Genomic DNA, 72,089 nt, shown 5'->3' with positions numbered 1-72,089 from the left:
TTAAGAAGAAGAGAGTTTGATCAAAGAAGATTCTTAAAGGGGTTGGATTGCTCATATCAAAGGAAAGTAAATCACACCCAAGTTATGATTTGAGAAATCAAGTTTGTAGATGTAACGACTCCATTCTTATAAAAACATGCATAGTAAAAGTACATGTAAAAATAACATAAAAAGTTGGGCCCAAAATTTTCTTTTATTAAACATATATATTCTTTATACAAATATATACAAGATCTGTAACATATGTGAAAACTATCAAAATAGGGTGGACAGTGTAGCCATTTCTCTTCGTGTGCCGATGTCCATCCGACTGTGTCCTCATCTAGAACCTGCAAAACATAGGGAACAACTGGATGAGCACAAACAATGCTCAGTAATTCTAGAAAGATGTTAAGAAAAGGTGGTTCTGGGTATATAGCCCATGTGTGGCAAAATGTGATGTCCCACCAAGATGCAGAGTGTGCCAATAGTCTAGGAATTTCTAAATGTATTTGAAAGATTTACCGGGTTTGCCACCGGAAAGAGAAGTAGTTTAGTATTAATTGACCCAGGGCCGCATCGATTTCTAAAGCCCCTTACAAAATGGCCCCATCGAACTTCAGAAATTAATAGCAACTCCAAGAGCTCCTAGCTAAAGTTTTATCCACCTAGTCTTTCTCCTGGGAGCTCCAATTTTGTTGTAAAGAAGAAAGATGGGTCATTACGGATGTGTATAGATTCAAAGAGTTGAATAAAATGGTAGTGAAGATAAGTACCTGCTACCTCATAGATGATTTATTTGATCGTTGAAAGGAGCTACCGTTCTCGATGACATCCTGGTTTTTCTAAGTCAAAAGAAAGCATGAGAACACTTAAGATTTGTGCTACAACAATTGAGAGAAAAAGCTATATGTCAAGTTTTCTAAGTGTGAGTTTCTGGCTTGATCAGGTGATATTTCTGGGCCATACTGTTTCTAAAAAGGTATCAGTGGATCCTAGCAATTGAAGGCAATCCTAAATGGCAAAGGCCGAAGACAGTAAAAGAAGTCAGAAGTTTCTTGGGACTAATAGGCTATTATCGACGGTTTGTAGTAGCGTTTTGCCCAGTTGGCTAAGCCGTTGACAGCTCTTATCAACAAGAGAACTCATTTTATATGTCAGATGCCTATAAAGAGAGTTTTCAAAAGTTGAAGAAAAGATTAATGATTGCTCCCGTTTTAGTATTACCACAAGAAGGTGGTGATCATGATATTTATACAGATGCCTCATTGCAAGGACTTGGTGCTGTATTGATGAGTTAGGTGGGTAATACTTATGCTTCTCGGCAATTAAAGAGTAAGACAAAATACTCTACGCATGATTTAGAGTTGGCAGCTGTGGTCCTTGCATTAAAGATTTGGAGGCATTACCTTTATGGTGCCAAGAGTATATCTACACCGACCATAAAAGCTTGAAGTATTTCTTTACCCAGAGGGAGCTGAATACCCTAGCATGATTAGAGTTGGCAGCTGTGGTCCTTGCATTAAAGATTTGAGGCATACCTTTATGGTGCCAAGATATATATCTACACTGACCATAAGAGCTTGAAGTATTTCTTTACCCAGAGGGATGAATATGAGACAAGGAGATGGTAGAGCTGGTTAAAGATTATGAATGTGAGATTAATATCAGCAAGGGAAGCTATGTAGTAGCTAATGCTTTGAGCAGAAAGGTTATTTGTCCCAACTCTCAAGGCAGAAAGAGTTAATAGAAGTTAATGAAGATTTGTGCAAGAGCAGATTGAGATTATACCAGAAGGATGCCAGGTTAGAGGTTCTCTCTACTTTACTGGAAGAGATCAGAGAAACAAGTTATTGATGATTGGTGTCAGAAAGTAATTCAACAGTGGCATGAGGACAAGATACTAGAGTTCCACTTGTTAGATGGTGTCCTCCTTTCAGGAATATGTTACTCGTTCAGAAAGGTTGTATCCTAAGATGATAAGTTGAAGAAGAGAATTCTAGGAGGCTCATGACACACCATACACTACTCATCCTGAAGCAACCAAGATGTATCAAGACTTAAGGAAAGGGCTATGGAGATTTTGTAGCTAAGTGCCTGGTTTGTCAACAAGTAAAGAGACACCAAAGGCCATAGGGTTCTTCAGCCGCTTAGTATTCCTGAATAGAAAGGGAGAGTATATCGATGGATTTTATTACAGGTCTCCCAAGGGTGCAGAAAGGGTATAATACTATATAGGTGGTTGTGACAGATTGACTAAATCAGCCCATTTTCTTCCAGTAAAAGAGAGTACTACTTCGGATCAATTGCCCAGATACGTTAAAGAGATAGTAAGACTACATGGAGTACCCAAACAATAGTGCAGATAGAGATCCAAATTTGTTTCAGCTTTCTGGACTAGTTTACAGAGGAACTTGGGTACCATATTGCTTTTAGTACTGCCTATCATCCTCAGATAGATGGCCAGACAGAGAGAACGAATTAGATACTTGAGGATATGTTGAGAGCATGCTGTATGATTATAGAGTATCCTAGCATGAGATGTTACCCTTGGTGGAGTCTGCTTATAATAATAGCTATCAATTACAATTAGATAGCTCCTCACGAGGCCTTGTATGGTAGACGTTGTATCTCCACTCTATTGAGATGAATAGGCGAGAAGATGAGTTGAATACAGTTCTTGGGCCAGAAATAAGTCAGAAAATGATAGAAGATGTCAAGATAATAGAAATAATGAAACAAGCCCAACAGGCAGAAAGTTTGCAGATCTGAAAAGAAAAGATGCGGAATTTTGTAGTGGTGACAAAGTGTTAATTAAAATTTCCCCCTATAAGTGGAGTGATACGTTTTGGCGGTAAAGGAAAGTTAGCACCTAGATACATTGGCCTCTTTGAAGTATTATAACAAGTTGAAAGGTAGCTTATAAGTTGGTGCTACCACCTCATGTGATAGGGTGTGCAATGTGTTCCATGTTCAATGCTCAAAAGATATGTCAGTGATCCCTCCCATTATTAAAAGTCGAAGAAGTGGACTTAGAATGAATCTCGTTTATAAGAGCAACCAGTAATCTTAGAAAGAAAGATCAAAGAGCTCCGAAACAAAAGTATTCCACTCATAATAGTCTATGGAGTACATAAATAGAAGAAGCAACATGGGAGGTAGAACAAGACATGCGAAACGCTATCCCGAGGTGTTTGTTTGAATTTTGGGGACGAATTCTTATAAGAGGGGAGAAGTGTAACGCCCACATGGAGTACACATCCTTTACACTTTATAATGGCCACATCTCGAAATACATGTAAATTGACCATTTTACCCTTCCATTCAAAAAAAGAAAATTACTTGAAAAGGTAAATTTCATACCTTAGGGCATCGGAATAATAACGTGGGGTTTACATAGTCCCACATGGATGCTGCCTTTAGCAAGAGACCTCAGAATTCAGAAAGAAGAACTGTACAATCCGTTAGAAGTGCGTGTGGATGAGGACTATACTCAAAATTAGAGAATTCACTCACACGACCAAGGTTCCAAATCCATACCTCAACCGAGTCCGATTGGCAAGAATAAGAAAGAATGAGAAAGAAAGAGAAAGCTTGAGCAAGCAAGAAAAGAAAAGAAAAGAAGAGCTTGAGCAAGCAAGAAAAGAAAAGAAGAGCTTGAGCAAGCAAGAGAAGAAAAAAGAAAGAAAGAAAGAATAGAAAGAAAAAAAAAAAAAAAGAGAGAGAAAATGCATTTCTGTGCATTAGTGCATGTGCATCTCATCCATGCATGTTACCATGATTGTGGGAATAAGAAAGAAAGAAAGAATAGAAAGAAAGAAAGAATAGAGAGAATTAGAAAGAAAGGAAAGTATACTGAGAACTAGAAACAGAGAAGGAAAAAAGAAAGAACAAAGAGAGAATGAAGAAGATAAAGAATAGAGTAAGGAAAGAACCAAAAAGAAAGTCACGGGGATGGAAGAGTAGGGGATTTACTTACTAAGCATTGTGTGTTCACCCCTTTATTTTTCCATGTTTTGCAGGAAATAGGTGAGAAACGGTCGGATGGATATCGAGAAGCGAAGAGAAATGGCTCTACTGTCCACTGTTGTAAAAGCTTTTGTTTATGCTATTTTTGTATTATGTAAAGAAAAATTTGGGCCCATCTACTCATATAATAAATATGTGTGTTTTCTTAGTATATATTTTTTTTAAGTATACTAGTAGAAAAGAAGCTATTACATTTTTGGTATCAGAACAAAGATTTTGGGATTTGATAGTGTGCCACTCTCACCACGTTGACGTTCCGTAGCCGACCATTGCAAGTTAAATCTTTCCTTGCTTACAGTGGTAAATGAGTTCTTTCAGTTGATTCAAGTGTGGGTGTCTTGTAGATGAGACAAAAAACTCAAGCAAGTAGTCGAAAGACAATGAGTGCGGGGGAACCTTCTAACCCGCCAGAACCAACTCCCCCTACCCTTGGTGAAGCAAGAATTCGGGGTATTGTACAGCAAGTCTTAGTAGAAAGTCAGGGGAGAGTTAAACCAGAAAGAATTGAAAACCCCGTTTAAGTACCGACCACCAGGGAAGAAAGAGAAAGGTCGGTACCTCCGACATTTCATAATCGTATCGAGCCTATATATAGGCTCCCAAGCCAACATCAGCTGTCAGAATTTAGAGGTACAATGGACCTTTTAGTGGCAGAAGAATGATTTAGGTTCGTGGAGCCTATGACAGCACTATTGTCCATGACAAACCGGGAGAAGATCCGGTGTGCTAGTTTCTTTTTCGGGGTGACGCCCGGATTTGGTGGGAATTAATGGAAGATACCCATGATGTAGATGTGATGACCTGGGGAGAGTTCAGAAAAGTGTTTGAGGCCGAATACAGAACAGTTGATCAGGTTCATGAGAAGATCCAAGAGTTTATTAATCTAAGGCAAGGGTCAAGTATAGTGAAAGAATATTAAGTGAAATTTAACTCCCTTGCAAGGTTTGGCCCCGATATAGTAAATCCCCTGGAGTTAAGAACAGATAAGTTCGTTCATGGGTTGAAGCCAAAAATAGCCCGTGATGTAATGGCAGGAGCCAAGCCCCTTAAACTTATAGTGAAGCTTTAGAGCGGGCTTTAAGGACAGAGATATTTGTAAATAAGCTCACCCTAGTCGGTACATCAGTGGCGGGACCAAGTGAACCATCTCCTACTCCACAGAGAGAAAGAATTGATGTTGCAAGAAATAGGGAAGTGAGGAATAAGTAGAGTTTCAACCTAAGAAGAATAGAAAAGATTGGTAGAGTAAACGGCCAAGAACAGTGGATTTTCCCCCATGTCCTAAGTGTGGGAAGACTCATCCACGGGAGAGTCTGCAGTGATTCATGGAAGAGAGTTAGCAGTTAATTTAATAGTATTTGATATGCCGATTTTGATGTGATCTTGGGCATGGATTTCCTAGAGAGGTATGGAGTAGAGATTGATTGTCGGAAGAAGAAAGCAAGATTTAATCTTGATAATGGAGATAAGTTCAGTTTTGGCGAAGGCTATTAGCTAAGTATGTTAATCGGTAGTAGGAAGGTAGAAGATGTTAAGAAAAGGGGTTCTGGGTATATAGCCCATGTGGTGCAAAATAGTGATGTCCCACCACCAGAGATGCGAGTGTGCCAATAGTCTAGGAATTCTAAATGTATTTTTGAAAGATTTTCCGGGTTTGCCACCGGAAAGAGAAGTAGAGTTAGTATTGAATTGACACCAGGGACCGCATCGATTTCTAAAGCCCCTTACCAAATGGCCCCAATCGAACTTCAGGAATTAATAAGCAACTCCAAGAGCTCCTAGCTAAAGGTTTTATTCGACCTAGTCTTTCTCCTTGGGAAGCTCCAATTGCTTGTAAAGAAGAAGATGGGTCATTACGGAGTGTTATAGATTGCAAAGAGTTGAAAAAATGGTAGTGAAGAATAAGTACCTGCTACCTCGTATAGAGATTATTTGATCAGTTGAAAGGAGCTACAACGTTCTCGATGACATCCTGGTTTATTCTAAGTCAAAAGAAGAGCATGAGGAACACTTAATTTGTGCTACAACAATTGAGAGAAATAAGCTATATGTCAAGTTTTCTAAGTGTGAGTTCTGGCTTGATCAAGTGATATTCTGGGCCATACTGTTTCTAAAAAAGGATATCAGTGGATCCTAGCAAATTGAAGGCAATCCTAGAATGGCAAAGGCCGAAGACAGTAAAGAAGTCAGAAGTTTCTTGGGACTAATAGGCTATTTCGACGGTGTGTAGGGTTTGCCCAGTTGGCTAAGCCGTTGACAGCTCTTATCAAACAGAGAACTCATTTATGGTCAGATGCCTATAAAGAGAGTTTTCAAAAGTTGAAGAAAAGATTAATGATTGCTCCGTTTAGTATTACCACAAGAAGGTGTGGACATGATATTAACAGATGCCTCATTGCAAGGACTTGGTGCTGTATGATGCAGTTAGGTGGGGTAATAGCTATGCTTCTCCGGCAATTAAAAGAGTAAGAGACAAAATACTCTCGCATGATTTAGAGTTGGCAATGGTCCTTGCATTAAAGATTTGGAGGCATTACCTTTATGGTGCCAAGAGTAATATCTACACCGACCATAAAAGCTTGAAGTATTCTTACCAGGGAGTGAGATGAATACCTAGCATGATTTAGAGTTGGCAGCTGTGGTCCTTGCATTAAAGATTTGGAGGCATTACCTTTATGGTGCCAAGAGTAATATCTACACTGACCATAAGAGCTTGAAGTATTTCTTTACCCAGAGGGAGTTGAATATGAGACAGAGGAGATGGGTAGAGCTGGTTAAAGATTATGATGTGAGATTAAATATCAGCAAGGGAAAGCTAATGTAGAGCTAATGCTTTGAGCAGGAAGGTTTATTTGTCCCAACTCTAAGGCAGAAAGAGTTAATAGAAGTAATGGAAGAGTTGCAAAGAGCAGATTGAGATTATACAGGAAGGATTGCCAGGTTAGAGGTTCAGTCTACTTTACTGGAAGAGATCAGAGAGAAACAGTTATTGATGAGTGGGTTCAGAAAGTAATTCAACAAGTGCATGAGGACAAGTACTGAGTTCCACTTGTTAGATGGTGTCCTCCATTTCAGGAATAGGTTACTCCGTTTCAGGAATAGGTTATGTATTCCTAAAGATGATAAGTTGAAGAAGAGAATTCTTATGGAGGCTCATGACACAATAATACACTGCTCATCCTGGAGCAACCAAGATGTATCAAGATTTAAAGAAAGGCTATTGGTTGCCAGGGATGAAGAAAGATATTGCAGAGTTTGTAGCTAAATGCCTGACTTGTCAGCAAGTGAAAGCAGAACACCAAAGGCCATCAAGGTTGCTTCAGCCACTTAGTATTCCTGAATGGAAATGGGAGAGTATCTCAATGGATTTTATTATAGGTCTCCCTACACTGTAGAAAGGATATAATACTATATGGGTGATAGTAGATAGGTTAACGAAATCAGCCCATTTTCTTCCAGTAAAAGAGAGTACCACTTCGGATCAATTGGCCCAGATGTATATTAAAGAGATAGTGAGACTTCATGGTGTACCCAAGACAATAGTATCAGACAGAGATTCTAGATTTGTCTCAGCTTTCTAGATGAATTTAAAGAGGAATTTGGGTACCAGATTGGCTTTTAGTACTACGTATCATCCTCAAACAGATAGCCAGACAGAGAGAACCAATCAAGTGCTTGAGGACATGTTGAGAGCATGCTGTATGGATTATAAAGTATCCTGGCATTAGATGTTACCTTTGGTGGAGTTTGCTTATAATAATAGCTACCAGTCTACAATTAAGATGACTCCTTATGAGGCTTTGTATGGTAGACGGTGTAGATCTCCACTGCATTGGGATGAGATGAGCGAGAGAGATGAGTTGAATATAGCTCTTGGGCCAAAAATGACTCAGAAAATGATAGAAGATGTAAAGCTAATCAGAAGCAAAATGAAACAAGCCCAAGACAGGCAGAAAAGTTATGCTTATCTGAAAAAAACAGAAGTTGAGTTCGAAGTGGGTGACAAAGTTTTTCTGAAAGTTTCCCCCTACAAACGGGTGATGTGTTTTGGTAATAAAGGAAAGTTAGCACCAAGATTCATTGGTCCATTTGAGGTGTTACAGCGTGTAGGAAAGGTGGCCTACAGATTAGCACTACCACCTAATACGGACAGAGTTCACAATGTATTTCATGTCTCGATGCTTCGAAAGTATATAGGTGATCCCTCCCATATTCTGAGCATAGAGGACGTAGACTTAGAAGAGAATCTTGTGGATGAGGAGCAACCAGAACAGATAATTAAAGAGCTCCGGAACAAGAGTATCCCTTTAGTGAAAGTCCTCTGGAGAAATCATAAAGTTGAAGAACCTACATTGGAGACAGAGCAAGATATGTAGAATCGTTACCCGGAGTTGTTCGTTTGAATTTCGGGGACAAAATTCTTTTAAAGGGAGGGGGAGAGGGTGGGTGGAATTGTAACGCCCATCATGGAGGTACATGATTTAAATTATGTTTTATAGCCCTTAGTTAATTTTTGTTAGAATTATTTTAAGAGAATATGAAGAAATGCCTTAAAACTTGCATTAAGGGTAAAATGGTCTTTTCACTCAAAATTAGTTGAAAAAGTGGGGAGTGAAAAGAGTGAGAATTTCATAAAGAATACAATAAAAATGAGGGCATTATGGTAATTGACTAAGGGACAAGGTGGAAATTCTAAAAAGGTAAGGGCAAAATGGGAAAGTGAGTTTATAAAATAAGATGATAAGGTTTGTAACCTTATTCCTTCATTCCACCGCCACACTACTCCTCCATTTTCTCTCAAATTTTCATTCATTCCTCAGGATTTGAGGGCTTTTGAGTGATTTTTAACAGGGTTTTGATTCTAGGCTTCAAAGGTAAGAATTCATGCTCTTTATCTATGATTTATTGTTGTAAAAGTTCAGTTCTTATGAAGTTATGTTAGGTTAGAGAAGATTTGAATCCAACAAGATAGAGAGCTTAGGAGAGACTACCAAGCATAAGGTAAGAAATTCCACTCAAAATCCAACTCAAGTTAAGTTTAAGAAAATCAAGTGAGTAGAGATTTCCTTTACATATGTATATGTTATGATTATGAGAAATGAGATGAGATCGATGATTATTTATGCTTGTTGTTGGATATATTTGAATATGAGGAGTGTATGTGATGGTTTGATGGGGTTGAAATGTGAAGAATTGGAGAAATCTTTTGGAAATGTTTGTGCCGTGTAGGTATGGTGTTGATATAAGAGAGTTTTTCTCTCAATTTGGGTGGTTTAAGAAATAAATAGAATGATAATTAAATAGGGTTTGTTCATGCACAATTATTGTTTGATGAAATGCTAAGGAAGTATGAGTTGGGTAGAAACCTAATTTTATGCAAACATGCATATGTGATTTCATAAGTGCATGTAAATAAGAATTTTAAGCATGACCATCCATATGCAATATTGGTATGTGTAGAAACTTAAGAAAGAATAAAGAATAAGATAAAAAACACTCTAAGAATTAAGAGAAAGGAAGAATAAGCATTAAAGAATTAAAGAGTGTTAAGAAGAGAAAAGATAGTGTTGTGATGGGGAACCGTGAGTGCTAAGAAGAAATTCCCACATACACGCCACCTTAATTGAGTGGGCATAAGAAGAAAAGAAGAATTGTACGGCCCGTAAGAGTGTATGTGGATGAGGGTTGTATCGAGAAGAATTCCTACATGCACGCCCCCTTAATGAGTAGCCTAGAAGAAAGAAAGAAAAGTACGGTCTGCAAGAGTGCAAGTAGATGACGACTACTCTCACACGGCAAGGTTCAAATCCATCATCAACCAAGTCGATCGGCAAAGAAAGAATAAGAAAAGAAATGAGAAAGAATAAGAATAGAAAGAATGAGAAGGCTTGAATGAACTTAAAATAAAATAGAAGAAAAGAAGAAGAGAAGAGAAAAACAAGAAAGAAAAGAGAAAGAATAGAAAGAAAAAGAAAAGAAAAGAAATGAACAAGAAAATAGAAATAAGAAAGAAAAAGCATTTTGCATTATTGCTATGCATTTTATTCAGCATATTGCCATGAATTTCATCATGGTTAGGAAGAATAGAAACAGTGAGAGTAAGAAACAAAAGAAAGAAACAGCAAAAGAAAAGAGAAAGAATTAAGGAAAAAACCTAAGAAGGAGAAGAGTTAAGGGATTTACTAATTGAGCATTTTTATGCTCACCCTGTGTTTTTCCAATTTTGCAAGAAATAGGTGAGCAGCGGTCGGAAGGAGTCGACAAGGGGTAGGATTGGCATTACTGTCCACTGTCACTAAGTTTTTGTAATTGTTATTTGCTATATGTAAAGAATATGTTTGTAAGTAAAGAAAAATTTGGGCCCAACTATTTCAATATACTAAGTATGTATGTTTTTTGTATATGGTCTAAAGTTTACTAGTAGAAAGCAGTTATTACAAATATGGTTTTTCCTCCTTCCTTCTCATTTTTTTGGGAAAATCGAGCTTTTAGTATACGATGCAGCTTTAGTTAATCAATTGAATTTTCATCTGCAATGTAAACATTTCTTCTTATCTCTTCTGTTGCTGATGGAAGTTGAAACTAGACAAATGGCTTAAGTCAAGGTTGTTAAAATGTTGTTTATCAGGAGGGGCAATTATGGAGATCTTTTGAACTTTCACATAGAATCATGCTTTGCAGCTGAGAATCTTTTTAGAGAATAGCCTTGCAATAGGTCAACTGTTACTCGAGCACCAGAATCACAATGGTTTAATATGTCATTTTGAATAATTTTTCCAATCATAGTAAATGATATATGACAATATCTCTAGGAATCATGCTAGTTGAAAATCTATGACGTTTATTTTTTTAACTTCAAACTTTAGAGTACTGATACTTTGATGTAATTGTGGCAAATATGAAGCAATCACATTTAAACCATAGGTAGCAGAGTAGTTTTTGAAACACAAGAGGCTGATATATTTTCCACTTGGCTTATTTTTTTCCAATATGGTTGAAGAAAAGTTTCTTAATTCAAGCTTTACTTTCTAAGTTTCATGTCAAATATGCTATAGGTTAAAGAAAACTTATGATGTAAATAATTATATGACCTATCATAAAGTCATCTAAGTTCTTATTTTCATGATCAATTAAGGGTTTAGTTGATAAAGTTAACCTTGGTATTTTCATCTATCTTGATAGGCCTTACAATATTTAATCGAATTGTTTTCCAACTCTCTGCTCTTGCTCCTGCTTCCATTCATATTATATGATCTCATTGATGATCTCACTACATCATCTAAAGTTGCTGACAATTCTTGCTTCTTGTTTTATGATATTAAAAATATTGTTTTGGGTCCACAACTCCAGGGTGACTTTTTCAATTGTTATGTACTGCCTTTTGGATTTGTGATATATTCTTTTCCTAAAAAAAACAAAATTATTCAGAACATATGCCACAACTGGTTGCGTTTTGAGAGGGAATACGGGACACTTGAAGATTTTGACCATGCTGCACAGAAGGTACACATTCCTGCTGCAGTTTTAATTATTTGTTTTAGTGCCAATTAATCACATATTTCTTTTTCAGTCTAATGTGTATGATGCATTTGCATTGCTATTGGAGATTAGTATGTATAGATTTATTAAAAAACAATTGAAGGGTTTAACTAATGATATTTTAGCTAGTTGCGATGTCCGCTTTATCTAGTAACCATATGTGTTTGACTTAAAATGTGCACATTAGCAGTTGTCTTTGATGACCTCAAATGATGTGCTTGTAGTGAGTTGTGTTTATGTGCCTCTGTACATATTATGAACTCTTTGCTTCTCTCTTGTCAGAGCTTAAATACTACTGGTGGATCATTGCCTATTGTTTAAATTTTTAGTTAAGTGCATTGCCTATCTGTTTAATTTTTAGTTTATGAGTTAAGTGATAACTTAATAGAGTATTGTAGCAGGTGGTCCACAGTCTTGTGTTTAAATCTCTCTATGAGATTTGGGCTAGTTTGGTTTGTGATTCAAAAAAAAAAAAAAAAAAAATTGAAAACTAAGTTACAATTAAAAATTTTAAGTTTGATCTCTGTATTTTAAATATTTGAAAATATATATTTTTATTTAAATCTGTCTATGAGTTTTTGTTAGTGGTTTGTGATTCAAAAATAATTTTGAAAAACTAAGTTACCATTATAAAATTTAAAAGTTTTATCTCAATATTTTAAATATTTTAAAATTATTTGGTATTCAAAAATTGTTTTTGAAGTTAAAAACTATAAGATGAGAAATATATTTTTCTTGTTTCTAATTTTACACTAATTTTTAGGATTATATGCAAAAACTTGTTTGAAAACATTTCAACTTATTTTAATAAAAACGTATTTTCATAAAATTCTTTGTATTCCTTGTTTTCGAAAATAAAACACTATTTAAAATTTATATCAAATAGGCTCTTATTTAGATTATAAATTTGTATTTGCATTTATATTATATTTATGGTTGTGATTGTGGGTGTTCAGCGCATGAGATTGTGTTAAATTTTAAGTATGGTTGTTGGATGCTTAACTATCAATTTAAGCTTTTAAGTCAAGTTGTTACATAACATTGTTAAAGACGTCACTGAATTATGATACATCTGTTTAGTATTTATTGAATGTAAGCAATCCTTGCTATTTTAACTCAATGCATAAAGATGCTTGTCTTTGTTCCCTTTCTCAGGTTACACCCCGCTTGGAAGAGCTGCAATTATTTAGGTTACAATAGGAAGCCAAATCTGTTCTAAACTAATAGATCAGAAAGAGAAGTCACGTAAGAAAAGTGTTAATGGAAAGAGAAAAACAGATTCAAACATGACTGATGAATAGTCTCCAACTAAGCGGCAGAAAAATACTGCCCAAAACCCAAACAAAGTGCATGGGAAAGAAAAGGGACGAGCATAGAACTTAGCCGAAGAAAACAAAATAAAAGCAAAACCCAAGTTTGAAGGGCATCCAAATGACCAGCACATCAAAGACTCCACCACTGGAAGTGCCAAAGTATACACTGACGAGTGTATTGCATTTTTATCAAACCTTATACTGCATTTTTATCAAACCTTAACTTCAGGGCAAGTAGAGATTCTCTCTCATTTCAGAGAGAGATTGCTTTTTATTCCTTTTTAATGCTGGATAGGCAAATACAGAGAGATAATTCTAATGGTTTTTAATTTTTTCAGGCAACTTCTGAAGATCTGAAAAAATTCTTTAGCGATGTTGGTGGGGTTGAATCTGTTTGAATTCTACAGGACAAGTTCACCAAAAATTCAAGGGTATGACTCTGTTTCTCTCATTCACTATTTGTCAATGTTCTTTGTGCTTTATGCTTCGAATGAAAAAGGAGAAGCTATCCACTGGACCTTCTATGTGCACGTCAGTCTTACAATCAAATCCTTATTTAACATTTCCCGACCTTTATACTTCAACATATGTATGCATAATGTGGACTGTACTAAGAAATTAGCCCTAAGAAACTAATTTTAATGAGACTGGGAGATCAGCATGGCTAATGCTTCAAGGAAATTGAAACTGCTAAATGTAGTATATTCTCAAATTTCTCAAGGGTGCTCACTGAAACTTCAATTTGATTTCTTCCTTTCATGTAGTCAATAAATCATTTAGTTCTTACACTTTTGGTTTTAAGATGAATGTCCTTTTCGGAGATGATTATGCAGTCTCAAATAAACCTACACAAGGGTTGAATTCCATAATTATGGTAAAATTGCTTAATCTTCAAAGTATAAAGAGTCTTAACTGTCTAAGATCATATTTTTTTCATTTTGATAGCAAGTGATATGCTTAGGAGACTCAACCATAGTCCCATACAGATTTACCCATATTCTAGCTTGCCTTTAACTGTAGAGCATCTATCAGGGACCATTGCATACTAATTTTTGATATGCTCTGATCGATTTTTGAAGGGCCTGGCATATGTGGATTTTGCCGATGATGCACACCTTGCTGCAGCTATAGGACAAGAACAAACAAATGTTTCTTAGGAAGAAGATAAGCATTGCAAGATCAAATCCGAAGCAAAAGAGAAAGGATTCTGCTAGTCATGGGGCCTCTGGAGAACATGGTAGGTTAAGTGGAATTATGTTTTATCTTTGTTATTACTTGTGTGTGTTTGTTTGTGTTCAATGCAGTCTATAGACGTATGCATGTTTGTGTTTCCCACTTCTACGTGTCATTTTCTTACTCCTTTAGGTTAAATGGCAGCGCAAAGTAGTAATCAGACTTTCAGGGAGTCTAGAGCGCCACACTCTGCTGCTAATAAACATAGTGATAACATTTAGCTGAATGGGAGGAACACATTTGCAATGCCAAGGAATGTCAGACCACTTGGTGTCCTCTCAACAAATTCAAAAGCCGGGGAAGTGGAAGATGAGAAGCCAAATTCAAATAATGAGTTCAGAGAAATGTTCCTTAAGAAGTGAGGTTTGTTCTTGAGGTTACATGTCACATGTTAACTAGAATAGCACAGTAATTGACAAACTTCTCTTTCTTATAAAAAAAACATAAGGTTTTGCCTTAATATGTTTCTGTAAGCACAATTATAACAAACGACACCTGTTTAAGGACGAAAAATATATGTGCTATTGAGATCAATCTATATCAGTACCCTTTTTGTAAATTTTCTTCTAGATATGTCAAGTTTATACCCATTTTATTCAAAATGGGTAAAGTTCTAATATGTTTCATGTGGAACATATATTTCATCCAATTTTTGATGAGGATAGCCTCAATACCTTACCCCAAGATTTAGAGAAATTTTAGTCAATTAGAGGGTGATCAAGTTCCTTTTTATCTGACAAATGACCAATGGTATAGGATCCAACAAGATAATGAAAACTATTATGGGTTGGTGGTCTATTCTTGGTCTGAAATAACATTGAATACTCACAGTGCAATTGTTAGGTTCTTTTGCACCTATTGATTATATTCTAATGCAGAAAGATGGATCACTAGAGCACTATTGAGTTTGTGTACTGAAACAGCAATGGCCTTGCATCTCATGCTTGTGGAAAATGTGAAAAAATGTCTTTGGTCTGGGAAATGTCTGAGGAAGAATATGAAGAATATCATCTGTATGCTCGCTCGATTAAAATTTCCGCACATGTATATTCATTTTTATTGTCCATTTTGAATGAATATCCATATCTCATATGATTATGTTTGTTTCACTTAGACTCTTCATGATTCTATTGGATGCTTTCATAAAAATTCTCGGAGAATCTAGAATGAGGTTTTCACTTTGTACATGTTAGATCATGAATTAGTACCAATCTTCAAAAAATATCTAATTGTTTTAAGTAAGTCCTTGACAAGGTTTAATTGATCTATGAATTATGTTTCATTTTTCGTTTCCTTTATGTATTAGGACACTTTTTCTTGTTGATGTTGAATAGGTGTACATATGATGTGATCTTCATGATGTTGTTAAATGAGGGTATGAATAATATGATACAACTGTTTCACGGAAGAGCGTATCACTTCATTTATATGCCCAATAATTTTTTTTTTGGGGGGGAGGAGGGGGGCGGGGGATAATTCATAATGGTTTAGGGCCTTCACCTTTAGCAGCAAGACCTGCTTTAGATTTGGGCAATCTACCAAGATCGGCTTTGATGGGGCAAAAGGGCACTCAAATTTATGTTGCACGGTGAAACTAAACAAACAAATCTTGTATTGAAGTAAGGGCACTCAGAATTAATGCTGTCTCTGCTCATGTGACTAAACAGTGGGAAAAAGCACTTATCTATAAATATGCAAAAACTTTTGGCATTTGCAGGGTTTTGTAGGAAGCCAAAGAAGCACTAAAACCAAAATTTTACTCATTTTCTACATCAAGTTTTTTCTTATACGCAATAGAGACTGATTTTCTTTTTCTCTTTATTTCTTTCATCATAAAAAATGTACTATCTTCTTTACACTTTGTTGTGTAACACAAATGCAATGAAAATACAAACCCAAATCTATAATTCCGTAAAAGCAGTAAACATTAATATGTATATATAATTATTTTAGGTGTAGATGTAATTTAATTAATTTTTACATATCTATCTTTGCACCGTAAGAAAATATAAATCTTCAAATTAGTTAACACAAGCTAATTAAGTTTGCATATACGTGTGCATTTATATATGTGTATGTAAGAATTTTTAAGTACTGATTACTGTAAAAAAAAAAAAATTGTACTTTAACAACAACGCTTGTTTCAACAGGACCTAATATCGTCAGAACATGTCACATACACCAATATTATAAAGTGTCACTGAGCATATAACATTGACATTTTCTGACAAAGGCTAAACTGTAGGAAAGTGGTATTACAACACAATGAGGTCAGTGTGCCCGGCCACATCGTACCCCTATCGAGTAGATATAAGGAGGTTGAAGGTGTATGCTCATCATGAATTTTGTATTAATTACTTCACTCTTGAGCAACGAAAGAAATGTCTATACAAAATTTTTCAAGTGAAGTAATTTGTAACAACTTCTTTTTACTATCATATTCATAGAATATATTAATGAAAACACAAGTATACTTATCAAAATAGTTGGGCCCAAAAATTTTCTTTACATAATATATACATTCTTTACATAGTACAATATCATTTGTACAAAAAGACTCTCAAAACAGTGGAAAGTGTAGTCAAGTCTCCCTGCTTACCGACGTCCATCTGACCACGTCCTCACATATGTCCTGCAAAAACATAAAAAACAACGGGATGAGCACAAAGATGCTCAGTAAGTAAATCCTCCACTCCGCTATCCCTGTGTATCACTTTTCACTTCTTTCCTTACTCTTGCCACTTTCTCTTATTCAATTTCTCTTGTTCTTTCTCTGTTTCTACTGTTTTTTTCTTTCTTCCTATTATTTCTTTTTCTCTATTCTCATCGGCCACGAGAGATATCATGATAACATGTACGGATGAGATGCATATGCACTAATACAAGGCAATGCATTTGTTTTCTTTTCTTTTCTTTCTCATTCATATTCTTATTCATTCTTATTCTTTCTTATTCTTTGCCGATCGGTCTTGGTCGATGCATGGATTCGGAACCCTTGACCATGTGAGTGTACTCTCTCTCGTGTATAGCTTTCATCCGCATGTATTCTCACAACTATACAAATTCTTTTTCTCATTCTCATTCCGCTCTCTCAAGGCGGAGACTGCTCTCTCACAGTGGTTTACATGCGGGAAATTTCTACACTCACGAGCTCCCCATCTCACAACCTATTATCTTTTATCTTCTTTAACACTTTTTATTCATTTTATTCTCCAGTGCTAATTCTTTCTTTCTCTTTATTCTAAGAGAATTTTTTTTTTTCTTTATCTTTATTCTTAGTTTGTTTCTTTCTCTTTACTCATATTTCTTTCTTTGATGATTACACATATAAACATATGCATATGGATGGCTCATGCCTAGAATCTTTCTTATATGCACTCATGAAATGCAAATATGCTATGTTGCATAAAGTAAGGTTCTCTACTTCTACTCATGCTTCTCTTAGGTATTTCATCAAACAATATGTGTGCATACATAAACCCTACTCTAATTATAGTTCTACTTCTTTCTTAACCATCCAAAATTGGAGTTCAACTCCTTCAAATCATCACACATCCTGTAAAGAAAACACACTTCAAATATTCCTTTCAAATTCTTCTAATTCTATCCATATTTCTACCAAATTTTATCAACCCAATCCACCCTTCTCATGGTGGAAATTTCTCCATAAATCAACATCAAACTCATTCATAAATCCATCAAATCATTTCAAACATAAAAATTCAAGCATTAATCATATATAAATTTCTATGCATCATTCAATCATGCAAATCACAACTTAGGTGGATTTACTTACCTTATACTCAAGTAGAATCTACTTAATCTCTCTACTCTTAATGGCTTGATGCTTTCTCTTAAACCTTCAACACAAACTTAGTAAGGATCCTACTCTTACACCAATAAAATTCACATCTAGAGTAAGGATTCTTACCTTTAAGTGCTTAGGATCAACTTGTATCAACTTCTAGTCAAAAGCCTCCAAAAATCCTTGGAAAATTGAATGAAAGCTTGAGAGAATTGAAGGATGGAAGAGGCGGTGGAGAAGAATGAATGAAAGAGTTCTCTAAAACTAAACCCTTAATATCTCATATTTTCTCCACTCTTTCCCATTTTACCCTTACTCTTTCTTAGAATTCCACCTTTGCCCTTTAATTCTTTGCAAATGCACCCCTATTTAAACTATTCTCCAGAAAAGTTCCTTACAATTCACTCCCCACTTTTCCTGCTAATTAGGGATAGAATGGTCATTTTTCCCCTATGGAAAAATATCTAAAAACTTCATTAAACTTTTCAACTGAACTGTTGCCGCGGCGAAGGATTACAGACCCGACACTGCAATTACAAAGCCAACGTCGCCGCGGCGAAGATTATTCTTCGCCCCGGCGAAGACTGAAATTCAAACATTCACTAAGTCTCAACCAAAATTAGGGCAAACACTTAACCAAATCAACTCATCAATCCAACTAAGGGTCAACCAAATGAAAATAACAACATGCAAGCTCAAATGAGGACAACTCAATAAACATTCAAGCAATACAACACAATTTAACTACGTACCTCAGGTGAGGCATTACATTTTGATAGTTGTTTAATCAATTAGGATAAAAAAAAAATAGTTGGGAATATTGCTTTATTATGATCTCTTTATTTTTATTTTCTTGGAGTTTAGTGTTTTGTAATCTCCATGCAAAACCAGAATGGCTATCTAGCTGAAAGATAAAAGTGACTAATAAAGCATACAACTTTAGAGAGAAGACAGTCATACTGTTTCATCATTCAACTCTCACTTTCTTTTAAAGATCTATGCGATTACCAAACCATCTTTTTTTTATCACCTAATTAAATTCTTGTTTGACCAAATAGCCAATCTCTTATTCTTTTAATTAACCCATAAAATATGATGAATATATTACTTAATATTCATATTATATATATTGTATGTTGAATTTAAATAATGGTTGTGGTATTAAGTTGATAATTGTTGATGCCAAAAAATGCATCAACGTGAGTGATCCGATTGACTGTGATGGAATCGGAATAGATGTGAGCGTGATTAATTAAAATCAATTTAGAATGTAGAATAAGCCAAAAGAAAATAAAAAGTGACACAAAAGGTTTTTAAAGTTGTTCGGTGAGCTATTCCTCAAAACTACATCCACTGTTTTTATTTCTTCTCTTTGATTGATTACAGAGTACAAGCTTTTTTCCTAAAAAAAATATTATCCAACCTCCTATAATGTTTTTTAGGGGTATTTATACAAGAATTTCTATAAAGGTAAGTGAGATAAATCCAGGATAATGATCTTGTTTGGTGTATCTTCTTATGAGCTTTAGATCACAGCGAACTTTACACTATACGAGCTATCAACATTTCGAGCTTATAGTAAATTCACGCACAACAATAATAAAAGACAATTCGCAGTATATTATATAGGTTGTGTACTCATTCTTATGAAATTAAACTGAATCTATAGGAGCAATTATGTAACGCCCCACCTGAGGTATGTAGTTAAATTGTGTTGTATTGCTTGAACGTTTATTGAGTTGTTCTCATTTGAGCTTGCATGTTGTTATTTTTAGTTGGTTGACCCTTAGTTGGATTGATGAGTTGATTTGGTTAAGTGTTTGCCATGATTTTGGTTGAGACTTGGTGAATGTTTGAATTTCAGTCTTCGCCGAGGCGAAGAATAATCTTCGCCGCGGTGACGTTGGCTTTGTAATTGTGGTGTCAGCTCTGTAATCCTTCGCCGGGGCGACGAAAAGTTCTTCGCCGCGGCGATGGTCTAGTTGAAAAGTTTAATGAAGTTTCTAGATATTTTTCCATAGGGGCAAAATGACCATTCTACCCCTAATTAGCAGGAAAAGTGGGGAGTGAATTGTAAGGAAATTTTTTGGAGAATAGTTTAAATGGGGGTGCATTTGCAAATAATTAAAGGGCAAAGGTGGAGTTCTAAGAAAGAGTAAGGGTAAAATGGGAAAGAGTGGAGAAAATATGAGATATTAAGGGTTTAGTTTTAGAGAACTCTTTCATTCATTCTTCTCCACCGCCTCTTCCATCTTTCAATTCTCTCAAGCTTTCATTCAATTTTCCAAGGATTTTTGGGAGGGCTTTTGACTAGAAGTTGATACAAGTTGATCCTAAGCACTTAAAGGTAAGAATCCTTACTCTAGATGTGAATTTTATTGGTGTAAGAGTAGGATCCTTACTTAGTTTGTGTTGAAGGTTTAAGAGAAAGCATCAAGCCATTAAGAGTAGAGAGATTAAGTAGATTCTACTTGAGTATAAGGTAAGTAAATCCACCTAAGTTGTGATTTGCATGATTGAATGATGTATAGAAATTTATATATGATTAATGCTTGAATTTTTATGTTTGAAATGAGTTGATGGATTTATGAATGAGTTTAATGTTGATTTATGGAGAAATTTCCACCTTGAGAAGGGTGGATTGGGTTGATAAAATTTGGTAGAAGTATGGATAGAATTAGAAGAATTTGAAAGGAATATTTGAAGTGTGTTTTCTTTACAGGATGTGTGATGATTTGAAGGAGTTGAACTCCAATTTTGGATGGTTAAGAAAGAAGTAGAACTATAATTAGAGTAGGGTTTATGTATGCACACATATTGTTTGATGAAATGCCTAAGAGAAGCATGAGTAGAAGTAGAGAACCTTGCTTTATGCAACATAGCATATTTTCATTTCATGAGTGCATATAAGAAAGATTCTAGGCATGAGCCATCCATATGCATATGTTTATATGTGTAATCGTCAAAGAAAGAAATATGAGTAATGAGAAAGAAACATTCTAAGAATAGAGATAAAGAAAAGAATAAATTCTCTTAGAATAAGGAGAAAGAAAGAATTAGCACTGGAGAATAAAATGAATAAAAAGTGCTAAAGAAGAGAAAAGGTAATAGGTTGTGCGATGGGGAGCTCGTGAGTGTAGAAATTTCCCGCATGTAAATTGCCGTGAGAGAGCAGTCTCCGCCTTGAGAGAGCGGAATGAGAATGAGAAAAAGAATTTGTATAGCTGTGAGAATACATGCAGATGAGAGCTATACACGAGAGAGAGTACACTCACATGGTCAAGGGTTCCGAATCCATGCATCGACCAAGACCGATCGGCAAAGAATAAGAAAGAATAAGAATAAGAATGAATAAGAATAGGAATGAGAAAGAAAAGAAAAGAAAAAAAATGCATTGCCTTGTATTAGTGCATATGCATCTCATCCGTACATGTTATCATGATATCTCTCATGGCCGATGAGAATAGAGAGAAAGAAAGAATAAAAAGAAAGAAAAGAACAGTAGAAACAGAGAAAGAACAAGAGAAATTGAATAAGAGAAAGTGGCAAGAGTAAGGAAAGAAATGAAAAGTAGTACACAGGGATAGCGAAGTAGAGGATTTACTTACTGAGCATCTTTGTGCTCATCCCGTTGTTTTTTATGTTTTTGCAGGACATAGGTGAGGACGTGGTCGGATGGATGTCGGTAAGCGGGGAGACTTGACTACACTTTCCACTGTTTTGAGAGTCTTTTTGTACAAATGATACTGTACTATGTAAAGAATGTATATATTAAGTAAAGAAAATTTTTGGGCCCAACTATTTTGATAAGTATACTTGTGTTTTCATTAATATATTCTATGAATATGATAGTGAAAAGAAGTCTTTACACCAAACAAGTGGATCGAAATGTTAAAAGAAGTTTGAAATTTATTCTCTGATGGTCCCCTTTTGTAAACATTTAACATCAAATTCCAAACCCCAAGAATTGGTCAACATATAATGAACTTTGGAATGACAAGAAACTCTAAATTTCATTTTAATTCAAAAAAGAAATTTTGCACATTTTAATATCTTTATAATAAGGATTTTATTTATCGGCAATAGTTGACGATTAACTACTACAAGTTAATATTAAAAGACAAAATTTTTCAGAGAATTTTGAAAATTGAAATTTTTTTCTTTTCATATTTGTTATATGTGTTCTTAAAATGCAAATAATCGACACTTGAGAATTTTATATATACATCTTTTTCTTTCTTTACTCTAGTTTCAATATATACTAGAACAAAATCCTTAAAATTTAAGCAAAGAATAATACCTATTGCACTTAAAATATTCTCCTCTTGATATAAACTCCCAACGTATGTTCTTTTTTTTTTTTTTTTTTTTTTCCTCTTAAAAATTTAGTAAAATGGACACTTCATATATATAATATAAACATAATTTTTTAAGGAAAAAAATTGAAAGTTAAATATTTTACACCTTTTACATAAATGTACATACATACATACTATATGTGTACTAACGGATTATGTAAAAGGAAAGGTTCACATTCAATCTTTTGCTTTGAATCTCATGCTTTGGAGAATGTTCTTTTAAGTTGGTGAATAATTAAATTGAATGGGGTCCTTTTTATTATTGTTAATTTGTATTTATTTATATGTGTGTGATCTTTAAGGCTTTAAGGGTTTGGTTGTAAAACAAGACAAAAATGTTGAAGTGGTGGTGGGAATATTCCCAACGGCTAGCTCCTATTGTCTTTGCTTTTTGTTTCGAAAATTTAAAAGGAAGAAAATGAAAATTCTGTAAATCTATGATGAGGGTGAGGGTTCCAAAGCCAGAAAGCTATCACACTCTAACCAAATTCAAATTACATTTATTTTTGTTCTATCATTCCTGAAATTGACTTGCCTAAGCTTTGATTTTTGAATTGACACCAACACTCATTCTCATGTATTTACAATTAGTTGATTATCAAATGAGTTGGTTTTATTGAATTGTAGATGAAAATAAAAGTCCTATTAAAAATAAAAATAAGAGTATTAAAGTTTATTAAAAATAAAATTTCTTATATTATATTATTACCCATAAATAGGAGGATGATGAAAGTACTAATTGCATATTCTGAGAGAAGGATGAACAATAAAAGATATGAGATATAAATGGGTTGGTTAAACACCAAGAATAAATCTGTGTTAACATTACTAGCTAGTGGTAGAATGGTGAGATGGGTCATGTCAAACCACGTCAAATACTTGTCTCTTTTTGTATTGTATGATTTTATTTATATTGTATTAATTTCAATGTTTGATTCCATTATACAATCTCCTTCTGTAATATTAACCACTATTATATTCTTATAATATATATAGCTCATGGGATGTAAATGTCTCTCTCTATAGAACTCAACTTGATATGTTTCCTAAATATTACAAGTAAGAGCAGTCTAGCGATTGAAATTGGGTGGATAACGTTTGTAGATGAATAAGATAATAAGCTTGTAATGGTGTCGGTTGGTAGTATAAAGGTGAAGTCTAATTAGATATATATTTTTAGTACATTAGACATGATGCACATGGAATAATTAAATATGGAAAACCTCATACTCTTGACAAATCTCTAGATTTCTTTTGCATAATTTATTTGCATTAATTGGTTGAATGAACAGTAACAATGAACAAGAAAGTGAAAGAAAGTGAGAGAAAATGAAAGAAAATTTTGAGAAGAAAAAGTTTGTTATATTTCCTTAACTGAAACAATTGCATAGTTCAGTTTTTATACACTTAGTGTTATAATAGAAAGCTCAACTAAACGTAACGGAATACCAACCAAATAATAGTCAACTAAGTCAACTAATATTAGTCAACTCAAGTCAACATTTTGCTTTGTTTCATATGCTAACATCCTGCCATAAATCAAACTTCCTTGAAATCTAGTCTTTGATTTCTTTCAAATCCTAACATCCTGCCGTAAATCAAACTTGCATGATTGCTCTACTCAACCAAGTTAGTTAACAGGAGGCTTTTCATAATTTGAAGAAGCAAGCCAAATAAGGCAGATGTTCAAAACAAAGATCTTCAGAGCAAATAACTTCAGAACTGCAAAATTCATTCTGCAAAGAGCTGAGAACTTATCGTGCAAAAAGCTGAAAAATTGCAAATGCCACTCATTTTGCAAAAAGCTGAGAACTTATTCTGCAAAGAGCTGAGAACTACAAATGGATGATTCTGTACTGATTATTAATTGTCTTAGTACTAGCCACCAGACTTTATCTTAAGTAAGTGGAGAGTGTGGCTTTCATTGTTTGCTGAGCAAGCACAACTCATACTGCTGCACTTAATCATTGATTAAAACTCTGTACTGGCTACTAAAACTACTAGGGCTGTAGCAAAATAACCAGCTACCTTGCTTTGTAAAACTCAACACTGACTACCAAACGACCCAAGCCATCAAACTGATCAAGGCTATCATTAGATTGTAATAGCCTGAGTATTAGATGTTGAGCCAATTGACCTGGAAGAAGGTGGAGCTTGTATGGTTAGTTTGTTTCTTAGAGTTTCAAACTTGGAGGCTGGCAGAGCCTTTGTAAAGAAATCTACTTTTTGATGTTCAGTGGGCACATATTGGACTTTGAGATTGTGAGAAGTAACCTGTTCTGTAACATAGTGTGCATCAAGTTCAATGTGTTTAGTTCTTCTACGAAACACAGGGTTAGAAGCAAGAGATCCAACACTTTGGTTATCACACCAAGTAATTGGAATCTCCGATAAGGAATGGCCAAGTTCAAAAAACAAGCTACAAAACCATGCCAATTCAGTGAACCCTTTAGCAAGTGCTCTATACTCGACTTCGGTGGAAGATAAGGCCATAACTTTCTGCTTCCTAGAAGTCCATTGTAGTAGGTTAGTTCCAAGAAAAACACAGTAGTTACTTGTGGAACTCCTGTCCTCAATGTTACTAGCCCAATCAGCATCAGTAGAGCATTCTAGGTTGAGTCTATGACTTTTAGTGAAGAGAAGTCCATAGTTAGAGGTACCTGTAAGATACCTAAGCAATCTTTTACAAGCCTGCCAATGGTTCTGCGTAGAGGCCTTGAGAAATTGGTTTAGTTTGTTAACACAATAGGCAATGTTAGGCCTAGATAATGTCAAATACTGAACGGCTCCTAATGTATTCCTATATAAAGCTGCATTTTCATAACGATCATTATCTTCTAAAGTTAATCTAGTGCTAATAGCCATTGGTAGTACATGGTTTGCAATCTTGCATATTAGTCTTTGTTAAGAGATCTTTGACATATTTTCCTTGATTCATATGAAGGTAGGATGTTGTTCTAGTAACCTCAAAGCCGAAAAAATATTTGAGTGAGCCTAGGACTTTTAAAGCAAACTGATTATTCAACTTATGTATTGTTTCATGAAGTAAATTGTTGTCATTTCTAGTAAGTAGAATGTCATCGACATACACTAGTACATACATAACCTTTTCCATTTTTGGATAGACAAAGAGACTTGGATCAACAATTGAGTGAACAAAATCCCAACTCAAAAAGGCTTTTTTCAGCTGATCAAACCAGGCTCTTAGATCAGAAAGGGCCTTGACTAATCTGCACACATGATGAGGACGTTAAGGATTGACAAAGCCTTCAGGTTGAGTCATATTTACCTTTTTAGTGAGTTCACCATTTAGGAAGGCATTGTTAATGTCGACTTGCTGAATTTCCTAGCCATTATTCACTACTAAACTCAAAATAACTGTAATTGTGGATGACTTAACCACTAGACTAAATGTTTCTAGATAGTCAATCCCTGGAGTTTGTTGAAAACCTTTTGCCACAAGCCTTGCCTTGAACCTTTGAATTGATCCATCAGGATTGTACTTTATTTGAAACACCCATTTGCAACCTACAGGATGCATATCAGAGGTAGCAGGAACTAATTCCCAAGTTTGGTTAGTTAGCAAGGCATCAAATTCAGATTGCATGGCAGCCTTCCAGGCAGGGTGAGAGAGGGCTTCCATGATAGTAGCTAGTTCTTTGTTATCAAGAGAAGAAGGTGAAACAAGGATAGTATTATGTGCTCTGGCTTTAAACCTAGTAAGCATGGGATGGGTGTTCAATGTAGGAGGTGGAGGCTTGGTTAATGGCAATTCAATAGTAAGAGGAATAGTGTCATAAGACTCATCTAAACCTATAGTTATAGGGGATATAATAGGTGATTTTAATGAGGTAGAGTTAGAAGAAGGAGATGGCAGACTAAGTGCAGTGGTGGTTGGAGGAAATTCAGTTGTGGTTGGACTAGACGGTGAGAAGGCTGAAGTCTGAGGTAAATTAGATTTAGTAGAACATGAAGGTGATAGAGAAGGTGAACTAGAAGATGTAATGTCCTGTGAGATTGACTGACCTAGTGTGGAAGGATGAGTAGAAGAAACTGGAGCTGAAATAGGATTGAAAGATATCCTAGAGACAGAAGCAGCTATATGCCAAACTGAAGGAATAAAAGAACTGGAAAAGGATTCAGTGTTTATTGAATTAGGTGCAGAATTGGAACAAAAAAAAAAAAAAATAGATGTTTTTAATGGAAAATCATATTCATCAAATTGTACACTTTGACAAATATAAATTCAACTAGAGGTATTCAAGCACTTGTATCACTTGTGATGCAAACTATAGCCAAAAAAGGTGCATTTGGTGGTATGAAAATTAAACTTGTGGCTGCTATATGGTCAAAGGAAAGGGTAGGTAGCACATCGAAAAACGTTAATGAGTGAATAATTTGGAGGAGTTTTGAATAGAACTTGGAAACGTGATGCATTGGATAAAACAAGTGTGGGTAGTCTATTGGTGAGGTAGGCAGCTATTTGAAAGGCAAACAACCAAAACTTAAGTGGCATGTTGGCTTGGGCTAGTAAAGTTAGGCCTTGTTCCACAATATGTCTATGTTTTCTCTCAACTCTACTATTTTGTTAGAGAGTGTGAGGACATGGATGTCTAAAGATGATACCATGTTCTTGTAGGTAAGGTACTAACTTCCTATACTCACCACCCAAATTAGTTTGAACACATTTTAAAGATATGTTGAATTGCTTTTCAACTAGGACATGAAATTGTTTAAAAATACTAAAAGTTTCAGATTTGGCTTTCAAAGGGAAAAGCCAAGTAAATCTACTATGGTCATCAAGGAATTGGATGTAATACCTATAGCCTTCGGGAGATGTGACAAGGGAAGGTCCCCAAAGACCTGAGTATACTAACTCAAGTGGTTTACAAGCATGAGATGTGGATCTAGGAGATGTGGATTGGTGTAACTTGCCAAATTGGTAAGCTGAACAGAATGTTATATCATTCTTAGCATGGTGATGTAAGTGTAAAGCATCAAGCACTTTTGCAAGAATGGTTGGATTGGGATGTCCTAATCGGTTGTGCCATAGCATGATATTGGTTGTCTGAACAAGAAATGATTGAAAAGCATTTATTTCATTGAGTATAGGTGCATCACCAATATAGGATATAGATTCAGATACAAATGGTCTAGTGTATTGCATACAATTTTGATTGACAGAATCAACACAGGCAGATTTACATTTATTGAAAACATGTTTTGGAAACATTTGTTAGGCAACATTTGTGTAGGAAAAGAAGTGCTACAAGGCTTATTACATGACTTAGTTATTGAAATAGCAGGGCTGCTTTTATGTTAAAGTTGAATAGAAGAATCCAAGGCTTCTATAGAAGTAGGTAAGGAATAAACTTGAGCTTAAAGTTGGTATAATCCAATTTTAAGTATTCCTTTGAGTAGGATTACTTTGGAGAGCTTGTCCTTAACCACACAATAATCAATAAAAAACTCAACAGTTAAGAGATTATCTCTACCTAGTTTAAAAACACTAAGAAGATCTTTTGTAATGTGAGGAACACACAAGACATTCCTAAGGTACAGAGTTCTAAATGGACATTTTAAATCAATAGAACCAATATGAGAATAGGAAGAAGCTCACCATTGCCAACCTGGAGCTGTTCACTACCTACATACCTGGTGCTTCCTGTAAGTTGAGAAAAATCAGAGTTAATGTGGTCTGAAGCTCTAGAATCCATGTACCATGTAGCATCATGTACTATAGAAGGTGTGGCAATGTAGTTTATGGATGCAAGATGAGAGTTATGTAGCTGAGTTTGAGCCATCAGAGCCTGATTGTGAAGATGAGCAGCAGTTGAGTTTGACTGACTATTAGCATGGACAACTGTGGATCTAGGTGTTTGGTAAAATGAGGGTGGTGTTGTGTTTGAGACATCATTGAGGATTTTGAGTAGGGATTATGCACATAGCTATGAGCACCATGACTATCAACTATGTAGTAAGAACTTCCAGTTCCAGAATTACCAATTCCAGGATTTCCAATTCCTGAATTGAATGAGGGTTGTATGATGAAACCAGGAGAGTGAAAGTTGCTTCTAACTAAGGTGCTATTTCTTGTCAAGTTTACATCAAATTAGTGGTAACAATTCAAGGCTAAATGACCTGTTTTCCCGCATACTTGGCAAACAAATTTGCCTCTACCACCCCCTCTACTTCCTCCTCTATTACCAAAATTACCTCGATGAAACTGCTGATTGTAAAATTGATTTTGAGGTAGGGGATAATTGGACTAAGTTTGGTTAGATCTAAAGAAGGAAGGGCTAAAGTTGGGAACATTAAAGGTACTTGGATTATGAGTGGAGGTTTGTTCCATAGGTAATGACACAATTTGGCCAGATTGTGTTTTCTTATTCTCATTATCAATTGAGAGAGTAGCAACATTAGCTAATCCTCCATGAAACTCATTGTGAACAACAGAATTCATTGTTGCATTTGCCATTTCAAGCCTAAGCTCAAGTTTTTGTAAAATTATCTGTGCTTCTTGGACATATATGGGATCAAGCTTGGACTCTAACCTAGTTGTGATATTCACAACAGTTGCATCATATTCAAACTCTAGTCCTTCCAGAATGTAATTAAGCAACTCTTTATCTGTTATCACTACTCCACTAGATGACAAATTTTTGGCAAAACCCTTCATCTTAAGGTAGTAATCATGCATGCTCATGCTCTCCTTTCTTATATTTTGTAAAAGAATCTTAACATGTAATGTCTTAGCCCTAGATTCAGTAAGAAATTCCTTCTATAATGTGAGCCATATATCCATAGCAAATTGATACTTGGAAATAACAGCAAACATCGATTTTGATATGGATGAGAGTAGCCAACTAACTAGCATTTTATCAGTCTTCTTCCAAAGTATATATTCAAGATTAGACTTCTTAGTTACCTCTAAGCTTGAAGTGTCTGATTGTGCTCTGATGAAAGGAGTTGGACATGGAATTAATCCAGTTAAGTGCTCTTCAAGATCATGGGCTCCCATTGCGAATAATATTTGGGACTTCCAAAAGCGATGATTGTCCCGTGTTAACTTTGGTGAAATTATTGAAAGTGTGGATGAATTCATTTAAGATGAACTGATGAGATTAACAGTGTTTGAAGAGGTTTTAAAGTTGGAATTTTTGTCAGAATTGTTAAATGAGAAGGAATTGAAGAGGAATAGGCCATTGGTGATGTTTTTCGATGGCTTTGATACTAAATGAACAATAACAGTGAACAAGAAAGTGAAGGAAAGTGAGAGAAAATGAAAGAAAATTTTGAGAAGAAAAAGTTTGTTATATTTCCTTAACTGAAACAATCGCATAGTTCAGTTTTTATACACGTAGTGTTATAACAGAAAGCTTAACTAAATGTAACAGAATACCAACCAAATAACAGTCAACTAAGTCAACTAATATTAGTCAACTCAAGTCAACATTTTTCTTTGTTTCATTACTAACAGGTTGCATGTGTTCAACTCCTTTTTGATGCTACTATCATTAACCCACAACGTTATTTCAAATGTATATATGCACAATGTAGAACAGAAATTCTAAAATTAAAATGCAAAGATTATATATATATATATATATTGAGGGCGAAAGAAAGAAAAGGTTGCAGAGAAGTGGTGATGAACTATGTCAAATATACTTGATGACTGACAAATACTTGATTACTTGAAGAATTTGCTTTCATCATATGAAACCATATGCAGTGTTTCATATTTGCTTGGCTTTTCAACTATCTGCCTCTAAAGGTGGAAAAGTGACCTGCCCGGCCTGGCCCACAGCGGGTTACTTTGTTTGGCGGGCCGGGCCTAACCCGCCCGCCAGCAAAGGCAGGCCGGGTTAGGCCCGCCAGCCCTAACCCGCCGGGTTAGGTGGCGGGCTGGGCCGGGTTAGCCCGATTTTCCTTTTTTTTTTTTTTTTTGTTTTTTTATTTAACTTTTCAAATAAATAATTATAAATATAATTGTTTTTAATTAACTTTTCAAACATCAATAATTCAATTCAATTTTTTTGTTTGTTAACATTTCAAATATTAATTCAATTTTGATACAATAAAATTATAATATAAGAAAAATTATTCATTTATCAAAAAATAAAATAAGAAATTACAACAATTATTGCCTCGTTAAAAACCTCACCAAGAAAAACCCAATGGGAGAAAAACTTGGTAAAGAAAAAAGAGTGCAATAATTGACAATTAATTTACAAATTACATTTTACAAAACAACTAATTTGGGGGTGGTTCACTAGGACCTCCCTCATCTGTATCATCTATATTACAAAATTGAAATGATTCTACTAAAGTATTGTCGATAACCTCGTATTGATCTTGATGGCGCGATCGTTCCCAATCTCGAAGACATGTGAGGACTTCAATCATTTTTGGAGCAAGTTTAGTCCTCCTTTCATTTAAAATCCTTCCACTTGCACTAAATGTTTGTTCGGATGAGACGGTTGAGACAGGAACAGCGAAAACATCCAAGGCAAGTCTTGATAATACCGGAAAAATACATTTTCTGGCTCTCCAATACTCTAAGAGATCAAAGTGACCTGTTGAAAACATTTCGGGGGTTGCCAAATATTGTTGAAGTTCATTACTCTGCGACTCCATGGAGGACAGCATATTAGTTGTTGTTGTTGGTGGTGGTGGTGCGTCTGAAGAGGAGGCTGTGCTTCGGACTCGGGTCCTCTTCGGCCTATTCAGTGCATTCCAAGAGAATAAGTCTTCATTTGTTTCTTCTGCTACAGCTTCTCTGGATATTTCGCCTCTTTGCGACTGCGGGTTCCCATACCTGTTTTCATATTGGAAATATACTTCGAAAAGACTATTTTTTACCTCTCCTATTTGATTGATATATGATTCGTTTTGTAAATTTTCACTTAAATTGTCAAGACCATTTTCTAAACGTGCTAATTTAATTCTAGGATCAAATATAGCACCTAAACAATAAAGAAAAGGAACGGGTCTCCAATATTTCAAAAAAAAATTTTCCATTGCCTTTATTGGTGCATGTAAAATTTCATCATCTTTGTTTTTTGTAAATAACTCGGAAATTTTTATAATTGCATGTATTACCAATGGACTAGTAGGATAATACACACCAGAAAGTTGTAAAGTGGCTTGGTAAAAACATTTGAGAAAAGAATGAAATACTTTAGCTATCTTCCAATCATTTTCTACCAAATGATGAGGACCTCTATTATTTGCTACAAAATAACTAATTATATTAGCATAAGGTAAACATGAATCAAGCATTAAATAAGTACTATTCCATCTAACAGGCATATCTAATGCAAAAGTTCTAGGAGACATATTTGATTTTATACAAGCTTCTTGAAATTCAGCATTTCTTTTATTACTACTAGTAATCCAAGCTAAAGATTCCCTAATTCTATCAATATTTTTTTTAATTGTTTTCATACCACTTTTCACAATTAAATTAATAACATGACATGCACAACGTTGGTGAAAAAACTTCAAATTATTATATAAAAGATAATTATTTTGAAAAAATTCTATAGCTTTACTATTAGAACTTGCATTATCTAAAGTTAAACTTATCACTTTATCAATAATATCATAATCTTCTAAAACTTCAATAATTTTATTATAGATTTCTAAACCACTATGATCCACATCCATTAATCTAAATCCTAATAAAGATTTATTTAATTTAAATTCATTATCAAAATAATGACTAGTCACACAAATATAATCTTGTTTAGCTCTACCACTCCAAATATCAGCAGTTAAAGCCACACTAATATGACAAGTATGAAATTTATTTTTTAATTCTAATTTCATTTTTTTAAACAATTTTATTAAATCATTTCTAGTTGCAGTTTTAGAATAACTTTTAAATCCTGGAAAAAATGAATTTTGAACAAATCTTTCAAAATATTTATCTTCTGCCATATTAATAGGTTGATCAGATGCAGCAATATATAAAGCTAACTGTTCCCTATATACATCAGAATTATAACGCCAAGTAGTACCCATATTAGTTATTTGAGTTTGATTGCTTTCTCTATTTCCATGTTGATTAATATGTTTATTAGCATGCCTTTTTAAAGTACTAGTACCATTACCTGAATCAGCTTTATAAACATTTGCACAATATTTGCATCTTGCTTTCTTGACTTGAACGCCATTTTCTGTCTCGTAAAACTTGTCGAAATGCGCCCAAACGTCTGATGTGTGTCTGTCTTCGCTTTCGACGGCAGTTGATGATCCCGCCTCAGCTTGAGATGAAGTTGGACGAGGACGACGATTACGAGGACGACTTCTAGAACCACCGGGAGCTGTTGGAATCGACGGCATATTTTGAGGTGTATCGGATTCTGAGACTGGGATTGGGACAGCGGGACTATTTGAATCTCCTGCATTCATAGTAAAATCAGCGGGACTAGGACTAGGATAGTAGTTTTCTTCAGCATTGAAATTGAGGGGAGAGAAATATCTATCCATTGTAGTTGAAAAAAAAATTGATGTAGAAGAAATAAAAATTAAAGAAAGAGAATTGGAATATGGAAATTGGAATTTGGAAAATTGGAAATATGAATTGAAAATTGCAAAAACTAATAAAAATTAAAATAAGAGCAAATTGATAACAAAAAGATTAAGAGAATAAATGAATAATTGAGAGAATAGAGATTAGAGAATATGAGAGAATGAGAGAATTTGAGTTGTGAGAAAAATATGAGAGTTTAGGGCCAATTTATAGAAAAAAATGGGGAAAGAAAATGATGAAAAAGACCCCTCCAACGGCTATAAAACGGCTATATTTTAAGGGTAAAAGTGTAATTTAAAAAACTAAATTAATTTTGCATTTTTTTTTAATTTTTTTTTTGCCCAACCCGGCGGGTTGGCTGTTACCAACCCGCGGGTTGGCCGTTGGCGACAGCCAACCCGTGGGTTGGCACACCCAACCCGCCCGCAACCCGCCGGGTTGCAGTCCTCTTGCAGAGAGGACAAAATAGCAACCCGCGGGCCGGCGGGTTGCCATTTTGCAACCCGACCCGCCCGGGGGTTGCTGGCGGGTTGGGCTCAACCCGGCCCGCTATTAAGGCGGGCCGGGTTAGGGTTGACCCGCCTAACCCGGCCCATTTTTTCCACCTCTATCTGCCTCATTTTATCTGTACATTTTATTTCTGTAGATGTAGATCAATAACACAACATCTATGTATCTATTAGATTTTTTTCATTTTTTTTAAGTTAATTCCTTTTATATATATTAAGCTTAAAAAAAACATTATATCTTGTCTAAATATATGTTTCCTCCTCATAACCTCCAAGTCTGTCAAAGAAACTCTGATATAGATAGCTCTCTTCTTCGAGGCATAGTTAATTTGCGAAAATCATGATTTAAATAAACTGTATTCATCCAATACGATTCAGCGATTTGGACGTTGAGTAAACTGAAAAATAATTTTCTCTGACTTCTTTCTTATATCCATTACATCAGGAACTTAAAAACTTAAGTGAAAAATTTGCGTTACAGTATCTAAAAAAAATGGTCTAATTAAAGATGAGATATATGCTAGAGAGGGTGAATGCTGTGTGTGAAAGCATTAAAGAATCGGGAGCCATGAGTGCAAATTGAGGTAGAATGATAACCAAGAGGTTCAAACCCTAACAATGAAGTAAAGAGAGATTGCTATCTTCTCCATAAAATTCAAGTTTAAGGAACCAACAAAATAAACTTAAAATAAATTAATATATACATAGTTGTCAAAACTTTATGAAGAATAAAAATTATCATCATCTCAATTCATATGCGGAGAAAGAGAAAAAGGTAAGAGAAGTTAATGAGTATGAAGTTAGCAAGAATAATACCCTCATTGGTGGTGGTCACTGCATTTTGGCAATCTCAATTCTAGAAAAAAAAACCCATGTTCAGTACTTGTCAAACAAACCCTAAAGCTCTTCACTTTGGTAAGTAAACTCATCATTAGTTTCCCAAAAATAAGAAGAATGTTCATATAAAAGGAAAAGCATTGTGATTTCGTGATTTAAATTTTTGATACTATTTATAAGAGGTTTATTTAATATTGTTAAGAGAAAAGTTAAAGGTGTAGTTACTTTTAGTGTTGACTCAATGTCTCTTAACACGTTAAATTGATAAGATGCATTATTTATAGATCATCTTAAAATTAACTAAAAAATTATAAAAATTATAAATCCCAGTATCCTGATCCCAAAAAGTAAGCTACTATTATCTAGTCTGTAATAGTTGTAAAAAAATTTACTAGTTTCATATATATATAAGAATTGCAATGTTGTAATTTGAGTTTTTTACACTATATTCAATTCTGTGAAAACAAAAGTTAAAGTAGTCAGATGATAAAGATAAGGGATTTGGACATATATAGTCAACTCAATAATCACAATTGTGAATTCGAAAAACGTGCAGGTTTTATTTAAAGTACATTTTTAGCCGTAAAACCTAATGAATTACTAATTATGTCCTTAATGAAGCAACAAATTATATATTCTTAAAATATAACACTAAACTATGTTATACTCGATAGTCTAGCATTTAACTAAACTGTTTGACATCCTAATTAATATATGCAAGACCATGCTAGATGGTGCTAGACTTAGTAGTCTAACGTATTCTAGCTATTTTCATCCTTACTATTTTTATTAATGGCAATTAAGTGTTTTATGGTTAAATCTATTTTCTTTTACATACCCTTACCATTTTGAGAATTAAAATTAATAATAAAGGCCCATGTATATAAATATTTGTTAAGATAATAACTCATATATATTACTTGTGAGAAGTCCCAAATTTGCGAAAATAAGGTCTGGTGTTTTGCCAAAATTTGGGGTAGCTCTAGCCCCAAATTTGTCAAAAGTCCCAATAATTTTGGAGTAACATAAGCAGCCAAACACATAAAGATGGTTAAGGTCTGGTATTTTGCCAAAGAGAACCTCAAAGGGTGTCTAACCATGAGGCACCTTGGATGGCATACGATTGATCAGGTAAGTAGTTGTGACCACACATTCACCCCAAAAGGAAAAGGGTAGGTTGGCTTGGTGTTTAAGGGCACGGGCTACTTCTAATTAGTGTCAGTGTTTGCATTCAACGACTCCGTTTTGTTGAGGAGTATAGGTACAAGAACTCTCATGTAAAATGCCAAGGGATAAAAAGAGAGAGGAACAATTATGACTAAAGAATTCTTTCTGGTTGTGAGATCAAATCCTCTGAATAGATGTACAAAATTGAGTTTTGACCATGGCTAGAAAGTCCCTAATGCGAGTGGCGGATTGGGTTTTGTTTTCCATGAAAAAGACCCATGTACCGCAAGATAAATCATCGATAGTAGTAAGGAAGTACCTAGCCCCATCATGGTTTGGTGTGTGATATAGGCCCCAAATGTTTAAGTTTATGAGTGCAGAAGGAATTTGGTTGTAGTGGTGCTAATGGGAAATGTGTTTTGGGATTGTTTGGCTGGAAGGAAAATGAGACACTTTGGCTGTGGAATGAAAGCACTGTGACCCAGTATTTAATGTAAAATAAGAAAGCTTTTATTAATATTTGTATTATAAGAAATTTTATTGGGTGTAATACATTTGGATAAATAAGAAAAAATAGTAGAAGAGACATCAGGAGTCCAATAGTAAAGACCGTTATTGACCCAACCCAAGCCCATCGGTTTCCTAGTCAAAGAGTCGAGAAATTCACATTTTGAAGGTAGAAAATGTAAACGACAGTTATTATCTTGATAGAGTTTAGACACAGAAATAAGGTTGAAATGAAATGTCGGGACACATAGTACATTTTTAAGTACTAAATGGTCAGTTAAATAAACACTGCCTATATGGGTGGCAGGGGCAATGTTGCCATTTGGCATACGGATAGAAGTGCCAATGGTACTTATGGTATGTGTATGGAAAAATTAAGGATTGCAAATTATGTGGTTCTAGCTCCTCAATCAATTATCCAACCATAATTTGTGGTAAGATCAAGATAGTAAGTTGTCCCTACATAGGAGGATTTTGATGTCTGAAGGGTGTTGTTCAACATTTGTAGAAGCTAAGTGTATTGGTCTTGGCTGATCAAGGGTGTTGAGACAAGATCTCCTGAAGAATTGTGGGACACTTGATGTTGCCATTTTTGTCCTTGGTGGGGCACACATGAAGCTTCTAGCAGTGATCCCAATTGTGATTTCGACGTTTCCAATAGTCACAATAAAATTTGGGCTTGCCTTATCTGGAAGATCCGGGCCTATGGTAACCATTTGATCCATTTGATGAAGACCCAAGCCCATTTGAGCCATATGATGAAATATGTCGTGATCGATATATTGTGTTGTGATTATAAAATGAATGATTTGGAAGCGGGTCTATAGGTATCCAAATTCAGCATATAATGTATCAAATTAAAGCCCTATCTATATAGTTTCCAAATATGCACATCGTTCATCCATTGGATTTTTAATGAGCAAGTTTTGGCCAATTTACTTCAATTGACTGTTCGGTAGAAACCAAAAAACAAGGAAAATTGAAATGTGTGTGTGTGTAGTATCAAAATCAAGTCAACTCCTCTGAGGTTTACTATAATTACAAAAATTCACTTAAGATTTTTTAAATAATAAAATTTCCCTTATTATTAATAAACTATTAGTCCGTTAGAACATATATCTATAGATTAATAAATATTTATTAAATTGCTTTCAATCTATTATTTTAAACCATATAATTTCATAGTACAGATTTTTATTATTTCATAAATTTGATTATTTTTATTATATCAAGCCTCAAGGCTATCAATATAACTCTATTATATAATATAGAATTAGTAATCATATTAAACTATACATAATATTATTTTAGTAGTATGGATATTTGAATAATATAATTAGTGTGATAATCTTGTTAATATGACGACGAAACATTATTCATGTAACTTCTAAAAAGTAAAAAATAATATCCCTTGAATTTTTAATATATCACATTCGATTATGTGAAGTATCGATTTTGGTATATTTAAAAGTTCTAAGAACAAAAAGAAAAAAAAAATATATTTTTTTAATATCATTGTAAATTAAATCCAGACTTCAATAGAATATTTATTTAAATCTTATAATTTATAAATAAAAAAGGTAAAAAAATTCCAAAAGTCAAACTGAAAAGCACCTGAAGGTGGATTTACATTTTTAACCTTCAGGGTGCTAAGTGAAATCATGAAGGTTGTTTATGAAATTTGTCAAAACATTTCTCTTTAATCAGTTTAATGCATTTGCATTTTGCAATAAACTTACTTCGGAAAAACGACCCTAAAAAACCCTCTTCATACATGGCTTTGAGATCNACAGAAATTCACTTAAGATTTTTTAAATAATAAAATTTCCCTTATTATTAATAAACTATTAGTCCGTTAGAACATATATCTATAGATTAATAAATATTTATTAAATTGATTTCATTCTATTATTTTAACCCATATAAGTTAACAATACAAATTTTTATTATTCCATAAATTTGATTATTTTTATTACATTAAACCTCAAGGCTATCAATATAACTCTATTATATAATATAGAATTAGTAATCATATTAAGCTATACATAATATTATTTTAGTAGTATAGATATTTCAACAATATAATTAGTGTAATAATCTTGTTAATATGATAACGAAACATTTTGCAATAAACTTACTTTGGAAAAATGACCCTAAAAAAAAACACTCTTCATACATGGCTTTGAGATCCCTATTTCGTTCGTCTTCAACCTCTCAAACCCCATCTTTAAAAGTTAATGTTTTGTTTTTGTGAGCTCACTTACACAACCGCACGTCTTCAAGCTCCAAAAATGAAGTTTTGTATTCTTTGGAAAAACCCCTGGAATGATCCTCACTTGCTAAATTCCTCAAAGAAAATTGTCGATCAGGTAGCTTTACTCTGAATGAAGCATTGTACTTTTTTTATTACATGATTAATATGAAACCCATTTCTCCAATTTCATCATTCACTACTTTGTTTAGTGCACTAGCTAAGAAGAAGCATTATTATGAAGTGATTTCGCTTTATAAGCTGTTGAATTCAACTGGGTTGTCTCCGGGTTTTATATCTTTGAATATTTTGATGAATTGCTTCTGTAATATTGAAAGGGTTTTTAATGGTTATGTGGTTTTTGGGGAGATTTTGAAGTTGGGTTTTAGCCCAAATACCGTGACATTTACTTGTTTGATTAAAGGTTTGTGTGTAGAGAGAAAGATTATGGAATCAATGGAATTGTTTAAGCAAATGGTTGCTGTTGGTTGTAGTGCTGATGTGATCACTTGCAACACTTTGATTGGTGGATTGTGTAAAACAAGGAAGATAAGTGTTGCCATTAAGTTGCTTGAAGAGATGGTTAATGGGAATATAGAATTTGGTGTTATTTGTAGGCCAAATGTGGTTACTTATAATACTATAATTGATGGTCTTTGTAAGTCTGGATTTGTTGAGAAGGCTAGACAACTATTGTTGGAACATATGATTCAGAGAGGTGTGGTTCCTAACATTTATACTTACACCATTTTATTAAACGGTTATTGCTTGGCAGATAAAATTGGTGATGCAAGGGAGTTGTTTGATTCTATAACTAGAAAGGGGTATAGGCCTAATGTTGTTTGCTACACTGCTTTAATCAAGTGGTACTGCATGAATAAAGAAGTCAATGACGCTCTTAGTCTTTATTGAGAGATGATTTCAGAAGGAATTAGGCCTGATGCGATTACATATAACACCTTGTTAATTGGCTTTTTTTCTTATAGCTAAGGTCAAAGATGCATGGAATTTAGTTGGTAAGATGTAACTTAATGGTGTTTTCCCTAGTTCCTGGACATATAACATTTTCATTGATGGACGTTGCAAGAATGGACGTGTTTTGGAAGCGGTGGAAATGTTCAATACTCTAGTAAATAATAAGTTTGTAGTTAGCATTGAAGGTTTGAGTTCCCTCATTGATGGATTATGTAAAACAGGGAGATTCGAAACTGCTTAGGACCTATTTCAGAAATTTTCTCTTTATGGAAACCTGGTGCCAAACATTGTAACATATAGCATTTTGATCAATGGGCTGTGTAAAAATGGACAACTAGAAATGGAAAATAAGTTGTTATTATATATGGAGGAAAAAGGTTGTTCTCCAGATGTAGTTACATTTACTACGCTTATGTTTGGTTTCCTCAAGAAAAATGAGATACAAAAAGTTGTTGAACTCCTTCATAAGATGGCGGAGAAAAATGTGAAGCCGGCTGAATGTACAATGTCCTTAGTCATGTAGCTACTAATGAAGGCAAAAAATTATCGTGAATGTTTGAATGAGCTTCCTCAATTTCTGGTCCAAAAGCGAAATTAAAGTTTACGTGATAAAACTTTAGTGAGTATTAGACTTTTTTCGGAGCAAAGTCCTGCAAGTTCATCCAGCTACCCAAATGCTTTATTTTGGTTACGGCAAGAAGAAGGTTCAGTAAACACTTTCATTTGTTCGAATTTGATAGGGATGGTGATGGGGAAGATTGAGAATGATGGCTTCCCTAATCAGACATACAATATGTGATCTGTCTCTATTGTAAGTGCATATTGTGGAGGTGACAGTACTGCAGGCTGTGTCTGGATTTGCACATGAAGTAGGTCTTAAAGGTTTGAGGATTATTTTTGGTGCAAATTTCAGTAAGCAAAAGTTGTATATCAGAAATTAGGGAATGGTTCTTACTTCAACTACGACGATAATGGTAGCCAGTTCATCTATTCAAGTTGATTGGTTTACTGGACGATGGTATGTTGCAACTGATTAACTTCATTCATTGATATTCTCAAATACCCAGGCCTGATAATTCTTGATTTATTTATAGTGTTTCACATGTTTCGGTTTCTCATTATATATTCTTTTTTAGTTCAAATCTGATAAGACTAGAACTTACTAGGTGTGTCTCTAATGTAGTTATGCACGAGCATTTGCTCTTTCAGCGATAGTTGACGAAGACAAAGCAAAAAGAGCATTAGAGAAGGTTTTTCACTATAATATCTTAAAGAATATGGATGCACAATAGAGGCCCATCAATGGGATCTACCAGTTGGAACAGCTGACATGACAACATTGCAATCAAGAAAAATATGGTCTAGTGTTACATATGCAGTTGCTGGAATGATAATTGTGGAGATTTGGTCTATATGGGATTTCAAATTGCCATTGAAATCTATGAAGCAGCGTGGTCTGAAAATGGACTCAAGTAAGAACCCCCTAAGTTTATCAAATGCTGTTATCTTATAGCTTAGTTAATAGGCTATTAACTAAGGTATGAGTTTGTGTTTTTTAGATCTAAATCTATCTCAAATATGTATAGATTTCATTGAATCATCTGTTTTGTCAGTTCATTTAAATTTTTTGGTGGATGTGTTGTTTAACCATTTTCTAGGAGATTCTTGATGTTGTGAAATGTTGGACAAAACTCCAGTAGTTATGATGTCTAGTAGATAATATTTTTGCTCCTTAGGTGATGGAGGAGCAAAAATATTAATAGGGGGATAGAGAGAAATTAGTAGGTTAAGAGAAGAAATCAAGACAGGGATACCAAGGACTGAAATCCTCTATCCTAAAATGTAGAAGATAAGGACTAAATACCCATTTGCACTGTTCCTTTTATGTCCTGCATCGTCAGGTTACTACCTTTAGATAATTTTCTGCCAATTACAATCGAAAACATTACATTCTACATAATTTACACTGAAAATTATCTGCTCCAAAACTATTTGTTTCTGATAATTCACTGACTCATTGTTGTTTTCTGCGTAGTTATTCTTTCTAAACTCCTAAAGCTTGGACCACCATTGATTGTTTTAGAGTGCTAAGTTAGATGCATTCTTTGGCCATATGGGCACTGGGCTCTTACAAGGCCAAAACCTTGTAAGAATGGGATGAAACCAACAATAAATAAAGAATGTCTGTATAGATATCATGTAAGATTCTGCAAATTTGCTCGCCTTCTAAAGGTATCGGATGAGAAAACACTTATAGGTCTTTTACACTTGCTCTTGTATTACACTTGCAAGAAGATGTTTCCATAATTGATTGGTTCTAGTGACTTATTACCGTCATGCAATTGTATGTATAGTAATGAGTTGTATTTTAAAAGAAAACATTTGAAATGCTTATGTAGATTATATTGTTCTACTATTAGTTATCCGATTCTTGTAACTATTCTCAGAATTTAGTTTTGACGGGTACCATTATTTCCAAATTTTGCAAACAATAAGGGTTATAACACAGATTATAATGTTATAGGAACTAGGAAGCTCATTCATAACAAAAATTCTTTATTGAGATGGGTGTATGTCTGACTGTTTAATCACTTGATATGTGCTTATCATATATGTTAATGTATCAGTTAACGTATATGATTAATTACTAGTTTTATAGGATCAGATCAATTTTCCATTTCACAAAATTAGAATTTAGAACAATTATTAGTTTATGGTATCAGTTCATTTATTAGTTATTAGTTTTAATGTATTAGAAACGATCTAATAAAGTAAACAATTAATAATAATAGTTTTAGTACTAGATATTAGACATTAAAAATATAGAACTAGAGAAAATATATAATATATCTCTAGTTTATTATTATCAGTTTTAAGAAATAATTTAGATAATTGTACCATAGTTACATAGACATTATTTTCAGAAAAAGCATAAGTAAAGAAAAAATGCTTTACAAAATCATCTATTCACTATATATTTTTAGGTCATCACAAGAATTGTGTTGAGCAGTGATTTTTGCTCAAGATTGGGTCCATGCGACAGTTTCATTTTGCATTGCATGTCATGTTGCATGTAATTATGTAAACTGCATGAGGGTTATCACCCATAAACGGTTAGTTTTTTTTACATCCAAAAAATACAACAACGCCAAAATAATTTGTCTTCTTTTCAAAATGGATACTATGTAAGATAATTTTCCTGATAAATTTAAGATCTTAATTTAGTTTATTTTCTTATTTTTTTTCTCTATTTTTTTTCCTTATGTTATGCCAAAGGAAAATAGCCAAAATAGAAAATATATATATATATTTGGGGGTGTAACGACTCCTTTCTACTCATATACTCATAAAAATACATATAATAAAATACATGTATTATAACATAATTAGATGGGCCCAAATTTTTCTTTCATTAAATATACATATACTTTACACAAAATAAAGTATCATATACAAAAAGCTATCAAAGAGAAATAGTCATAGTGTCTACCACTTTTTGATAGCTTTTTGTATATGATACTTTATTTTGTGTAAAGTATATGTATATTTAATGAAAGAAAAATTTGGGCCCATCTAATTATGTTATAATACATGTATTTTATTATATGTATATTTATGAGTATATGAGTAGAAAGGAGTCATTACAGGGGGTTAAGTGTGATTTTCAAAAATTAGGGAAAAAGTTTTCACGCCAAACCACTGGGTGGCACTTAGCAGTGCAATAAACCCAACCCTTCAGTACACTTGAGAGAAACACAGAGCAAACAAAGCAGAAGAATGGAACCAAAAGATCAAATCCTAACGCCAAAATCCCGAGAAAAAGAAGACACAAACATGGCTATGGCGGATACTAACGAAAACACACAAGCAACAGAGCCCAACTCTCCAGACTTGAAAGAGTCAAGTGACTCGGACTCAGACTCAGAAGATGAAGCACAACAAAAATTATCGAGTCCCAGCTGGCCAATGAGCCCTCCAACTATGAAGTCCATATTCAAGTACGTTTTTATATCAATTTGAATATGAATTTCAATACCCAGTTCTTGGATTTTTGTTTTTAGTAATAACATTGTTTTGCTTTTTTATTGTTTTTATTGGTGGCTTTAGTACATAAGGGTTTTGAGGAAGATGGGTGAGATAGAGAATCTGAGACAAGCAAGAGAAGCTATGTATGAGATTTTTTTCCATTTACTCCTATTATGTGGCAAGAGTGGGCTCGAGATGACGCTTCTATTTCAATTGGGTATGTTTTAGTTTTTTCATTTTGTGTTCTTGTTATTAGTTTCATGATCAAATTTTGATCACTTAGGGTTTATGGTTAACGGGAGAAAGTAGAAAGAGAAAATTAAATGGATTCATTTGAAAGGAGGAAGTGATTATCTTTTAGGGTTTAAATGGTGAAAACGATGTTGAATTCAAGTTTATGTGACTTCTATCTACTAAGCCTTAGCTCAAATGTCGACTTAATTGAGTAAAAGAAATTAAGTTTTGAGCTTTCTTCCTTTCTATTTTTTTTTTCGTATGTTTCAACTAGTAAGCAGCGATGGTTGACTTGAGAGGTTGGTTTTTGATAATTTGCGGCTGTCTGATATTTTTTTTTGTTTATAGATTTTGAGTTCCCTCTTGTCATTGCTTTTATGGACAGCCTGCTTGCCCTCTTGCAAAACTCATTTCTCTTAGTATAAGTATATTAGTTTCTCTAAAACATGAAGCTTAATGTTGGAAATCAGTAAGTGTACCTCCTGTTAACAGTTACCCCCAACGCAAAAAAATAAAAGGGCGGTTAGCTAAATTTTTAAGATTTTGATCTTTTCTTGTTCTGCATGACTGATGCTAAAGCTTTGGGTATACTTTAAGATTTTATCGCTCTGTCTAGCTGAAGGTAGATTCTTGCTGATTCTCTGCTTCAACTTTGCAGACCTAAGGCATTTCTGGGGATTGAGAAGATTTATGAAAGATGAGTTTCTGATTATCTATTAGGTTTTTTTTATCATTATGGATTTTGAATTACTTTATGCATTGATTTATGGATTAAAACATAGTGATTTTAAGAATTCTCATTTGTGTTATTTTTAGTTATTTTCCTATAAGTAACTTTCTGGTAAAAAAATTCAGCTTGCCAAATCTATGACTTTTGACTGGCTAAATTATTCCAATAAGTAATTACTAATGACAAAATGGCTCATTAGTTTCATTTATATGGTAGAGATGATTGTAGGCCTTGCAATTCAGAATGGATATCAATAGTCTTACATTTCTGATGGTGTTTAAAGACACATGGTTCCTTTTTGATGCATCATCAAAATTTTCCACCAAATTAGGTGATAGGATAAACTTTTTCAAACTTCTAAGGAATGGAAATCTATTTTTTTATCTGGCAACACATTTTGGAAGTTTTAATTGCATGTTATCTTTTTCCCTACCTTTTGTGGGAAATCAAGTTCTTGCTACTTTCAGTCAGAATTTGCATATATGTGGAATCAGGGGATAAAAATATTAATTCCGTACTTTGGAGTCCCTTTAACGAAGTAGTTCTTTAAAATTGAACGACTAGAACTTGTTTTGGTGCAGTCTGTCTCACTTTGGTGTGACTGCTTGAGATTTGTGCAAGAATATGATCCATCTGTACGTGAATCTTCACTTGATGGTATTACGAAGGGAAGAAATCTCTTCGAGCGTGCTATAACTGCTACTAGTTTGCATGTTGCTGAAGTCAGTAAAATATGGGAAGCATACAGGGAATTTGAGCAAGCCATTCTCCATACGATAGATGAGACCAGCATTAAGGTGATAATTTATAATATATATTTTAGAAACTTATTAGAATATGTGCCTAAAGGGGATGCATTATATTAATCAATTTACTTGATTATTTAATGTCTTATTCCATCCTACTGGTTTGGTATTATGGTTAATAACGCTTTTGTGAGTCTTCCTTTATATTTCCTAGAACCATGGCTCAAGTTACATGTCCTGTTTATTTTAGAAACCCTTGTTCTTCTTTTTGTCATTTTAAATAGTTTAAAAATTTTGTTCTTTCATTTCCTTATGAAATGCTATGTACCCAGAAAAAGTATCTATTTTCAAAGTTTACATTTGGAACATTACTGTGCTTTTGTAGGAAAAAGAAAAACAGGTTCAGCGCATCCGAAGTATATTTCGCCGTCAGTTGTTTGTTCCCCTTGCTAACATAAGGTCAACCCTTCTCACCTGCAAGTCTTGGGAGGTTGAACTGGGGACTACTCTAGATGTTGAATCAAGTGATTTAGATGGGATTCCTTCTACTGTTGCCTCAGCGTATTAAAAGGCATTGGAGATGTATAATGCTCGAGCTGATTTTGAAGAACAGATTGCAAGGTAGGATATATCTGACTCCGAAAAATTTCAACAATTCACGGTATATCGCATTTACTATAAGATATTGCTTTAGACAGCTAAATGATAATGCTAGGCTCTTACATGATACCTTAAGCATTTAGGTTAAATGGTAACTTAATATGATATTCAAGTGGAAGTCATTATTTGAGTCTTCCATCTATTACATCCTGCTATACTTGGGTTGGTCTTTCTATCTAAATTTGGGATTGGTTTATGTAACACGTGAAGATGCCTGTTACAAAGCTTAATACCATTGTTGTGCCCTTACCTTTTCAAGCTTAAGCTTTTAGGTCAAGTTGTTTATAAACAAAGTTGCTGTTGAAATTTCATTATAATTTCACTTTCTTATGGTCTTTCTTGCTTATAAGATAAGTAATCAGTTTTTGTAAACTTTAGATCTTCTCTTCTTCTTCTTCTTTCCCTGAGGGTGGGGGTTGCATAAGAACTTGCCATGTGGCAATAGGTTACTTTTTTTTTTCCTTATTGAAAGTATTAATACTATTATTTTAATTTGAAATTTTTGCAGATCTACTTGAAGTTTGACCAGTCTTCTGGAGATCCAGCCCGTGTTCAACTTCTCTATGAACTTGCTATTACCGATTTTCTTGTATCAAGTGATCTGTGGCTTCATTATACTCGCTATTTAGATAAAACCTTGAAGGTTTCACTCATATTTTCTCTTTTCAATTCTTTATGTTTCAGGTATTTGTAATTTTAGCAATTAATAATCTCTTTTTCCTTTCAGGTAGGAAATATTGTGCCGGATGTTCATTCTAGGGCTAGGAACAATTTTCCTTGGGTTGGTGATCTTTGGGTTCGATCTTTGCTCGCTTTGGAATGTTGCCATGCACCTGAGAAAGAGATATCTACGGTAAGTTTCAGTTGCTACCCTTCATCTGTTGCGAATTATGAGAGATTGTTATAAGTAGCTTAAGAGCAATGAAGTTTCACAAACTTTAGTGTTGGAATTTCATTCTGCTCCTTTTACAAATATAGAGGTTTACTCTTGTTTAAAAAGATTTTTATGTCATATTCAGGTCTTTGAGAAGTCCTTTTTATGCACTTTTTCGACCATTGAGGAAGTAAAGATATCTTTTCTCTAATTTGCAGGCTTAACTTACTACTCTTTGTAACTTGTTATTGTTTCATCTACGTTTTATGCATTAAAGATCTTTGTTAATTGGATCCTCTTTCTTCAAGTACCTAAACTTATTCCTCACTCGAGCGGATGGTTTGAGAGGAAGAATCCTTTTGGCTGGAGCAGAGGAGGATGAACTGAATTTTCCATGGATAAGGGAAATCTTTCAGGTTTGCATATGCATACTGTTCATTTTTCCTTGTAGATGCTCTATTCATGGTGAATTTTGGATGAAGAAAATGTGGACCTTGTAGCTAGTCTACTCTTTTAGGGTCCAGGCATAGATCTCTTGCGAATGTGTATCAAGTGCTTCTACCCTTAGACTTTGAAGAAAAGTCTATTAATTTATTTCATTTAGTGTGCTCTTATAGTACCATTATGACCACTTTATGTAGAAATTACAGTGCATAACTCTTAGTACTCCAAGATGGCTTTTCCTAATTGCTAGATTGTTACCTTTGCTAAAAAATTTCTCATTTAGCATTGGAGTTGCATGCACGGAATATATCTTTATGGATCTATGAATTTATAAAATTTGCATGTCATATTCAACTAGTACATTGTTGTTGTATAATGGTTGTCTTCAATATTTGTGTTTATAAACAATTAGCCTGATGTCTCTTTAGTGTACCATCGAAACTGCAGGCTCTGTATGATTGGATGTATTATATATACTTGAATAATTAATTGTGCAGTTTCTTCTTTTTAGCGCACATCAGATTACTTATCTTAGCAGATGAAGAATACAGATGGTTTGCTGCATTTGTTTGCTTATTGGGCTCGTTTGGAGCTAAATTTCGCTGCAGCTCTAGCAGTTTGGGAGGGCTTGGTTAAGATATGGTTTGGCCCATTCATCCTTTTCTCTTTCTTATCCTGTATAGTTCAATATGATTGATTTATGATTCATCTTTGTATTTTTTTTTTTTCCGTATAACTTGCTTTTTGTCTGTGCAGCGGGTCAATGTTGGAAGCCTGGCAAGGTTGTATAGCTATGGAAATTGAATTGGGACATTTAAATGAAGCTAGGTCCATATACAGGAGATGCTACAGTAAAGGATTTAGTGGGACAGCTTCAGAGGTATAATTCTTTTACATTACTTGCTTTCAATTATACTAGATTGATTTATGGACAGAATTTGAATTTGAATGTTTCTAAACTGGGTTTTTCCTAATTTTTTTTTTTTAAATTGTTACTTTTAGTAGTATACGATGCAGCTTTATTTAATCAAATCATATTTGTCATCTGTAATGCAAACATTTCTTTCTTTATTCTCTTTTTGCAGCTGATGGAAGTTGAAACTAGACAAATGGCTTAAGTCAAGGTTGTTAAAATGTTGTTTATCAAGTAGGGCAATTTATGGAGATATTTTGAACTCTTAATATAAAATCATGCTCTGCAGCTGAGAATATTTTTAGAGAGTAGCCTTGCAATAGGTCAACCTGTTACTCGGGCACCAGAATCACAATGGTTTAATATGTCATTTTGAATAATTTTTCCAAATCATACGTAAATGATATATGATAGTATCTCTAGGGATCATGCTAGTTGAAAATCCATGACGTTTATTTTTTTAACTTTAAACTTTGGAGTTACTGATACTCCGATGAAATTATGGCATATATGAAGCAATCACATTTAAACCATAGGTAGTGGAGTAGTTTTTGAAACACAATAGGCTGATATAAGAGTAGACTAGGACACCCTAGCTTTCCTTATTTACGAAAATTGTACCCATTGTTATTCATAAATAAAAGTTTTTTTTCTTTTAAGTGTGAAACTTGTCAACTTGCAAAATACACCAAGTCTATTTATCTAGCTCATAAATATAAGAGTTCTAGGCTTTTTTAATAATTCATAGTGATATTTAGGGGCCATGTAGAGTTACAAATATTGTAGGGTCTAAGTGGTTCATTACGTTTAATGATGATCACACTAGAGTATGTTGGGTATACTTGATGAAAAACAAGTTTGAAGCAGGTCAAGTGTTCAAAAACTTTCATTCAATGGTTGAAACTCAGTTTTGAGAAAAAATCCATGTTTTACGGACTGATAATGGTAAGGAATATTTTCACTCTATCCTAGTGTTGGTACCCCTCAACCAAATGGGATAGCTGAAAGAAAGAATAGGCACCTATTAGAGGTAGCTAGAGTCTTCATGTTTACCTTGAATGTACTTAAGTATTTTTGGAGTCATGCGATTTTAGCAGCTGCATATTTGATAAATAGATTACGTACTAGAATTATGGATTTTCATACACAGATCTTTCCTAGTTGTAGGATCCTAAATACTTTACCCTTAAAGGTGTTTGGATGTACTGCTTTTGTACATGTTATGTCTCCTAATAGAGGAAAGCTAGACTCTAGGGCCATTAAATGTATCTTGCTTGGATATTCTCCCACACAGAAAGGCTATTAGTGTTATTGTCTTGTAAAGAGAAAATTATGTCTCTAGTGATGTTACATTTTTTGAGTCACATCCATTCTTTCCCACTTCCCTTCATGGGAGAATTTGAGAGATTGTGAAGGTCATTCGTGGGTAGAAGTGTTACCCTTACAACCACACTTAAGTCAGTCTCAGTAGTCTCCTAGTCCAAGTCAAAGTCCTATAAGAATGATTCAGTCTCCTAGTCAGCCTAGTTCAGGTTAGGTTCCTATAGGTCAACCTAGTCCCATAAGGATGAGTCAGTCTCATAGTCAGCCTACCAATTTAGGTCCTACTCTAACTATATAGTGTCACACCCAGCCTTCTGTCGGCTTGCCCAGCGAGCCTAGGCCCAGACCCGAGTGTGAATTCTACTCAGTATTGTCCCCCCCCTTAAGGGATTTCTTCACCTCCCCAATGGCTCGAACCCATGCCCAAGGGGTTATAGGCAAATAGGAAGCACCATGAGTACCATTAGGCTAGCTAGCCTAATGGTACTCATGGTGCTTCCTATTTGCCTATAACCCCTTGGGCATGGGTTCGAGCCATTGGGGAGGTGAAGAAATCCCTTAAGGGGGGGGACAATACTGAGTAGAATTCACACTCGGGTCTGGGCCTAGGCCCGCTGGGCCAAGCCGGCAGAAGGCTGGGTGTGACATTTAAAAGGCGCCTTTTGAATGTCACGACCCTGTCGATCGGAGTACGGCCGGAGGACAAGCTCTGAATGACACTATCACCTCTACTACGCGTGACTTCTACTTGGTATTATCCCCCCCTTAAGGGATTTCTTCGCTCCCCCCCCACTCGAACCCAAACTAAGGGGCTATAGTCATTTGGGAAGCATGGTGAGTACCATCAAGCTACTTTCAAAAGCGCCTTTTGAATGTCATGGCCCTGTCGACCGAGGCACGGCCACGGCAGGCTCTGAATGACACTGTCACCTCCACTACCCGTGACTTCTACTTGGTATTGTCCCCCACCCTCCCCTCCCCCCCCCCCCCCCCCCCCCCCCTTTAAGGGATTTCTTCGCCTCCCCCACCACTCGAACCCAAGACCAAGGGGCTATAGTCATTTGGGAAGCATGGTGAGTACCATCAGGCTAGCTATCCTGATGGTACTCACCATGCTTGAGCCTGCCCTCTGGCTGTGCCTCCGGTCAGACGGGGCCGTGACATTCAAAAGGCGCCTTTTAAATGTCACACCCAGCCTTCTGCCGGCTTGCTCGGCGAGCCTAAGCCCAGACCCGAGTGTGAATTCTACTTAGTATTGTCCCCCCTTAAGGGATTTCTTCGCCTCCCCCATGGCTCGAACCTATGCCCAAGGGGTTATAGGCATATGGGAAGCACCATGAGTACCATCAAGCTAGAGGGCATGGGTTCGAGCCATGGGGGAGGCGAAGAAATCCCTTAAGGGGGGACAATACTGAGTAGAATTCACACTTGGGTCTGGGACTAGGCCCGCCGGGCAAGCCGGCAAAAGGCTGAATGTGACAAAGAAGGAGAAGAAGAAGCAAGAGGCAAAAGAAGTAGTATAATCTACTAGAGATTGCCTAAGAGAAAAGAAGAGATACAGAATATCAATTCTGTGTATTTTGTAATATGTATAATGTTCTATACAAAGAGGTTATTTACAAAAGTATAAGAATCTGTAAAAGGCAAACATATATTATGCCTTAATGCTATAATCTCACATAATTAGGGATGTGATTAGCATGAAATCTACCATGTAATAATAACACAATATTTGCCATAATGACAAATATCAGTTTTCCTAACTAACAATATTCATATCCTTACACTCGCCCTCAAGCTTGTGGTTTGTATATGTCATAAACACCAAGCTTGCGTAAAAGATATGAATGTTGTCTACTGGACAATGGTTTTGTAAAAATGTTGGCTGGTTGTTCCGAAGTTCAAATGTGCATTTTTTTTATCATCCCTTCTTGTATTTCTCCTCTAACAAACTGGCAATCAATCTCTATATGTTTTGTTCTCTCATGGAAAACTGGATTTGCTACAATATCATTTGCTGCCTTATTATCACAATACAACTGAACCAGTCTTTTAACTTGTACCTCCAAATCTCCTAATAATCTGAGGATCCAACTGATCTCACATGTAGTTTTAGCCATAGATTTGTATTCTGCTTCTGCTGACGAAAAGGATATTGTAAACTGTCTCTTTGTCTTCTAGGAGATGAGAGCACCCCTAAGTTTTATGCAAAAGCTAGTAAGGGATTTTATTGTCATTGGACATGTGGCCCAATAAGAATCACAATAGGCTGTGATCTCTAAGTCAGCGTTTCGTGGTAAAAGAAGTCCAAGGCCAGGACAACCTTTTAAATACTTTATTACCTTTATTGATGCATTCATGCGAGACTGTTTTAGTCCGTGCATGAATTGGCCGAGGATATGTACAGCGTAGCTGATATCTGTCTGTGTCATAGTGAGATAAATGAGACGTCCCACAAGTCTCTGATAATGAGCTGCATCTTCTAACAGTGGGTCTATTTTTGTTGATGGTGCCACTTTATCATACTCTTGAGTGGTGAGTTTTGAATTTTGTTCAACAGGAATGACACTTGGGCTTGTATCCTGACAATCCAAAATCTGATAAAAGTTCAAGAACATATTTCCTTTGGCTGAGAGATATTCCTACTGGAGATCTTGCAATTTCAATCCCTAGGAAATATTTTGGTCCCCCTAGATCTTTTATACGGAAATGTTTATTGAGATGTTCTTTCAGGTTTCTAATAACAGTTTCATCATTTCCTATGATCAGGATGTCATCAACATGTATAATGAGGGCAATGAAGGAATTACCTTGGCATCTTGAGAAGAATGCATAATCATGTTTTGATTAGAAGAAACTAGTACTTGTAAGCGCCTTTCTGAATTTTTCATTCCACTATCTGGATGCTTGTTTCAATCTATATAGGGACTTTTGTAGATGACATACAATATTCTCCCCCTATTGTTGAAGTCTTGGAGGAAGATCCATATAAATTTCTTCATTAAGGTCACCATGAAGAAATGCGTTATGGACATCCATCTAATGTAAGGACCAGTCGCGAGCTGAGGCGACTGAAAGAAAAGCCTGAATAGTGACATATTTGGCAATAGGAGAAAATATCTCTTGATAATTAAAGCCTTCATGTTGAGTGAAGCCCTTAGCAACTAATCAAGCCTTGTATCGTTCAATAGACTCATCAGAACGGTGTTTGATCTTGTATACCCACTTGCACCTAATTGATTTTCTATGTGAAGGCTTGGGCATCAGATCCTAGGTATTATTTTGAGCTAGAGCATTAAGTTCCTCAGCCATAGCTTGTTGCCATTGAGTGTAAGAGACAACTTCAGAATAACAGAACAGTTCTTGGTCTGCAGAAATGTGACTGACTCAAATTTCATATGTAGGAGATAGTCTATCATAACTAACATAATTTGATGTAGGATAAAGAGTACTTGTTCTCTGTATGGTGGGACATTCATATTCTGCTATCCAAATTGGTGGACTTGTACGACAGGAAGATCGTCGTGTAAGAGGATCCAATTCTGGGTGAGTGATGTTTGTGGGGGCTGTGTGGTGCTATTGTCAAGAGAGAGTTTTGACGGGGGGTTATCAGTTTGTGGAGATTCTGTGGTTAAAGGATAATCTGGAGTTGTTGGTATTGTAATAGGTGTAGGAATGAGGACAAAGTTTGGATCCGTGGGAAGGAGATCATCTTCAAGGAATCTATGTATATGTGTCTGGGTAGAGCTAGGAATGGCATCTTTATATGGAAAAATATCTTTATGAAAAATAACATCCCGAAAGACCAAGAATGTTTGGGTGGCAGGATCATAACACGATACCCCTTTTGGAGCATAAGATATCCTATAAAGATGCAAGGAGTAGCTCTAGCCCCAAATTTATCAGAAGTCCCAACAATTTTGGAGTAACATAAGCAACCAAACACATGGAGATAGTTGAGGTCCGGTGTTTTGCCAAAGAGAATCCCAAAGGGTGTCTTACCAGGAGGTACCTTGGATGACATACGATTGATCAGGTAAGTAGTTGTGACCACACATTGGCCCCAAAAGGAAAACGGTAGGTTGGCTTGGTGTTTAAGGGCACGGGCTACTTCTAATTAGTGTCGGTGTTTGTGTTCAACGACTCTGTTTTGTTGAGGAGCATAGGTACAGGAACTCTCATGTTGCCAATGGATAAAAAGAGAGAGGAACAATTATGACTAAAGAATTCTTTCCCATTGTCAGATCGAATCCTTTGAACAGATGTACAAAATTGAGTTTTGACCATGGCTAGAAAGTCCCTAATGTGAGTGGCAGATTGGGTTTTGTTTTGCATGAGAAAGACCCATGTACTACAGGAAAAATCATGGACAATAGTAAGGAAATACCTAGCCCCATCATGGTTTGGTGTGTGGTATGGGCCCCAAATGTCTAAGTTTATAGTGCAAAAGGACGTTTGGTTGTAGTGGTGCTAATGGGAAATATGTTTCGGGATTGTTTGGCTAGAGGGAAAATAGGACACTTTGGTTGTGGAATGGAAGCATTGTGACTCAGTCTTTGATGTAAAAAAAGAGAACTTTCATTAATATTTGTATTACAAAAAAAATTATTGGGTGTAATACATTTGGATAGATAAGAAAAATAGTATAAGAGATATCAGGAGTCCAATAGTAAAGACCATTATTGACCCTACCCAAGCCCATCAGTTTCCCAGTCAAAGAGTCTTGAAATTCACATTTTGAAGGTAGAAAATGTAAACGACAGTTATTATACTAATAGAGTTTAGACACATAAATAAGGTTGAAATAAAATGTCAGGACACATAGTGCATTTTTAAGTACTAAAAGGTCGATTAAATAAACAATGCCTATATGGGTGGCAGGGACAATGTTGCCATTTGGCATATGGACTGAAGTACCAGTGGTATTTATAGTATGTGTATGGAAAAATTTTGGATTGCAAATTATGTGGTCACTAGCTCCTGAATAAATTTTCCAAGCATCATTTGTGATAAGATTAAGACTGTAAGATGTACCTACATAGGAGGATTTTGATGTTTGAAGGGTGTTGTTCAGCATTTGTAGAAGCTGAGTGTATTGCTCTTGGCTGATCGAGGGTGTTGAGACATGATCTCCTGAAGAATTGTGGGACACTTGATGTTGCCATTTTTGTCTTGGTGGGGTCCCCATGAAGCTTCCAACAGTGATCCCGATTGTGATTTCGGTGTTTGCAATAGTCACAATAAAATTTGGGCTTGCCTTGTCTGGAAGATTCGGGCCCATGGTAACCATTTGGTCCATTTGATGAAGACCCAAGCCCATTTGAGCCATATGATGAAATATGTCGTGATCGACATATTATGTTGTGATTATAAAATGAATGATTCAGAAGCGGGTCTACAGTTATCCAAATTCAGCATATAATATATCAAATTAAAGCCTATCTATATAGTTTCCAAATATGAAAATCGCTCATCCATTGGATTTTTATTGAGCAAGCTATAGCCAATTTACTACTACTGACTGTTTGGTGGAAACCAAAAAACAAGGAAAACTGAAATGTGTGATGATAAAAATTTAAATATTGTTCAACATATTTTTTGAAGAGGCAATAGTAACTTAAATGGTGAATTTTTTTAAAGATAATAACAATGTTTAGACATCTTACGATGGTTCCGAATAATATAAATTATTCAGCATATTTCAATGGTTCGGCAATTTTTTGAATGGGCAATAATAATTTAAATAGGCATATTATTTCAATTAAACATTGTTCAGCATATTTTATGAATTACCAATAGTAATTTAAATAGTGGATTTTTTAAAAGATAATAACAATGATTCAATCTTTTTTTAAAGATAATAAAAATGGTTCGGTATATTACAAATGATTTACTAAAGTTACATGGTTTGGCATCAAACATCAGTTGATGTTTGTTAAACAAATAAAATTAGTTATATTCAGTGACAATCTCTTTTCATGATATATGTATGTAACATAAAAAAAAAAAAAATCAACAAAAAGAGATAGAACAATTACAATTAAAACTACATATCAATATTTATTTTCCTTTCTTATCACTAAAATTGAATTTGTTTTTATGGCACAAATCCTTGCCTGTTCATCTTGAAATTGTCGAATGATACCAATCCTCACAGGTCATCATCACTTGATTTTCCTGAAATAGATGAAAATGAAGATGAAAAAGATGGAGATAATAATTAAAGGACAATTCCACTGAAAAAAGAAAAATTCTAAAATAAACAAAGAAATACAATTAAATATTACGCAACAACATTACAAAACTATCAACAACAACAACAACAACAAAAAAAAAAAAAAAAGCACAACTACAATTAAATATCCAACATCACTTGATATTTGTAAAACATTATAATAACAATATTGTATACTTGACAGAGGAGAAAATATCTCAATCTTTGATGCTGCCAAAACACCTGAACTCCCATCTTCTTTGGGCAAGAACAATAAGCTAACTTGATCTTCATTGTTCTTAATAATTCGCATCTCTCCATGTCTTGGGTTCTAACAAATTAAGCAAGTTGCAAATTGGAAATTGACCACTGAAAAATGGAATATATTTTTTTCTTTCTCATCTCTGCATTATGGTACCAATCCTCACATAAATAAATATATATAGATTTAAAAGTGAATGTAAAAAGTTTGCAATTAATTGATAAAGATTTAATTACACCTTTCATATGCCCAACTTTCTAATATCAATATTTTCTCATTAATATCTCTAACCCTTTATATTGATTCCACATAAACAAAAACACATAACACATACAATGTATCAAAAATAAAACTTATCAAACCCTTTCATATTCACATGAATATCTCTAACCCTTCACATTAATATCAAACACATACAACGTATAAATCCTTTTACATTCACATAAATTTATTTATATATAAATGAAAATATTTAATGTGAATGTGAAACATCAATGATTAAAGTTATTAATACATGTTATTAATAAGCCACGTGTAACAAAGAATCCAACTCATCACATCATCACCAATAACATACAGCCAACTGTAAAGAATCCATATCATCACCAATCAAATGTGACCAAGTGTTGGACAATCCACCTATGTGACAAAATAAAGGAATTCTACCTCTTTAAAATGGCTATCATATAGCTTATGCCTCAGGACTATATATATATCTCTGTGTGTGTGTGTAGTATCATAATCAAGTCAACTCCTCTAAGATTTACTATAATTACAGAAATTCACTTAAGATTTTTTAAATAATAAAATTTCCCTTATTATTAATAAACTATTAGTCCGTTAGAACATATATCTATAGATTAATAAATATTTATTAAATTGATTTCATTCTATTATTTTAACCCATATAAGTTAACAATACAAATTTTTATTATTCCATAAATTTGATTATTTTTATTACATTAAACCTCAAGGCTATCAATATAACTCTATTATATAATATAGAATTAGTAATCATATTAAGCTATACATAATATTATTTTAGTAGTATAGATATTTCAACAATATAATTAGTGTAATAATCTTGTTAATATGATAACGAAACATTTTGCAATAAACTTACTTTGGAAAAATGACCCTAAAAAAAAACACTCTTCATACATGGCTTTGAGATCCCTATTTCGTTCGTCTTCAACCTCTCAAACCCCATCTTTAAAAGTTAATGTTTTGTTTTTGTGAGCTCACTTACACAACCGCACGTCTTCAAGCTCCAAAAATGAAGTTTTGTATTCTTTGGAAAAACCCCTGGAATGATCCTCACTTGCTAAATTCCTCAAAGAAAATTGTCGATCAGGTAGCTTTACTCTAAATGAAGCATTGTACTTTTTTTTTATTACATGATTAATATGAAACCCATTTCTCCAATTTCATCATTCACTACTTTGTTTAGTGCACTAGCTAAGAAGAAGCATTATTATGAAGTGATTTCGCTTTATAAGCTGTTGAATTCAACTGGGTTGTCTTCGGATTTTATATCTTTGAATATTTTGATGAATTGCTTCTGTAATATTGAAAGGGTTTATGATGGTTATGTGGTTTTTGGGAAGATTTTGAGGTTGGGTTTTAGCCTAAATATCGTGACATTTACTTGTTTGATTAAAGGTCTGTGTGTAGAGAGAAAGATTATGGAATCAATGGAATTGTTTAAGAAAATGATAGTTGTTGGTTGTAGGCTGATGGGAACCTGGATTCTCAATGCTCAAAACAACCCAAATAGATTGTAATTTACCAAACCGGACAATATCCCAACACAAATCAGAGATAATTGAGAAAGCACTAATATGAATATACCTCTGAATCAATTGATTAAGAAATGGATAACAATGACTGTGAAGAACAATTAAGAAAGCAGTACTTAAATGTAAAGATAAGCTAGCTCTTCAAGGGGCTAGTCCCTCCCAAATTCCTACTGAAAATATTCTTTGCTTTTACAATTTGAATCCCTCAATTTATACTCACAACGTCACACCAATTGCATTGTTCCTACCATGTGGATAATTAACTCCCACTAATTGCCCTTAAAATTCCTTTTGTAAATTTTAGTAGTAAGGGTCGTATCAATATCTCCCCCCCCCCCCCCCCCCCCCCCTCCTCAAAAAAAAAAAAAAAAAAAGATTTACCTTGTCCTGAAGGTGAAAGTGAGGGAATTGCTGATCAAGCATGTCAAAGGATTACCATGTGGCCTCATAAAGGGGTGAATCCTTCCAATGGATCAACACCTCTCTAAAGCCATCCAACAAGGAGTGGGCAGATTGCACAAAGGCAGGCTAGACCATCAGCTCTAAATCTTCAGTGAGGCATTCTGGAAAAGGCTAAACTGGGACAGAATTATGAAGGCTCTTTTTCAACTGAGAAACGTGAAAAACCAGGTGAATCCGGGAAGTGTCAGGCAAGGCTAAGCAATAGGCAACCTCACCGATTTTGGCCAGAACTTGAAAGGGACCATAAAATCGAGGGATGAGTTTTTCATTGAGCTTGAGAGCCAAGGATTGGAATTTATAGGGTTGAAGAAGGAAACATCTCGGCGATGAGAATTGGCAAGGGTTTGCATGCGGTCTTGTGCAGCATTGAGATTGAATTCCAATTCTTCCAACAAGGCATTGCGGTCAATCGTTTGTTGATTAACTACTTCTACCACTAGATGGACCTCTGTAAATTTCAAGAGTGTTTTTTTTTTTTGGGGGGGGGGCACATTCATAAAGAGCTTGGAAGGGTGACATTTTGGGAGAGTTATGGTAGGAGGTGCTAAACCATAACTCTGCTAAGTGAATCCATTTAGGCCACTGCTTCGGTTTGTTGCTTGTAAAACACTAAAGATATGTCTCGATACAGCGATTGACCACCTCTGTTTGTCCATCAGTTTGGGGGTGGTATGCGAAACTGAACTTGAGAGTAGTACCTGCCAAGCGAAATAGTTTAATCCAAAATTTACTCAAAAAGAAGCAATCACGGTCAGAAACAATGGACTTTGGATATCCATGAAATCGGACCACTTCCTTCACAAAAAGGGCAGCTACTTCAGTTGCATTATAAGGGTGGCACAACAACATAAAATGGCTATACTTTGTCAAACAATCCACTACCACAAAGATGGTGTCAAACCCAAAACTCTTAAGAAGGTTGCCAATGAAATCCTTGGAGAGGTCATCGAAAGCCAAATTTGGAATTGGCAAGGGCTGTAACAACCCAGTAGACTTCAAGGATAAATGTTTGTTTTGTTGGCAAACCCCACAGGCATTGACAAAGTTTTTGATATCTTGCTTGATGCCTTCCCAAAAACTGACATTGGTAATCTGTTTATATGTACAGAAGAAACCCAAATGGCCACCACTTGGAGTACTATGGAACTCTTCTAATATCTGTGGAATAAACTTGGAAGTTTTTGGAAGGACAAGTTGGCCTTTGTACAAGAGGTAGCCATGGTGTAAGGTGTAGTGAACTCTTGAAGTAGGCTGTATAAGACAATCCTGGACAATCAGCTTGAGTTTGTCATCCTGGAAAGCTTCGGTTGCCAAGTCTTCATATCCTGGAAATATAATTCTAGAAAGAGCATGAGGTTCAGGACCAGGTTCATGTCTAGAAAGAGCATCAGCCAATTAGTTAGAGCTTCCCAAGTTGTACTGAATCTCAAACTTGTACCCCAGCAATTTAGAAATCCATTTATGTTGTTCCAGAGTGATCGGTCTTTGCCCCGTCAAGAACTGCAAACTTCAATGATCAATCTTAATGATAAATTTCCTGTCGATCAAATAGTGGCTCCATTTATGCACAGCAAAAACAATAGCCTGAGCTCCCTCTCATATACCGATTTCTATTTAGAAGAATGAGAGAAAACTTTACTGAGGAGTGCAATGGGGCGTCCCTATTGCACCAAAATAGCCCCCATGCCAAGGCCAGAAGCATCAGTATGTATTTCAAAAGGTTTATTAAAATTGGGAGTTGCCAATACCAGAACCGAAACCATAGCTTGCTGTAAACATTTGAAAGCCTATTGTGCTTTGAGGGTCCACTTGAAGGAGTCTTTCTTCGATAATTGAGTTAATGACAGGACAATTTGGCCATAACTCTTAAAGAATTTTTGGTAATACCCTGTAAGACCAAGGAATCCCCGTAGACTTTTCACTATAGTTGGAATAGGCCAGGATAACATGTAGTCAATCTTAGCAGGATCAACTTCAACACTTTTTCCGGATATGATGTGTCCCAAATATTCCAGTTTAGCTTGAGCAAACTGGCATTTCTTCTTATTAACCACTAACTTGTCTGTTGGACGATTTCAAAGACCTGGTGCAAATGCATTAGATGAATAGAGAAGTTAGAACTGTAAATTAATATATCGTCAAACAATACTAGTACAAATTTGCATAGATATGAACTGAAAATCTCATTCATCAAGGCTTGGAAGGTTGATGGAGCATTAGTCAACCCAAAGGGCATCACTAAGAATTCGTAATGCCCTTCGTGCGTCCAGAAAGCTGTTTTAGGGACATCTTCCTCGCGGACCTGAATCTGGTGATATCCTGATTTGAGGTCCAGTTTAGAAAATATGACGACGTTTCCTAATTAATCAAGTAACTCGTCAATGGCTGGAATTGGAAACTTATCAGGTATAGTGATGTCATTCAAGGCCCTGTAATCCACACAAAAACTCCAACTACTGTCTTTCTTTTGAACAAACAACATAGGACTAGAGAATGGGCTAATACTAGGCTGAATAATACCTACGGCCAACATCTCCCCAACCAATCTCTCAATTTCATTTTTCTGAGTGTAAGAATATTGGTATGGTCAGATGTTTGGGGTTTGGGCTCCATCTTTCAAGGTAATTGGGTGGTCCTATCGACGAAGAGGGGGAAGGCCTGCATGTTGATCAAAGATGGGGGCAAATTCGGTTAAGAGAGCATCTACCCTTGGGTTAATACAGATTACCTCCTCTTGCTCCTATTGAACAATGGAGCAAAATTCCACCATAAACCCGTGGTCTTCTTGGTGTAAGGATTTCAGCATTGCCTTCAACGATACAACAGTTTTCACTAAAGAAGGATCTCTCTTAAGGATCACTTGTTTCCCATCCATATCAAACTTCATGGTAAGACACTTCCAATTAGCACACACATCTCCTAACTACTTAACCAAGTAATACCAAGAACAAAATCAGCCCCTCCTAAATCAAAAGGGAAAAAATCCTGCATCATCGTAACCCCTTACATGACTAACTCCAACCCTTTACATACCCTTGTACTACGTACTGTAAACCAATTCCCTACCATCACACCAAAAGCTTTTGTTTCTTGCACTTTTAATCCTAGCTTCTGAACTAAGTCTTGAGAGATGAAATTGTGGGATGCTCCACTGTCAACCATCATGATGACTTCAGCCCCTTTTAAATTACCCCAACGCTTCAAAGTAGTGGTTGACGTTAAGCCCACTATAGAGTTCATGGATAAAGCCACAAGATCCCCTTCTGCACTATTTTCTTCCTCGGGTTTTACCATTGTTTCAGCTTCCCCCAATTCTTCCTCTTCATCTGTGACTAACAAGATCTGTAAGGTTCGATTTTTGCATCTATGAGCTGGACCAAACTTCTCATCACACTTGTAACAAAGCACTCTCTCCCTTTTGTACTGAAGCTCCGCATCGGTGAGCCATCGAAAGTGGTTGTCTCGAGAGATCGTCGGCGTTGACTCTATCAACCTATCTTCTTTTACATTTCTCATTTGAAAAGGGAAAGTGCAATCTAAAGATATAGTTGAATTGTGTACCCACCCAATTTTAAGTGGTTCAAGGCCGGGTGTAAATCTGGTATAAGCTTCCCCTTTATTGGTCCATTGGGCTCAGCCTGTTTTTCCATTTATTTTTATCCAAAACCCAATTCCTTTCTTCAATTCTATGGGTTTGGTCCATAAGTTCAAATAAGTTGTTGGGCCTCACTAACCTCAATTCAACCCTTATCTCCTCCTTCAGCCCACTTGTAAAATTCCCCATGAGCAACTCTTCTTTAACCTCTTGCATAGATGTGGCCAGCAATTCAAACTGCTCATGGTATTCAGTCACGGTGGTAGTCTGTTTCAGTGTCACCAGAGATTCAAATGCCAAGCCCTTGTACGACGGCCTAAATCACTTAGTCACTGCCTTCTTGAATGTACGCCAGTTTGTAAATGGAACACAAGAGTCTACCCACTGGAACCAGTTCAGTGCTCGCCCCTCCATGCATACCTTTGCGGCCTCCAGCTTTTCCTCTTCATCAAACTTGTTTACCTAAAAGTATCGGTTGGCTTTGAAGATCCAATCATGAGAGTCCTCACCATTAAACACCAGTAATTCCAATTCCCTCACCCTCCAACCATCTCCTCCACTCTCGTTGGATTTTGATTGATTCCGACTTCGATCGTCGTGACTGACATGAATCTTTGACAATTCGACCTTCTCCTTTCCTCGATTCACGCTTCTATCCTTCTCATCCTTCAATCTAATCCATTCCTTCAACTCCAGTAGATATTCCTTGATATTGTCGACATCTTCCTCAACACTTCTCACCTCCCTCTCGATTCCTTCCATTCTTACCTCTATTCTCCTATTCACCATTACCCACACCAGGCTCTGATACCAATTTGATGGGAACCTAGATTCTCAATGCTCAAAACAACCCAAATAGATTGTAATTTACCCAACCGGACAATATCCCAACATAAATCAGAGATAATTGAGAAAGCACTAATATGAATATACCTCTGAATCGATTGATTAAGAAATGGATAACAACAACTGTGAAGAACAATTAAGAAAGTAGTACTGAAATGTAAAGATAAGCTAGCTCTTCGAGGGGCTAGTCCCTCCCAAATTTCTACTGAAAATATTCTCTGCTTTTACAATTTGAATCCCTCAATTTATACTCACAACGTCACACCAATTGCATTGTTCCTACCATGTGGACAATTAACTCCCACTAATTACCCTTAAAATTCCTTTTGTAAATTTGAGTTGTAAGGGTCGTATCATAGGCCTACTGTGATCATTTGCAAAACTTTGATTTTTGGATTGTGTAAAACAGAGAAAATAAGTGTTGCCATTAAGTTTCATGAAGAGATGGTTATAAAGAATTTGGTGTTATTTGTAGGCCAGATGTTGTTACTTATAATACTATAATTGATGGTCTTTGTAAGGCTGGATTGGTTGAGAAGGCTAGACAACTATTGTTGGAACATATGATTCAGAGAGGTGTGGTTCCTAACATTTATACTTACACCATTTTAATAAACGGTTATTGCTTGGCAGATAGAATTGGTGATGCAAGGGAGTTGTTTGATTCTATAACTAGAAAGGGGTATAGGCCTAATGTTGTTTGCTACACTACTTTAATCAATTGGTATTGCAAGAATAAAGAAGTCAATGAAGCTCTTAGTCTTTATCAAGGGAATGATTTCAGAAGGAATTAGGCCTGATGTGATTACATATAACACCTTGTTAACTGGCTGTTTTGTTAAAGCTAAGGTAAAAGATGCACGAAATTTAGTTGGTGAGATTCGACTTAACGATGTTTTCCCTAATTCCTTGACATATAACATTTTCATTGATGGACTTTGCAAGAGTGGATGTGTTTTGGAAGCATTGGAAATGTTTAGTACTCTAGTAATTAATAAGTTTGTAGTTAGCATTGAAGGTTTGAGTTCCCTTATTGATGGATTATATAAAATAGGGAGATTCGAAACTGCTTGGGACCTATTTTAGAAATTTTCTCTTTATGGAGACCTAGTGCCAAACGTTGTAACATATAGCATTTTGATCAATGGGCTGTGTAAAAATGGACAACTAGAAATGGCAAATGAGTTGTTGTCATATATGTAGGAAAAAGGTTGTGCTCCAAATGTAGTCACATTTACTAGGCTTATGTTTGGTTTCCTCAGGAATAATGAGATACCAAAAGTTGTTGAACTTCTTAATAAGATGGCGGAGAAAAATGTGAAGTCGATTGAATGTACAATGTCCTTAGCCATGCAATTACTAATGAAGACTGCAAATTATTGTGAATTTTGAATGAGCTTCCTCAATTTCCAGTCCAAAAGTGAAATTAAAGTTTATGTGATAAAACTTTAGTGAGTATCAGACTTTTTTTGGAGCAAAGTCCTATAAAAGTTCATCCAGCTACCCAAATGCTTTATTTTTGTTACGGTAAGAAAAAGGTTCAGTAAACACTTTCATCTATTCAAATTTAATAGGGATGGTGATAGGGAAGATTGAGAATGATGGCTTCCTTAATCAGACATACAATACGTGATTTGTCTCTATTGTAATTGCATATAGTGGAGGTGGCAGCATTGCAGGCTGCATCTGGATTTGTACATGAAGTAGTTCTTAAGGTTTTGAGGATTATTTTTGGTGCAAATTTGTAATAACTCTCTCTCTAGCTAGTATACTTTGGAAAATAAAATATGAAATTACTAGAAAACATATAAGTCTAAGATAATGGGCCCAAAAATTTACTTTATTTTCATAAAGAAATAAAGAAATTCTCTACATTAGGTAAAAAGTTATATACATAAGCTCAAAATATAACTAGACAGTCGTGCCATTCTCTCCCGCTTCTCGACGTTCCCTCCGACCACTTCTCACCTACTACCTGCAAAAACAGTGAAATTAACGAAGTGAGCACTAATTGCTCAGTAAGTAAATCCCTTATACCATTCTTCTTCCTCCGTTACTTGTATTCTAAATGTCTTTCCTTACATCAAACTTCTCTATTCTTCTCCGTTCTTTCTAAAATTCTTACTTCTCACTTACTAACATGTAAGCACAATTAGGAAACTAATTCTAAATAATAGACATGGCATAATGCATGTGCACAAATGCATAAGAGATGCATTTTCTTTACTGTTTTTCTGTTTACTTATTATGTTTTCTCTTCTTTCTTTTCTATTCTTTCTTTGCTTTTATATACTTTTCTTTCTTTCTTCTTTTCTATTCTTTCTTTTCTTTCTTTTCTACTCTTTCTTGTTTGTCGATCGGACTCAGTTGTGGCATGGATTCGGAACCCTAGCAATGTGAGTGAGTATAGTCCTCATCTACATGCACTTCTTATGGACTGTACAAGTTCTTCTTTCTTCTTCTTAGGCCGCTCACTGAAGGCAGCGTGCATGTAGGTATGCTCTTCTGGGTATAGCCCTCATCCACATGCACTCTTACGGACTGTACAAATTCTTCTTTCTTCTTCTTAGGCCGCTCACTGAAGCTGGCATGCATGTGGGAACATTCTTCTTCTTATCACTCACGGGTTCCCCATCGCAACAACCTTCTTTTCGCTTATCTTTCTTTTAGAAATTAGTATTCAATTTCTTTTCTTCTCTTTAGAAATTTTCTTTCTTTCTCTTTGTTCTTTAGTGTGCTTATATGCATGTAGATGAGCTTTTTCTTGTTATTCTTTCTAAATTCAAATGTTTAAATGCAAGAATGCAATATGGCATGTAAACATGTCATTCTCTACTTTCTCTACCATCTACAAACGCATCTCAAGATAATATGCTATCATAATCATACATGCACTTCACTTTGAAATTTCATCAAACAAGTTGTATGCACAAACAAGCACTAAATTAGCTACATCTATCTCTTTTTCTAGCTACCAAAATTTGGAGTACAATTCTCTAAAATCAACTTCAAACCGAGCGAGGAAAGTCACACTTCAAAATTATGCTCAAATTCTTTCTTCATTCATCCAAACCTCCACCAATCATCATATACACAAACACTACTTCTCGTGGTGGAATTATAACCATGATTCAACATCAATTTCCTCAATAATTCTCAACATTCAAGCACATGAATACATATAAAATTTCTCTACACAATTCTTGCTCAAATCATGGCTAGGGTTGGATTTACTTACGTTGAACTTGAGTAGTTCCACACTAGAATCTCTCTCTTTGGTAGACTTCCTCTTCCTCTTAAACCCTAAGCATATAAATTATAAGAATTCAACACTTTAAAAACGATTAATCTTACATCTTGGTGCAAGAATCTTACCTTTGGATGCTTATGATTAAAACTCTACCAAAATCCAACCAAAACACTATAAATTTCCTTGGAAATTTGGTGAAGAAAATCGAGAGAATTGGGGATGAAGGTGGCATGTGAGGGAGTAGAGAATGGTAAGGTTTCAATTCTTGAACCCTAAATATCACATAATAATATTTATACTTTCCCATTTTACCCTTGCACTTTCTATGAAATTCCATCTTTGCCCTTTAGTCAATTACAATAATGTCCTCATTTCCATTGCATTTTCCATGAAATTCTACTACTTTTCACTCCCCCACACTTTCAACTAATTCTGAGTGGAATAACCATTTTGCCTTTAAGCAAGTTTTCTAGATTTTTCTCAAAAATTCTAGCGAGTTCTTTGCCCCGGCGAAATTTTTCCTTTGTCTTGGCGAAAAACTCCAAAGAATTCTTTGCCTCAGCGAACCTTTTTTCTTTGTCTCGGCGAAGTCTAAAATTTTTGACACACAAATTTGGGTAGAAAATTCATTGCCGTTGTGAAAAAACTCCTTTGCCACGGCAAAGTATGCAATTGCCAATTTTCAATCTTTAACTTAGGATAAATAATACTAAGGGCATTAAAACATAAATAGAGTTACATACCTCGATGTGGGTGTTACAAAATTTTAGTAAGCAAAAGTTGTATATGAGAAATTGTGGAATGGTTCTTACTTGAACTACGTCAATAATGGTAGTTGCTCAAGTTCATCTATTCAAGCTTATTAGTTTACTCGACGATGGTATGTTGCAACTGATTAACTTCATTCATTGATATTCTCAAATATCCAAGCCTGATAAATCTTGATTTATTTGTAGTGTTTCACACGTTTCTCTTTCTCAATATATATTCTTTTTTAGTTCAAATCTGATAAGACTAGAACTTACCAGGTGTGTCTCTAATTTTTTCAGCTATAGTTGATGAAGACAAAGTAAAATGAGCATTGGAGAAGGTTTTTCAATATAACATCTTAAAGAATATGGATGCACAACAGGGACTGGTCAATGGGATCTACCTGTTGGAACAGCTGACATGACAACATTGCAGTCAAGAAAAATATGGTTTGGTGTTACATATGCAGTTGCTATAACGATAATTGTGGAGATTTGGTCTATATGGGATTTCAAATTGCCATTGAAATCTATGAAGGAGCATGGTCTGAAAATGGACTCGGGTAAGAACCCCCTAAGTTTATCAAACACTGTTATTTTATAGCTTAGTTAATAGGCTGTTAACTAAGGTATGAGTTTGTGTTTTTTAGATCTAAATCTATCTCAAATCTGTATAGATTTGATTGCATCATCTATTTTGTTAGTTCATTTATTTTTTTTGGTGGATTTGCCGTTTAACCATTTTCTAGTAGATTCTTGATGTTGTGAAATGTTTGACAAAACTCCAGTAGTTATGATGTCTAGTAGATAATATTTTTTCTCCTTAGGAGATGGAGGAGCAAAAATATTAATAGGGAAATAGAGAGAAATTAATACGTTAAGAGAGAAATCAAGAAAGGGAAGACTCAAATACTCTATCCTAAAATGTAGAAGATAAGGACTAAATACCCATTTGCACCCTTCCTTTTATGTCCTGCATTGTCAGGTTACTGCCTTTAGATAATTTTCTGCCAATTACAAGTGGAAACTTTACATTCTGCATAATTTACACTAAAAATTATCTGCTCCATAACTATTTCTTCCTAATAATTCACTGACTCATTGTTGTTTTCTGCGTAGTTATTCTTTATGAACTCTTGAAGCTTGGACCACCATTGATTGTTTTAGAGCGCTAAGTTAGATGCAATCTTTGGCCATATGGGCAATGGGGTCTTACAAGGTCACAACCTTGTAAGAATGGGATGAAACCAACAATAAATGAAGAATGTCTATATAGATATCATGCAAGATTCTGCAAAGTTACTCGCCTTCTAAAGGTATCGGATGAGAAAACGCTTAAAGGTCTTTTACAGTCGCTCTTGTATTACACTTGCAAGAAAATGTTTCCATAATTGATTGGTTCTTGTGACTTATTACCATCATGCAATTGTATGTATAGTAACGAGTTGTATTTTAAAAGAAAACATTTGAAATGCTTATGTAGATTATATTGTTCTACTATTAGTTATCCGATCCTTGTAACTATTTTCAGAATTTAGTTTTGATGGGTACCATTGTTCCCAAATTTTGCAAACAATAAGGGTTATAACACAGATTACAATGCTATAGGAACTAGGAAACACATTCATAACAAAAAAGTTTTATTGAGATGGGTGTATGTTTGACTGTTTAATCACTTGATATGTACTTATCATATATGTTAATGTATCAGTTAACATATATGATCAGTTACTAGTTTTATAGGATCAGATCAATTTTCCATTTCACAAAATTAGAATTTAGAACAATTATTAGTTTATGATATCAGATCATTTATCAGTTATTAGTTTTAATGTATTAGAAATGAACTAATAAAGTAAACAGTTAATAATAATAGTTTCAATACCAGATATTAGAACTTAAAAATACAGAACCAGAGAAAATATATAATATATCTCTAGTTTATTAAAATCAGTTTTTAAGAAATAATTTAGATAATTGTACCATAGTTACATAGACATTATTTTCAGAAAAGTATAAGTAAAGAAAAAATGTTTTACAAAATCATCTATTCACTGAATATTTTAGGTCATCACAGGAATCGTTTTGAGCGGTGATTTCTCCTCGAGGTTGGGTCCACGTGGCAGTTTCATTTTGCATGTCATGCCGCATGTAATGATGTAACCTATATGAGGGTTATCACCCGTAGACTTATTATATGGATATTTCCATCTGAATTTATGATATGCACCATTTTGTTTTAAAAAAAAGACTTGGTATTAAAGAGTTTTCTTTCAAAGAAAAATTTGAAATACTATAATAAAATGAATAATTATAACATAAAAGAAACATCTATTTACCTTTAGTTTGGTTTCTATTTTTTCTATTAAATATTTGTCAAGAAAAATAAGTCCTAATTAGTAAATATATATTTTAAATTATTAGACAATTTGTGGTTTATAACCCTGTCACCTCTAAGGTCTGGAAACTAACAATTGTACCCGTAATGGAGTTTTGTTCCTATTAATGATGTGTAAAGAATAAGAAAGACATTTTGAATACTTTTCCTGATTAATTTAAGATCTTAATTTAGTTTATTTTCTTAATTTTTTTTTTCTTATGTTATGCCAAAGGAAAAAGTTTTCACGCCAAACCTCTGGGTAGCAGTGCAATAAACCCAACCCTTCAGTACACTTGAGAGAAACATAGAGCAAACGAAGTAGAAGAATGGAACCAAAAGATCAAACCCAAGAAGAAGAAGACACAGACACGGCTATGATGGATACTAACGAAAACGCAGAAGCAACAGAGCCTAACTCTCCAGACTCGAGAGAGTCAAGTAACTCGAACTCAAACTCAGACTCAGACTTAGAAGATGAAGCATAGCAAAAATTATCGAGTCCTAGCTCGCCAATGAGCCCTCCAACTATGAAGTCCATGTTAAAGTACGTTTTTATATCAATTTGAATATGAATTTCAATACCCAATTCTTGGATTTTTGTTTTTAGTAATAACATTGTTTTGCTTGTTTATTGTTTTTGTTGGTGGTTTTAGTACATAAGGGTTTTGAGGAAGATGGGTGAGATTGAGAAGCTGAGACAAGCAAGAGAAGCTATGAATGAGATTTTTTTTCCATTGACTCCTGTTATGTGGCAAGAGTGGGCTCGAGATGAAGTTTCTATCTCAACTAGGTATGTTTTAGTTTTTGCATTTTGTGTTCTTGTTATTGGTTTCATGATCAAATTTTGATCGCTTAGGGTTTATGGTTGACGAGAGAAAGTATAAAATTAAATGGGTGTTGAACTTAAGTTTATATGACTTCTATCTACTAAGCCTTAGCTCAAATGTCGGCTTAATTGAGGAAAAGAAATGAAGTTTTGAGCTTTCTTCCTTTCTATTTTTTTTTTCGTATGTTACAACTAGGAAGCAGTGGTGGTTGACTTAGGAGGTTGGTTTTTGATCATTTACAGCTGTCTAATATTTTTTTTGTTTATAGATTTTGAGTTCCCTCTTGTCATTGCTTTTATGGACAACTTGCTTGCCCTCCTGCAAAACTCATTTCTCTTAGTATAAGTATATTAGTTTCTCCAAAGCATGAAGCTCAATGTTGAAAATTAGTAAGTGTACCTCCTGATGACAGTTAACCCCAAAGCAAAAAAAATAAAAGGGCAGTCAGCTAAATTTTTAAGATTTTGATCTTTTCTTGTTCGGCATGACTGATACTAAAGCTTTGGGTATACTTTAAGTTTTTATTGCTCTGTCTAGCTGAAGGTAGTTTCTTGTTGATTCTCTACTTCAACTCTGTAGACTTGAGGCATTTCTAGGGATTGAGAAGATTTATGAAAGAGGAGTTTCTGATTATCTAGTAGGTTTTTGTTCTCATTATGGATTTTGAATTACTTTATGTGTTGATTTATGGATTAAAACATAGCGATCTAAAGAATTCTCATTAGTGGTATTTTTAGTTATTTTCCTAAAAATAACTTTTTGATAAAAAAATTCAGCTTGCCAGATCTATGACTTTTGACTGGCTGAATTATTCCAATAAGTAATTACTAATGACAAAATGGCTCATTAGTTTCATTTGTATGGTAGAGATGATTGTAGGCCTTGCAATTCAGAATGGAAATCAATATTCTTACATTTGTGATGGAGTTTAAAGACACATGGTTCCTTTTTTATGCATCATCAAATTTTTCTACAAAATTAGGCGATAGGATAAACTTTTTCAAACTTCTTGGGAGTGGAAATCTATTTTTTTAAGTGGCAGTACATTTTGGAAGTTTTAATTGCATGTTGTCATCTTTTTCCCTACTTTTTGTGGGAAATCAAGTTCTTGCTACTTTTAGTCATTATTTGCATATATGTGGAATCAGGGGATAAAAATATTAATTTCGTTCTTTGGAGTTCCTTTAACTAAGTAGTTCTTTAAAATTTAACGACTAGAACTTGTTCTGGTGCAGTCTGTCTCACTTTTGTGTGACTGCTTGAGATTTGTGCAAGAATATGATCCATCTGTATGTGAATTTTCATCTGATGGTATTGCGAAGGGAAGAAATCTCTTCGAGCATGCTATAACTGCTACTGGTTTGCATGTTACTGAAGGTAGTAAAATATGGGAAGCATACAGGGAATTTGAGCAAGCCATTCTCTATATGATAGATGAGACCAACATTAAGGTGATAATTTGTGATATATACATACATATATATATATATATATTAGAAATTTATTAGAATATGTGCCTGAAGGTGATGCATTCTATTAATCAATTTACTAGATTATTTATAGTCTTATTCCATCCTACTGGTTTGGTATTATGGTTAATAACGCTTTTGTGGGTCTTCCTTTATATTTCCTAGAACCATGGCTCAAGTTGCATGCCCTGTTTATTTTAGAAACCTTTGTTCTTCTTTTTGTCATTATGTATAGTTCACAGAATCAAGAATCAGGTTTTCACTTTGTACATGTTAGATCTTGAATTAGTACCAATCTCCAAAAAGACCTAATTGTTTCACTTTATATTTTCGGAATGGAATATTTACATAATCCCCATGATTTAGATTAAACGTTATTCCATGGTATTTGTATGAGATTCCTCCTTTTTTTGAAGCAAGTGCTTGAGAGGGTTTATGTTATGACTTTCTCTCTAGCTAGTATACTCCTAAAATAACAGTAAAATTCACTAAATATATATATAAGAAAATCTTTACATAATATAATAAAGTCTCAAAATAGTAACTCGACGGTTTTGGCAAACCTTTCCACTGCGTGATGTTCTACGACCGCATCTCACCTGTTACCTACAAAAACAATGAAAACAACGGGGTGAGCACTAATTGCTCAGTAAGTAAACCCGCTATGCTACCCTTCTCTCTCCGTTGCTTAAATTCTGAATTTCTTTCCTTACTTCACATTTCTCCATTCTTCTCTATTCTTTCTCTACTCTTACTCTGTTTTTCTCTCTGTTCTTTCTCTGTTTTTCCCTCTATTCTTTCTCTATTCTTTCTCTACTCTTACTCTTTTTTTCTCTCTGTTCTTTCTCTGTTTTTCCCTCTGTTCTTTCTCTATTCTTTCTCTCTCCGTTCTTTCTCTATTCTAATTTCCCACTACTTAGATAATGGGCATGGTATTATGCATATATATGATGCAAATGCACAAAATGTTCATTTTCTTTTCTATTCTTATTCTGTTTTTCTTTCTTTTCTTTCTCTTCTTTCATTTTTTTCTGTTCTTTCTTATTCTTTTCTTTTCTTTCTTATTCTTTTGCCGATCAGACTCGGTTGAGGCATGGATTCGAAACCTTGGCCGTGTAAGTGTATTCTTCTTTCTTGGGTACAACCCTCATCCACATGCACTCTTACGAACTGTACTAGTTCTTCTTTCTTATTCTTAGGCTGCTCACTAAAGGCGGCGTGCATGCGGGGAAAATTCTTCTTGTCAC

The 72,089-nt window shown here is 34.9% G+C and overlaps 1 pseudogene; it reads left to right on the top strand.

The window, feature by feature from the left end:
- The first annotated feature begins 35,186 nt into the window (after positions 1-35,186).
- On the top strand, positions 35,187-48,042 carry LOC116132920 (annotated as a pseudogene).
- Positions 48,043-72,089: the final 24,047 nt, after the last annotated feature.

This window comes from Pistacia vera, unplaced genomic scaffold (genome assembly GCF_008641045.1).
Source record: "Pistacia vera cultivar Batoury unplaced genomic scaffold, PisVer_v2 Contig263, whole genome shotgun sequence".
Taxonomy (NCBI): Eukaryota; Viridiplantae; Streptophyta; class Magnoliopsida; order Sapindales; family Anacardiaceae; genus Pistacia; species Pistacia vera.
This window is presented reverse-complemented; position numbering and strand designations above follow the sequence as displayed.